This window comes from Electrona antarctica (assembly GCF_951216825.1).
Source record: "Electrona antarctica genome assembly, chromosome: 21".
Taxonomy (NCBI): Eukaryota; Metazoa; Chordata; class Actinopteri; order Myctophiformes; family Myctophidae; genus Electrona; species Electrona antarctica.
In genome coordinates, this window is record NC_136802.1 from 32632770 (window position 1) to 32703989 (window position 71220).

At 43.5% G+C, this 71220-nt stretch overlaps 1 protein-coding gene across 1 annotated transcript; it reads left to right on the forward strand.

The window, feature by feature from the left end:
- Positions 1-43948: 43948 nt before the first annotated feature.
- LOC306913756 (tyrosine-protein phosphatase non-receptor type 1-like) lies at positions 43949-44920 on the forward strand (the record flags this gene model as incomplete). Its single annotated transcript, XM_079490569.1, has 1 exon — positions 43949-44920. The coding sequence occupies one exon, from the start codon at positions 43949-43951 to the stop codon at positions 44918-44920; it is 972 nt and encodes a 323-aa protein (XP_079346695.1).
- Between the last annotated feature and the right edge of the window lie 26300 nt (positions 44921-71220).

Here is a 71220-nt window from a genome sequence, read left to right on the forward strand (position 1 = left end):
GACAGTTGTACCCTTCCAGCTAAGAGTGTAACTGTCATAGATGGAATGGCATTGGTACAGGCAATGGGAAAGCCACCATGGATCAAGACATGTTCCCAGTAAGCTGACCACTCCATAGCCACACTGGACAGGAAGACCAAAGAACATAGTGAGATCCATGTAGTATTTGACCGACGCCAGGGTGGAAAGCCCCGGGCCCCTACCACTTATCATGTGGAAGACACACCGATAGGGAAGTGTCAGAAAAACAGTTCTTGTCAGGTATCAGCACCAAAGATGAGCTGACTGTCTTATCTTGCTAAGAAAGCCCTCCAACACTTCCAGGTGAAACCCAATGTTTTTATAATCACGTCAAGGCAGGCTGTCCACTCAAACTCTATCGATGTAAAACATCTCCACAGCGTACAGGAAGAGGCTGACACAAGGATAATCCTGCACAGCCTGGATGCTGTACGAAGAGGGGCAACACAGCTCTACATTGAGTCCCCTGACACTGATGTCTTTGTTCTTACAATACGACGGTACCATCAGCTGTGCAAGGACATCTATTTCATCACCGGTGTGGGGAACAAAAAACGTATCATCGCTGGAGCCAGTAGTGCAGGCACTGGGTAAAACGAGGACTTCAGCCTTACCAGGGTTCCATGCCGTCTCTGGAGCTGATCAGACAGCTCCAGGAAATTTAACCTGTTGGCCAGGTCTAAACAGGTGTCCTGTGGAGGTGGTATCTGCAGTTGCTACTGTATATACTATGAGCTACAAAAAGGCTCAGTTCTGACGCAGCACGTACCTAACCCACAGATGCCACCAGCAACTGAATATGAATGGGAGGCTGAGGGAGCTCAACTGGTGCCAGTCACAACACGGGATACCCACGGGCCAGCCACCATTACCCAACTGATCAAATGTGTCTGCAAGAAATCACAGTGCATATCACATTGTTCTTGTCGATCTAAAATTTGAACTGCTCTGAGATGTGCATGTGTGGGGCAGATGATTAGAGGTGTGTGGTAAGCAAGGCACATCTGTTGGGGATTGACGATGACGACGAAGATGGAGACCCTTCAATTTTCAAAACTTTCTGTAAATATTAGAATAAACAATCTGATAATTCTGTGACCATTTCCCATATTGTTCTTTCTTGCGACTGCAGGTCGCCTTTAGGAAATTATGGACGGGCCTGCCCCAAAGTTATTAGTTCTCAACAGGCCCGAAAATTAAATTAGATCTCTATATGGAGCTGACCTGTTCTGACATTTCATATGTTGATCTGACCTCATCAAACCCTGTACACTCAAGACACGCTCCATATATGGCCAGTTCAGAATACATTCCATATGTTGATCTGACCCCCCATGCCAAAGCACCAGCACTCGCCCAGCCCTTTAGTGCGAGGTCGCTTCTAATATTTTCTAGACATGCAAACAGACTTACACTGTCTGTAAGATCATGCGTATTAATTAACTTAAAGCAAAGAAATACAGCTATTTCTGGTTTTGGTGTGATTATTACATAATTATTACATAGACAAAAGGTTGCATGATTTATTCATAGGATGATAATTATTCCTGGAGTTGTAAACATACACTTGAAGTCTGTGAGAATCTTTCAAAGTTGACTAAAAGTAAAACATGCAGCAATTTGCTGATGTTCACCTCGTTTTTGCATAATGTATGGCAATTATGCTAATTAGGAAAGGTTGTATGACTTCACAATGGTAACAGATGAATATCTGGACATCACAAACATGGACTCAGACTCTTAGATCACCTTTATAAGTTACCTAGAATCAAAGTTATTGCCATTTCCATTTTTGACAATTTATTAGCTAATTATGCTAATTAAACATGCTAAACCTGACATAAAAAATTGGAGACATGTTTTTTTGGCATTCTGGTAACCCCAAGAATCAAGATATACCTGTCTCCAAAAATTAACATTCCAAAATCACGGGCATCAAAATTTGATTGATAGGCTCCCCTACTAAAACCCCGGCATCAAAAGCAGAGGCATTGGCTCCCCATCCTTGGAGTTAGCATCTCTGATTTGATGTGGCATTGATCTTCTGAAAGTCTCTTCTGAGATCACCACCTTTTTGTTGCAGAACCGGTGGAGTGAGATATGTGCTTTTAATTGACAGGACTCTGCACGGTGCGAGATGGAGAAACGTGAACACTGCAATGATTTATGTTGTTGACGCTGCTAAATCGTCCTCGACAAATAATACATTACATTAGCATTGGTACAGCTAATCGCTAGCCTAATGGAATGTGTGGAAGCCATATTGATCATGGGTAGAGTGATCACTCATACACTGTTCTAGACCACATGACCAGTCATCTGCACCCTTCCTAAGAGGATTGTCGAGCTATCTTTTTTTTTATTTTTTTTATGAAAAATGAAATGTCATTAGCTCCCGTTGCATGCTGACTGATAATGTTGTGTTAAGGATGTGTTTATATTTGCCGATACGCTCACACACGCACAAAATAAAAGTTGAAAATCTTGAAATCAAGTCAATGTTAACTTTTTACACACAGAAACATGAACGTGAATATAACCTGAATATGGTCTCTGTCGGGTGGAAAAACGGTTCCAATCTTTTCAGGATTAAAATTCAAATGTAGCGGCCTGGGCCGTGGCTCAGCGGTCCAGGCACATTGGCCCGTAGTCCAAGTCTTGCAGTGTGCCGCGGGTTCGACTCCTGATCCCGACGGCCTTCACTGCATGTCATCCTCACCTCCCCATCTCTGTCAGCCTACTGTCTGTCCCTCTATAAAAAAAATAAAAAGGCGAAAGCCACAAAAAACTGGGGTTCACGTGGTTAATATTTATATCCCAGGAATGGAGACGAGTAGAACAAGCCAGGTTAGTCTGGGAAGACTAGTATTTAACCTACAGTTGGAGGCCATCGATATTGTCCTTTTCTTTTTGCTGAGGTTTGCGTGATCTGCGCAAAACCCCTTTTGGTGTTTTAAACATTGTTATAATTTAGCTATTGAAAAATAGCAGATCTACAAGCTCATAGCGCGCCACCGAGTGGCGCGCTACGAGCTTGTAGGTCTGCTATTTTTTTTTAAACGTGAAAATATTTATTTCAGAAAACTGGAGGATTTAGAAGGATTTTTTTCAATTTTGAGGTCAGGCCTAAATGGGACAATATCGGTGGCACCCAACTGTAGTCTGGTGGTGTTTTGAATAACAATTAGAACAAAGGATACAGAGGGAAAGGTCTCAATGTCTTTTATAAATGCCAGTGTCCATAGCCAGATTAGGGGGGAAAAGAGAAATCATAAAACTCTTTTCTATTTGATCTAAAAACTAATTAAATCTAAATAGTGATAGCAAATTGAAGGATAAATATGAAGGAAAAAAAAAAAAAAATCCACACAGAGCAAACCCTTACCGCCCTGCTATTAGAAATAAAACCGCTTCATCTACATGTATTTAATTGGGACAGAAGCTTGCATTTGAGAATATTAATAGCTTCTTTCCTTCTTTCTTTTATGTCTGCCCAAAATATAATCAAGTCATTCCAATTAAGTTATCAGTGTCAAGACATGGCATTATAAAATACTGTAGCATATGGCAGGCATATGACTTCTTCATTATAAGATAATCATTGTTTAGGTATAGACTGTGATTGCTTAGTTAGTTTAACCTTTTAGGATGTGTGTGTTGGTGTTGGTGCGTGGGTGCGTGCGTGCGTGCGTGCGTGCGTGCGTGGGTGCGTGCGTGCGTGCGTGCGTGCGTGCGTGCGTGCATTCAGTTATTTTCTAATTCATAATTCTCCATTATTATTGCTAATGTTATATGAATAAAGTTTAGTGGGTATTCTTAACTTACAACTGATGTGTGGGTGTGCATTATTTATTGTTCTATACCAATGCATTCAGTTATTTCTAATTCATAATTCTCCATTATTATTGCTAATGTTATATGAATAAAGTTTAGTGGGTATTCTTAACTTACAACAGATGTGTGGGTGTGCATTATTTATTGTTCTATACCAATGGCACCTAAGCATTGAATGATGGTAAGTTCCTTTGCTCAAACCCCTTATATAAGATAATATATTATACACAGTATGCTGTGTTCATGCGTGCACAGCAATATGAAAATCAATTATGGCTTCAAGCATGTGCTCTTCCATTATGGAAATTGCCAGCTTATTAGAATTCAAAATGGTCCTTTAAACCCCCCTCAAGAGTGGTTCGACGTCAGAGCGTTAAGACTTAACCGCACGGAAACACAACGGCTGAAAAGCACTCAGGTAGGCGTAGTGCAGGTGGACACATGAAGGCTGACCTGCTGCATGTGCTCTTCGAGGTCCTCGCCGTGTATTAGTGGGGGAATGTACACAGACTTGTTATGAAAAGGGAGCAATAACAATGATGTAAAAAAAAATACTCTGTTACAAGTAAAAGGCCTGTGTTCAAAAATAAGTAATAGTAATAAGTAAAAGTATAGCCTACAAAAGTATTGCACGTAAAAGTATAAGAACAATAATGCCTATAGGCGATACGGTATCTAGAGTTAATCATTGCTATATAGTGTTTGTTCAGTAACAGGGGTCTCGTAGTCTCTCCAGCTCTAAGAGATAGCTTAATTATTAAAAACATGGCAGCAGTCAAACAATTGTCATTTATTACAATGAATAAATGCTGCATGATGCAGGTCAGGCCTTATGTCTTTTTTTTTTTTTTTTTTAATAATTTTTATCCCACGATTTTGTAACCCATTTTTTACCCCTGTGTCAATTATCTAATGTGATCCTGGGCTCTACACACCCTCCGTCAACCTGGGGAGAGCAACGGACTTGAACTCATGCTTCCTTCATGCCTGAGTGTCCAAGTTGCTCCTTTTCACCTGACAGGGGGGAGTTTCCCTGGTTGGACGTAGCGCGTGGAAGGAACACGTTATTCCAACCAGTTCCTTTCCCCTCCATCAGGCGCCCCGGCTGGCCAGGGGGAGGCAGTTTAGAGACCAGGATTACTGCTGATGTTTTTTGTGAGGGTACCTACCCTAGGAGACACGGGGAGAACATGCAAACTCCACACAGAAAGGCCCTTTCGCCAACCCCGCCTCGGGTATGGGCACTGATGACGCGGAGGAGGAAACACGCCGCCAGCACCCACAGCGTCCCGAGTGGGAATTGAACCCAGGACCTTCTAGCTGTGAGGCGACAGCACTACCAACTGTGCCACCGTTCCCCCAGAGTTTAGACCTTATGTCTAAACTCATGTGCATTCGCTGCTAACCTTTTCTTCTTTCTTTCCTGGAACTATTGCCTTTCCCTTCGCATGGTGAAATCGCCTTGATAACAAAAATAAAGAATATTTTGAAAAGTTTGAGATCTAGGGAGGTTGACAAAGAGTAATATAGTAAGAGAGTGGTCACACTAGCGTTGACTCCCATTGTAACAATGGAATGCGGAAGTGCTCATTCTACGTATCTCAATCCTCATTAGTCTACACCATGGAGACCATTCTTCCTGGGGTCCAGGCAAAAATGACATCACAATACAAATCATAAAATGCAGTACAGCTTGATCCATGTTTCTGAACAAAAACACAAACCTAAAGAACAAAATTCATAACAGTAAAAATGTAAAGAAAAAAGAAAAACATGTCACTGGTAGGCAGGTTTCTGAACAGTCCACAGCAATACATTCTCACTCCGAGGACAGCAAACTGGTGACTGCTATAGGGACGGATTTGACCAAACGTCAAACGGGCGGACTTGACAGACTTGGCGGAGGTACCCGCGGGGGCCCATGCTGACTAGGGGAGACGTGAGTTACGTTTTTTCGATTTTTGAGGCTAGGTGCATTATTCGCTGCAGCTTGCTTCTTCCTTTTACATTAAGATTGCCATACCACATTGCCATGTTAAAAGTCAAGAGGTTCTTATAGACTGTTTCCATGCATGATATGCTTACTCACTCTAAAGGAGTTGAGCTTGCGTAGTAGGTGGAGGCGTTGGTTACAAGTTTTAAAAATCTGGTCAGTATTTTCACTGAAATTGAGTTTGCTGTCAATATATGTGCCTAAATATTTAATTGTCTACTACCTCCACTATTTGTCCACTAATTGCAATGGACTGCACAGGTCTGGACAGGAGCCCTATCCAACACACTTAACAGCACCAGGGGTGGTAATGTCTTTCCACGGCTTCCCCACCACTTCATTAGCACCAACTGTCCTGTGCATACAGCTTCGTTTGCACATGTATTCACTGTAAATCACTTGTGCCACTGTCTCTAATGAATCGATTGCTTGTTTAAGACAAGACTTCCCCACTACTCAAGCCTCGATATGCACTATAAGCACTCAATATATAAAGTACACACAGCATGCGGAGCAGTTGAGCACAAACTCTGGGTCAAGATATCTATTGAATGGCAGAATCGTGTACATCAACATTAGATTGACAATGCAATTACATAACCACTAAAAAGCTCTATTAGTAAAGTGGGCCTATGCTGGATCTGTACTCTGGCCTGCTCTTGTTTACCACTACACAACATCGCTTTGGCTATTTTCTGCAAATGGGTTGGGTTGCAAAAACATACTACTAAAAGGTTGCAAGCTTTAGTAGTATATGTCTTAGTTGAAAGAAATAATTGAACATTATTATTAAAGGAGCATTCAGTGATTTGGGTGATTTGGAAAACCACCCAGTCCGCCCCGGTAACAAAATGTGCACATGCACGCTCTACAGTGGGGGGAAGTGCAACAGGCCAACAGCATGTGCAACCTGCCCGCCCCCACTCGATCATGATTGGAGGAAGGCCCCACTCATCCTGATTGGATGAAGGTTTTGCCACCCGCCACCAAAACTGAAACTAGGGTTTTTTGACCCCAGGGGCTCACTGGGGACAGGGAGGAACTCCTTATATGGTCAGCACACTCTATAGTAGGGAGGATTATCCAGAAATAAATTAATTATATTTGAATTAAGTCAAATCACTGAATATACCTTTAAGAACATTAGCCTGCCAGAATATCACCTGGCTTTTGGCTCAAAACATGTTGCTTGTTTTGTTGTCCTGAGAGCACTGAGAGTGCTCAGTGTGTTCTGCACACATTAAGCAATCATTAAGATTTGTTTTTTTCCTGCCGTTTTCTGCCTGTCAACCTGTTGGCCCAACTATGCGCTTCTCAAACTGTGGACCATGAGGACATTCCAAGGGGCTCCAAAATAATTGGTTAATATTCTATTGATACAATAGCACAAACAAATGTGTTGTATTTTTCGAACCTTGAAAAAAATACAGAATAAAAAAGGAACTCAAAGTATGCTATGTTATAGTTCCATTGATCAAAGCTGGAACACAATATCTTGATTGAAACATGCTCTGAAAATAAGGATAAGGCTGTGAACACTTTTGAGATTTCCAAGTGATCCAGAAAAGATTGAAAACTATTGCCATAGATGGAGCCTGAAAAAACAACAACAAATAAAACAATCAGTGTTCACTTCTATCTAGGGTTCATGTTGTGTTCTTTGCTTGTTGTGATTAATTGTCTGTTAATTTCTGTAACCTGATTGACTTCTATAGCTTTTAATTATTAAAAACATGGCTGTTGACGGCAGTCAAACAATTATTTGTCAATTAATTACAATGAATAAACGCTGCACGATGTAGGTCAGACCTTATGTCTAACCTCATGTCACACCTGCTGCAAATCGGCCTCAAGCTCAATGCCAAGAAAACAAAGGTAATGACAGTCAACACCGAGGACAAAACCATTGCCACTACAGACTCGACTGGTGCTCGAACCAGTCGAGGACTTCAAGTACCTCGGGGGCCTGGACTGCCTCAACTGAACAGGATCCGTTCAGTTGTTCAGTTCCAGGCACTTGCCTGGAAAGCCTTGCACGGGATGAGGAGAGTGTGGAAATCAGATATGCGAGAAAACCTTAAGAGGTATTATTACTAGAGATGTATGTTCTCTAATAATAACCGAAATCTGCAAAGCAACAAGTAACTAATAACTATATAAACCTTTAAAAAAAAAATGAGTGGTGTAAAATGTATATATTATGCAATATTTGCTTCTGAGATGTAGTGGAGTAGAACCATGCATAAAGTGTCGAATATGTACCTCAGAATTGCACTCAAGTACATCTTTCCACCTTTGTATTGGGGATAAATATTTTTTCACATTACCGGTAATATGACTAGACAGAACAGATGGAATAAATATGTAGACACACCAAACTGCACAATGTGGGCCTACTACTTGTTAACCCATTTAGACCTGAGGACGCATCTGTGTCATATTATGGCTTTAAACCCATTTTGGGCGGGAACCCCTTTTGGTGTTTTAACTAAGCATTATGTTACTTTAGCTATTGAAAAATAGCAGATCTACAAGCTCATAGCGCGCCACCGAGTGGCGCGCTATGAACTTGTAGGTCTGCTATTTTTGAAAAATCGTAAAAATGCGGCACAAATCTTGGAATATATATTCTTTCAGAGCGAACGTTTTCTTTTATTTCGATGTCAGGCCTAAATGGGTTAAGTGGTCTTGTTCGTAATTGGTGACACCAAAACAAGCACAATAGCATTGAACATTTAATGAGAACCATGGGGGACTGTACTGTAATGTGATAGCGAGTGCAAGGTAGCCATGGCAAATGGCATAACTGTGAGCCGGTTCGGTTTGTTTCGTGACCTCTCAGAAAATAACCACAGAATGCCCTCCGCTGTGCGCCAGACCGTGGCCTCCTGTCGTGCTGTTATTTTCTCATATAACTGACTCGCTCCCACCTCACGTATCGCCTCTGAACTGATGATACATTTCATGGTGCCAGCCGCCAGACAAAAGAAAACTTTATCAAACTAGTAACGACTTTGATAGAATGGCACAGCCTCGGCAAAGGCTCATGATAATCCATCCATCCAGCAAACACAGTGTAAAAATAGAGGCTGCTGCGTGGTGTGTCCCTGGTCATAATTGCCCTTCCTCCACTCCTTCCTAGCCGGAGAAATGCCAACTGTGTCAGGTTAGCACAACACGGCGCCAGCGTGGGGTAGGGGAGGTTAGCCTTCCGAATAACACGCCTAATTAACCCATTTAGGCTTGACGTCGAAATTTATAAAATGTCTTCTAAATCCTGACGGTTTTCTGTCAGGATTTGCGCCACATTTTCACGATTTTTTCAAAAATAGCAGACCTACAAGCTCGTAGCGCGCCACTCGGTGGCGCGCTATGAGCTTGTAGATCTGCTATTTTTCAATAGCTAAAGTATAACAGAATGCTTGAAACACCAAAAAGGGTTCCCGCCCAAAATGGGTTAAAACTCATTCACGCGCAGTTTCATCTGCGTCACAGATGACAAGTGATCAGAGGCCCCTGCAAAGTAATTAGCATGTGGCTTCAACTTGTTTTCCTCCTCTTCGTCTCGTCTCCCCTCGCGTCGCACATCCCCTTGCTGACGCCACGGTTAATTAGCCTTTCATGGCTCTCCGGGCGTCTCTCTCTTTTCCCTTTTCTCCCGCTCTCTCAAGTCCATTCTGACTCAATCTGACCCCCAGGAAGTTGGGGGAAGTGTTGAATCTTCTCGCAAATCTGTCAGGCTTTAGCTCGCCGGAGCCTCACTTTTGAAATGTTGCCCTCTCGCTGTCGGCCTGCTTCCTCCCGGCCTCCTGGTACATTTTCTCACTTTTCATCCTATCAGTTTCCCCCTGAAAGAGACGTTTGATTTCTGCTTTTTCTTTTTGTCAGTAGATGCCTCTCTCTGTATGCCCTCTTCTCTCTCTCTCTCTCTCTCTCCCCGCACTTTTCCTGAATGGATAAGCTGGAAGAGCCTGCACCAAAGCAGCAATCTGTCAGGGTCACAGGTTACATTTTGCCATCTGCCGTAAAATTAAATTAGGAGAGCCGGCGTTTGTTTGGACCGCCGCTACCATTTCCCATATTATTATTTTTTTCACCTCACGGTTGAGAGAGGGCAAGAGAGAGAGAGAGAGAGAGCGAGAGAGCGAGAGAGAGTGAGAGACAGAGAAAGAGATTGTCTGGATGCAAACCAAAGCTGAGATGAGCTACTGTGCCCTGTATCTCTGGCAGTGAGATTAGCTGGCATCGTATTGTGCCATTTTTTTTTTCATGCCGATGACAGCACGCACTCATGCAGAGACGTGCACATGCTCTCAACTCTTTAACCCATTCTGACCTGAGATCAGATTCTAAAAATGTCTTCTACATCCTGACAGTTCTCTGAAAAAGCTATGTTTCTATGTAAGTCGTTCTTCGATTTTTCAAAAATAGCAGACCTACAAGCTCGTAGCACGCCACTCGGTGGCGCGCTATGAGCTTGTAGAGCTCAATGCTAACACCAAAAGGGGTTCCCGCTCAAAATGGGTTAACCTGCAGCCACCTAGAGGCACCTGTGCGCGCACACACACACACACACACACATACACGCAACATGCACTCACAGGTTGTTTTTGCCAAATTCTGTGGACATTTCATTGACTTATATTCATTCCATAGCTCTTTACCCTTGTTCAACAGCCGCAAACTGGCAGCGACAGACGGCATTCCAGGGTGGGTGATCAGAGAATGCACAGTGCAGCTGGCAGGTGTGTTCATGGACATATTTAACCTCTCCCTTTCCCTGTGTGCAGTCCCGTCCTACTTCAAATCAGCCACCATTGTTCTGTTTTTTTTTTTTACTTAACACTTTCAGGGCTTTAAATTGTTTAATCCAATGTTCCGCCCTGCTTAATACGCTAAACCCGCTATTTGTTTAATGTGTTTATTTCGCTGTTTTAAAATAATTAAAAAGAAAGAGCGGATTTGTCGCGGACCTGGTGACGAGGCCGTCGTGTTATGACGACGAAACCGGAAATCAAGCCATGCTCTGAGCTGCTAGGGCTTCTGGGAAAATGAGCTCAATGCAAGTGAACGAGGGGTTTGTTTGGACTACAACATGCTGTGGAGGCGGTTCTTGTCTCGCCGGATTTTCGTCGAACAAAGCTGCAAATACTTCGGCGTATGCTAATAAGACAATCTAGGCAGCGTAGAGTATTCTGCCCTATGGGCCTCATGGCTCGGCAAGGCTTATACAACAAACAAATACTTACGACAAATATCAATACTGCAATGTATGGGCGCTGATGACGCGAAGGAGAGAACATGGAGGAGTGCCCACAGCGTCCCCGGTGGGAATCGAACCCGGGAACTTCTAGACTGTGAGGCGATAGCGCTACCAACTGACAGTACACCATAGCCATAACACCACTAAATATTATTGATCAATTTAGGCCAAATTCGAAGAAAGTTATATATTTTTTGACATGAGTGCGCGTGGCACGCACGCACGCACGCACGCACGCACGCACGCACGCACGCACGCACGCACGCACGCACGCACGCACGCACGCACGCACGCACGCACGCACGCACGCACGCACGCACGCACGCACGCACGCACGCACGCACGCACGCACGCACGCACGCACGCACGCACGCACACACACACACACACACACACACACACACACACACACACACACACACACACACACACACACACACACACACACACACACACACACACACACACACACACACACACACACACACACACACACACACACACACACACACACACACACACACACACACACACACACACACAATTCAATTCAATTCAATTCAATTCAAAGGGCTTTATTGGCATGAGAAAACATATGTTTACATTGCCAAAGCAGAAAGCACAATACAACAATACATCAATACAATCAAAACAAAAAATATGTACATTTGAACGTCAGAATCTTTAATAGATCAATTTCTATATTGTACCAAGATCACTGGATGCAGGTATAGTGCAGGAATATACACAATGATTAGTCTTTAGGGTGGTTGTGTTCCGTTTGATATCCTTCTCCTATCACAGCAACTCACAAATCTTGCTGCTGTGTTTGCACATTGTTGTACTTCGCCCAGCAGATATGGGAGTTTTTTGTCATTGGTCATGTTTTCAAAATCTCCGTGTGTGGTTGTAATCTGTGGGAAGTATGTGTCTCTGATGTCTTGGTACAATGGACAGATGGTTAGGAAGTGTAGCTCGGTTTCGACTTCATTTTGTGTGCAGTGGGTGCATAGTCTGTCTTCTCTCGGGATACAGGTCTGCCTATGACGGCCTTTCTCGATCGCAAGACTGTGCTCACTGAGTCTGTACCTAGTTAGGATTTTTCTTTGTTTTGGGTCGGTCACGGTGCTCAGGTATTCTGCCACTGCGTATTCTCTGTTTAGGGCCAGATAGCATTCTAGTTTACTCTGCTTTTGTGTTGCTTCTTTCCAATGTGTCAGGTCGTTTTCCTTTTGCTGTTTTATAATTTGGTTTAGTCCAATGGGTTTTCTATCTCGTGGCTCTGTTTGCGTCCGGAGTTCCAGGGCCAGCTGGCTGAGGGGGCATCTCTCTAGAGTTTCGCTGTGTGTGAGTGCCTTTTTATGGAGTGCATCTAGGTCGCTTTCTTTTAGGTGGTTGTAGAACTTAAGTGCTCTCTTTTTTATTTTGATTATGAGTGGGTATCGTCCTAATTCTGCCCTGCATGCATTATTTGGTGTTTTTCGCTGGGTACGGAGAATGGATTTGCAGAATTCACACACACACACACACACACACACACACACACACACACACACACACACACACACACACACACACACACACACACACACACACACACACACACACACACACACACACACACACACACACACACACACACACACACACACACACACACACAGTTAATATTGTGTCACTCTTTTAGCTTTTCCTATAAGACAACTCTTACGACAATACTTCTATTGAATTGAAAGGATTCCTGAGTCTGTTCCGCCATTGGTGATAGAGAGTATTCCATGCTTGCGCAGTGCTGGCTGAGAGAGAGAGAGAGAGAGAGAGAGAGAGACCGCCCCTGGCTATGTCTGAGTGTATAGGGCAGAGTCAGACCCATCGCTCATCCAGACAAACTTATTCCAACGTGTGCCTCTCCGTACATGTTAGCACACACGCGCACACGCACACACACACACACACACACACACACACACACACACACACACACACACACACACACACACACACACACACACACACACACACACACACACACACACACCTCCACAGGCTGAGATTAGCTACAGTCAGTCAGGTTGGAATGTAACTAAGGCAACTAATTACTTAAAGTAATATTATTACCTTTTTTGCCAGTAACTACTAATATAACTAATTACTTTACATTTTGAATAATAATATTACTAATATGTTCAAAGCCACAGTCGTATGATTTGTCACACACGTTACCCGCAGTGAAATGTGTTGTCCGCATTTGACCCATCTCTCTTGGAGCGGTGAGCTGCAGCCGTGCCGCGCTCGGGAATCATTTGATTAGTTGATTTGACCCATTGATGCTGTTGCTGAATGCCAAGCATGCAGGCCTTTGCAGGGAGGCATATAGGTCCCATTTTACAGCCTTTGATATGAGCCGGCCAGGGATCAAAGTCAAAGCCCCGACCTCCCAGTTTCAGGGCGGACACTCTAACCATAAAGCCACTGTCTGGTAAACTATGTTACTATTTTCCAAAAGTATACCTAGCTCGTTACTATTTTCACAAGCATTGGTCGTACTGTGGGCTTGAGTGTTTATTAATGGTAGAATGGGTTGGAATGGAGTTGCTGTGCAGGCTGCTCAGAGAATGTATTAAAGCCTCCGACTAAATAATAGCTACACTGGAGCCCTCCATTCCCTGAAAAGTACAAGTTTTGGACACACAAGGTTTCCACCCGACAGCGATGATGTGTTTCGGCAGCTAAATGACGGAGGAATGGCTCTCTGTGTGAAATGGACTGGTCAAATGGAGCTGGAAGCTCTTCCTGTCCATCCAACCAATTAGAGAGCGAATTAGCTCCACCAGTGAGAACAAGAGGGGGATGTGCTAATAGGTCAATCTAGCTGTAGGGGGAAATAACCATTTATAAGAGTATATAGCAAGCATGCACAGGCATAAACATGCGCACAGACAGACAGACAGACAGACAGACAGACACCTCTATATTACTACAGTATAATTGAGGATATCAAAATGCAGGACAGCTTTGAAAATAGCCAAATAGCTGCACGCATGACATAAAATAGAGAGAACTCTAACCACCAACCCCTAAACGTAACCTCTAAATGTAAATGTAAAATGAGACCACAGAAGTGAACCTTTCAAGCCAGTTTTCTCAACACGCTGTTTTCTGCAAGACATTACTCTATAAGCCATATAACTCCACAACTGGTGGGTCAAACTGAACAACCAATATGTCAAGTTGAAGCTATGATTCCCTGCTTTCATACGACATGAAAAAAAAAACGAAAATTAAAAAAGAAATCCTATGGCAGCCCCTCAGTCAAATTTGGCCACAAATGATAATTATCTTCGAGAAGATAATTAACGAGCAACTAAATGAATACCTAAATAGGAATAACCTAATGTATAAACTCCAATCTGGCTTTAGAAAATCGTATTCAACTGACACATGTTTATTATATTTAACGGAACAAATTAGGAAAGAAGTTGACAATGGAAAACTTTGTGGAATGGTGCTGCTGGACTTACGGCGAGCATTCGACACAGTGAACCACTGTAGGTTACTGAGCAAGCTTGAGGCCCTGGGGGCAGACAGGGCAACATGTAAATGGTTCAAATCATATCTGACGGGGCGCGAACAAAGGGTAGAGGTGAATGGCGTTTTATCTGACCCAAACACCATGGAATGTGGAGTTCCACAAGGAAGCATTCTAGGTCCAGCCCTATTTTCGGTGTATGTGAATGATATGACAGATGCTTGTAACTGTGATTTATTCCTGTACGCTGATGATTCTGCACTGCTAATGTCCCACAAGGATCAAACCACATTAGAAAGCTCCCTGAGTGAGGAAGTAGCCAATGTTAGTTCCTGGCTTATAGATAATAAGTTATCTTTACACTCAGGGAAGACAGAATCAATTCTGTTTGGTTCGAAAATCAAATTAGGAAGAAGCACAGACTTCAAGATCAAAATAAATTCGGAATACATACAGTAGCAGCAAAGTCATCAGTGAAATACCTGGGTTGTATTTTGGAGGGTAACTTAGACGGCCGAAGTATGGCCAGCAAGGTGCTAAACAAAGTCTCCGGACTGACTAAGTTTCTAGCTCGAACAGCAAGATACATGGATAGGGAGACAAAATTAGTGGTGGCCAACTCCCTTATCCTGTGCCACTTTGATTTTGCGTGTACATCGTGGTTCGAGGGCTTGATTAAGTCTTTTAAAACAAAGCTACAGTCAGCCCAAAATAGACTGATCAGGGTTATACTAGGGATGGAACCCAGAACCCATATAGGAAGGAACCAGTTCAGAGAGCTGAACTGGCTCCCAGTAGAATCCAAGGTAACAATGGCTAGACTAAACATGGTCCATAAAATTAAATACGGAGAGGTCCCAGCAGTTTTAAGAACATGTTTCAGGCAAGTAAACGAGGTACACAACCATTTCACCAGAGCCAGTATTGCAGATGTGGTGCTCCCTGCTTTTAAAAGTAAAGTGGGCAAAGGCTCATTCATTTACATAGGAGCCACACAGTGGAACAGCCTGGAAACCAGTGTTAAACTGACCTCCAATTTGAGGACATTTAAACAGAAGACTAAACAATGGCTGCTGGAAAAGGTTCCCCTATAAAGGGTCATCTTAGAGGGATGGATAGGGCCGTACTTGTTGTGTTGTGTATGTAATGTATATGTACTGTTATGTATTTGTGATGTATTTTAAAGTATTGTTCCGTTCAGTGTGAGAGGACCCCAGTGGAAATAAGTCTTTGGACTTTTCTGTGTAATCCTTGAATCGCTGATTATAATGTTGTATTATGATTGCTTTTCTAAATAAATCAAATCAAAAAATCAAATCAAATACTACACTTCTACATTTTACACTATACCGTCCTGCACACACGTGTACACTGTGAACTGTACATGCCACATGTAAACCGCAGGTGGATGAGTCAGCATAGTACAAAAGAAATACAAAACAAAGAACAAAAAAACAACAACAACACGTGCACTGGCAATAGAGACATGAGGACGAGCAAATTGAACAAATCAAGTAGAAATGACTCAGACAATACATCCTTTTCCAGGAATTCGTACACCTCTGAGGCAGAGAAGAACAGCCTGTTTTCTTATGAATGTATTGTATTTATTTAGTCATTGTTGATGAGTATAGCACAGTCCTCCTGCTCTTCTCCAATAGGGGAGATAAGTACTTTAGTGTTTGCTAATATAACCTATATATAATACTTGTATACTATGTCCTCATCTTTTCCCTCTACAACAGAAGTTAACTTTGCCTCTTTTGTAGCGTTTGAAAATCATCTTTGAAATCCCATTTATTTATACTTTGGGACATTATTAGCCTTGTGGTCTGGGTAAAACGCTGTCAGCAGGAGGGAGGGGTGAAAAAAGGGGCAAAAAAAAGACATACAGTTGGAGGCCATCGATATTGTCCTTTTCTTTTTGCTGAGGTTTGCGTGATCTGCGCAAAAGGACAGTTAACCCATTTTGGGCGGGAACCCCTTTTGGTGTTTTAAACATTGTTATAATTTAGCTATTGAAAAATAGCAGATCTACAAGCTCGTAGCGCGCCACCGAGTGGCGCGCTACGAGCTTGTAGGTCTGCTATTTTTGAAAAATCGTGAAAATGTAGAAGGATTTTTTCAGGATTTAGAAGGAGTTTTAAAAGTTTTGAGGTCAGGCCTAAATGGGTCAAATGATAAGGGACAATATCGGTGGCACCCAACTGTAAAACAAAGTCTACAGAAAGGCACAGAAATCTCCTAATGCATAACAAAGTCCACATGTTGGATTAGATACATTTAAGGTGGATATATTTAAATACTGTATTAAACTCTCGTTACGTTGCAGTTCCTGTGTGCAAGTTATTTGATTGCTGGTGCAAATGATGTGTGTGCGTGCGTGTGCAGGGGCGTGCAGAGCGAAAATAGCAGATCTACAAGCCCTCAACGCGTCGCATCAGCTATTTTCGGGGTGCGACCGCAAGCACTCTTTAGCTAGTGGAGATGCGGAGTACGACATGGATTTCTAAACAAATTTGTTCAATGCTAAATGTTGTGTTCAAGTTCAGGAGCCTTCTGAGAAAAAGCAATTCTACTGAACGCTGCCTTCCAGCATGACATGGAAAGGAGAGGAGTGGCATTTGCGTTTCTTTCACCATAGTAAATGCTGCATTTGTGGTCTGGAAAGGGCAGTTGTTTTACAGACGGGTAAAAGGGGCTAAAGGGCAGATGCTGACGCCCCCTTTGATGTCTATGTGTGCACGTCCCTGTGTGCAATATAAAAGTGGGCATTTGTCATGTTTCTCACACACTGCTGGCTGCTTTAATGGACAGTTGTTACTTTGAACTTTGAACTTTATTGAGAGGATGGCCCCTTGAGATGTCGCATCTCGTTTTCGAGGGGGTCCTATACATACAAAATACAAACAATACAGCAGTGCAAGTACACAGTACTAAAGACACAACATGACATACAGTACAAACACACAGGACATACACATTAGACAAACTTGGGGCCTCCCTACATGGGGTACATGCGTGCAACGTAAACACTCATACAGTACAGGCACACACACTGGAGCGTGCAGCATACGATCACGCTGTGATTTGTATATGGGCACAAAAGAGACACAGACGGGTACAACAGGTACTCTGACAAGGCCCCCGTCAGACTCCTACATACAGTATATTGGTCGGATCAGCGCTACACGTAGGTGCGAGGGCCGCGTAGTGGCCCTTACAAAGTAAAACATTAGTAGCATAGAGTTAAAAGAAATCACACCCGTGTGAAGTGAGGGGCGCTCTTATAATTATACATCATCATACATCACCTCATGAACAACTGAATTTATGTGATTGGTTAGCCGATTTACGTCATATTTGGCGGGCATATGACCTACTTTCTCCTTTCATTGTCAATGGCAAATATTGAGACGTGTGGGGACAAAAGCTTCAGCGCCCCTCTATAAGAGAGGGTACCGGAGATCCCCTCCCGTTCACTTGTATGGAGTTGCTCACCCAGCGCATGTTCCCTTTTTCACCCCTTCTCCCGGGTTGTGTGACGGCCGGGCGGGGCTTTTTTGGGGGGCCTACGCACGTCTCGCATCCGCAGTAGTGTCACCCCTCGTGCACAAGCTTGTGAGTAGGCCGTACTACGCTGCAATACCTATGATCAGCCAGCATGTTCAGTTCTCCCTCTCGGTTCTGGGGGCTTGGTGGCTAAACCGTTGCTTAACAACACAGATTTGCGCATGTGTCGCCTGTGGCAGCGGTGGCCGAACGGATTGCGGAGCGGTCTTGATACCGGAAGGTCGCCAGTTCGAATCAGCGGTCCGACACGTTAAAATTACCACCGCTGAAGTACCCTTGAGCAAGGCATTGAACCACTACCATGAAATGTTCTATGAGCAGGGCCTGGCTGGAAACAAGTTCTTGAGCTTAGCCCAGATACCCTGGGTAAATATAGTAACTTTGCTTTGCTTTGGGGGGCTATGATACGCCCATATATGGGCAATATTGGTCGGATCGGCCGCGCGACGTAGGATACTACGTAGTGTGTGTGTGTGCGCGCGCGCGCTCACACGCACGCGCCGCTCTCCTTTCAAATGAGCATAACATATTCATTCAGATATCCCATCATCATCATAGACACTCCGTCTACACAAAAGTCCACATGGAGATTACAATCAGAGGCACGTCATGTTCAATTTGAGAGGCGATTTGTCCCAATCGCCATCTCTCCATTTCCTCTTCATTTCATTCACTTATGTCAGCGTGATCAGAGGCATTCACCTTAGTTTCCGCATTGCGGTGAAAAGGACAGGTATTTAACCCATTTTGACCTGAGATCAGATTCTAAAAATGTCCTCTACATCCTGACAGTTTTCTGAAAAAGCTATGTTTATGTCAGTCGTTTTTCGATTTTTCAAAAATAGCAGACCTACAAGCTCGTAGCGCGCCACTCGGTGGCACGCTATGAGCTTGTAGATCTGCTATTTTTCAATAGCTAAAGCATAACATAATGCTAACACCAAAAGGGATTCCCGCCCAAAATGGGTTAAAATGGCTCTGTCCATACGGTTCCTCCTGACAGGAATAGGCCTCGGAGAGAAACAAGGTGTGCAATATAGGACAATATTTCTGACATATCTGTGACTCACTAATCATAATAGATAGCGGGAGTTTATTCAGGGAATATATAGAGGCTGTGTTGGGACGGGCCCACTCGCTGAATCTTAAAATGATGAACGGGTACGTAGAGCCTATACTTATCATACTACAGCATCACACAAAAGCATCAAAAGTAGCAGGACTATGATATCGAAACACGGCGTGAAGCGATGCGTTTCGATCTCGGTACAGTAGATTTGCTACCTTTACTACTTTAGAATTTGAATCATGAAAAGTATATTTTTTGGACATGTGAGGCTTCCACCCAACAGAGATGATATATACAGTACATGTATATCTCTGCTGCTATTTTTCAGGAAATGAAAAAATATAGATTTTTCAGGAAATTAAGAAAACCGTATATTTTTAAAACAAAGCCTCCTCAAAGTTGGTGTTGTGACTTTATTTATTGTCAATTACTTCCATGAGAGGGGGACCTCTCCCCCTCTCATGTGGAGGTAGAGTTAGCTGCTTTAGCAGACAGTTTGAGAATGGAGTTAAGAGGTTTTTCTACTTCTTTCCATTGGGTCAATATTTTCGAAACAACACACAGACGTAAAGGATGTTCAATAGCACTGATTTATGCAAAAATAAAAAAATCTAAAACCTCAAAAATTGAGTTATGAGGTTTCCTCCCGGCAGCTGACCCTCGTTGGTTTATCAGACATCCAAACAACCCAATGGCTCCAATTAGGTCTGCCCCCATGCAGCAGCTCCACTCCACTCACTGCTGATGTCATGTGAAAGGGCCTAGTGAGTATAGGCAGTGATCTCATGGCTCTGGGCGGCGGGGCTCGTCTCCTTGGGAGCCATGCCGGCTGGGCAGGCCAGAAGGCCCTTCTGAGGCCATGCCATGCGTGTAAGGAGAGTTAACGGAAACGTTATGAGACAAGAAACTGAGCAAGGAAGAAGAAAGCATGCATTCGGAGGCTTGTTGAGATCCACGAGCGGATTTGGGGGTTAACTGTGGGGCAATGAAAGCTGTGTCTCGAGGGGGTTCCAGCGGGCCGCCAGAAAAAGTTAGATGTTAATAATCAGCATCACGATCATTTTAACCACTTTATCCATTTATATACTGTAATGAAGACTCGTTTGCGAGTCGAAACATGTTGGCTTTTTAAACATTTCTAATAAAGTACCTTGATTTTATATCCACCCTCTCCTAATTTGTATACCTTTTTGAGTGCTCGGATCGCCACCTTTCCTTCAGTTATCCATTTATATGTCGGCTATTCAAAAATGGCAGATCTACAAGCTCTTGTACATCTGCTATTGTTCTTTTCTTTTTTTTTGGAACTGGAAATGTTTGGAACACAAATCTTCTCTTCTGGGGGTCCCTGGCACACAACTTTCTCAGAGGGTGGGGGTCCGGCCGCGGCCAAATACAGTACATATCAATGTGGGGGTCCTTGACACGGAAAGGTTTGAAAACCACTGCTGTACACTACAGCAGGGTATAAGAAACATCACACACAAAAGGAACACCTTCAATATTGAACGAGTATACACACGCCCTCGACAGGGCCTGCATTATGCAGGAGGACATTATTCATATACGAATACACGCGGTAACCATGTCAGACAGATAGTGTCCTTGCAGAAATGTGGGGGGAAAAGTGAGATAGTCAGATGAGTCATCCTTCACTGTGTTCATGTGTGATGTGCACCGTGATCACGACCCAGGCCTGAACGCTTGTCCCTCCAGTAGAGATCAACAGACATCAGTGTTGTTTTTCTATTGTAAATTTCTATTTTAGTTTTAGTCATAGTCTCTTGAATAGTTTTCACTTAGTTTTAGTCACATGTTAGTCACCTGGAATGTGTTAGTGTTAGTCTAGTTTTAGTCGACTAAATGTCATGAGATTTTAGTCGACTAAATCTACAGTTGATTTAGTCGACTAAAATGTGTTTTGGCAGTCCTTGATGCCGTCATAATGGCTGATTTTACATTTGCTGAAAATAGCATGCAACCAAGTGTAAAATGACTTATACTGGATCTCTTGTCCACTAGTCCCTTCCTAACATTTTAGTCTTTAGTTTTTATTTGTTGACTAAATTGTCAGTATATTTAGTCTTAGTTTTAGTCATCACACCTTAGTTTTAATTTAGTTTCCATTTAGTTTTTGTCAGTGGAAAAAGGTAGTCGACGAATCATTTTCGTCTTAGATTTAGTCGACGAAAACAACACTGACAGTGTTGTTTTCGTTCAATTATTGAGTTCAATTATTGTTAAACATCTGCATTACTTAATAATTCACAAGAAGTCTACACAATTAGAGAATGTAGAAAACAATACAGCATGGAACTGTGGACAGAATCTTATCGAACGATAAAATGTTCTTTAGTGTTTTGGTGTCTGAGAGGCTAAATGTCATCAAATTGTAGCTCAAACCTCCAAATGACGAATAACTAATCGACCTTGATATGAAAAGGGTTGAAAACCACTGACCACAGTGATCATGCCCATATGAGGTTTCCACCCGACAGAGGCGACAATACAGTCAGTCCATGACTATGACTATAGACTCTATAGTCATAGTCATAGTCTGGGAACCCTAGGCCCTAGGGTTCCCAGATTGTAAAATGTTGTTCCTCCATCTTGGGAGAGTATAGGCCTTTCACTGGACCTCCTAGCCACTAAGATGACCACAGGCCCACCACTTAAAGACCACATGTTAGGGTGCCCAAATCTGAAGTTAGGTGGTCAAATGACCTGAAACTGAAGCAATTCAGTAAAGGTCAACGCTTCCTCATGGGGTCATTTTAGGGCCTAGGACCTCCAGTGAAGGGTAAAATACTCTTCTCGTTTGTGGGAACAACATATCCAATGATGAGGACCCCAGGCCCAAAGATGTCCCCCTGGCAACTGTTTCAACTTTGGGTCAGCCTACATGTAAAAGTGCCCAAAGTTGAAGGGCAGAGCTTCAACTTCAGCTACCCAGTACCCAAGGTTGAAGCCCTTCAACTTTGGGCAGATCTACAAGCTCGTAGTGCGGCACCGAGTGCCACGCTACTAGCTTGTAGATCTGCTATTTTTCAGTGGGGTACATTTAATCACTGGTCCTGGGTCAATCCAAGGGCCTACCACTCCACTCTCTTGATATGTTGTTCCCCAACTCTTGGAGAGTATTTAGGCCTTTTACTGGAGGTCCCAGCCCCTAAAATGACCCCAGGAGGAAGTGTTGACCTTTACTGAATTGCTTCAGTTTGAGTTCATTTGAGCACCTAAATTCAGATTTGGGCACCGTAGCATGTGGTTTTTAAGTGGTGGGCCTCGGGTCATCCTAGGGGCTAGAACAGGGGTGCCCACACATTTATGACGTGAGATCTACTTTCAAAATGACCAGCTCAACAAGATCTACCCACTGAAAAAATAAGTGTACCATTGCTGAAAATAGTTTAAATATATAATGTACCTGGGGGGGCTTTGGAATAGGGAGAAAATATGACAGGCAGTTTGCTGTCATATTTCCTCCCCGTATTTAACTTAAACGCCCAATGCATTCTCAATGGCAATAGCACAAACTTTGGCATGCTACTAGTCCTACATACTTACACCTAGAAACCCCATTCAAACCTATTTAGGTTCATCTTACGGTGGACATGTTTTGCCTGAAAAGAAATCTTTAAAATGTTTCATAGTTTTAGAAATATAGTGCTTTCAAATTTGAGAAATGTATAATGGGGCTCAATGGCAGCTCTATGGCACGTCAAAAAATTACTTTCACCTAGAAACTCTATTCACACATTTTATAATTCAGCTTACTGTGGAGACACATGCTGGAACTTTTTACTTTGAAATGATTTGTAGTTTCTGAGTTATTTAACTTAAATGCCCAATGCATTCTCAATGGCAATAGCACAAACTTTGGCATGCTACTAGTCCTACATACTTACACCTATAGAAACCCCATTCAAACCTATTTAGGTTCATCTTACGGTGGACATGTTTGCCTGAAATGGAATCTTTGAAATGTTTCATAGTTTTAGAAATATATAGTGCTTTCAAATTTGAGAAATGTATAATGGGGCTCAATGGCAGATATTGGCATGGTAGTATGTAGGCCTTTCCCTGGACCTTCTAGCCCCTAGGATGACCCCAGGCCCACCACTTAAAGACCACATGTTAGGGTGCCCAACGTTGAAAGAAGATGGTCAAATGTGAATCTTAGGCTGATTAGAGACGTTTTTTTTCCTGACAGATCTGCGCTCCAATCTTTCAATATATTGTTCCCACATCACAATAGAGCACCTAAATAGAGTGTCCTTTTTTGGGCATTCTGGGCCCTTAGGGGCCCCCAGGGGAAAAGCTTCAAATTCAGTTAATTTGAGCTTCAACCTTCATCTTTGGGCACTTTTACATGTAGACTGACCAAAAGCATCAACCTTCAACCATGGGCACTTTTACATGTAGACTGACTGTTAGGAAAATATTATTATCCTGTTGTTCAATTACTTCAATATACAATTAATTCACTTTAATTTTTCATTTTCACATATGGCTCTCATAAAGAGCCATAAAGTTCTTAAGGTGGGCCTCTCGTATCATGATAGCACCATTTGACAGAGGAGGCACATGCCATAAATTCTCACGAAACACACTCCCCTGCTTTCTCCAAGGTCGCGACTCTGTTAAACTTGGATACATCTAACAATAGGACTCTGTACTTTGCACGTCTGGGGTGAGCGATGAGCAACCAGCTTGAACCAGTTATCTTGTAAATTAGAACTTGTCATGTTAGGACCCACCTACTTGTGGATTCTGTGTCATTCATATAAGCACTGAAAGTGCATGTATTCTTCATGTCCACCCAGCGTCTCGTGCCGAGAGGTTGAGTGGCATCATTTTGTATACAATCTTAACATGGAATAAATATACCATCTCAGACCAGACCATTTCTCCAAGAGCTTTTAATTCTCATCGTGTGCATAATTAATATTGTTTAACATGACCCAAAGTTGAAAGTTCATGATCAAATTAACTGAAGTTGAAGCTTTGCCCCTGGGGGCCCCTAAGGGCCCATAAGGGCCCATAAGACACAGTGCTCTATTGGGATGTGGGAACAACATATTGAAAGATTGGAGCACGGATCTGTCAGGAAACAAATATGATCATAATGGCACAAAGAATGGGGGAGGGTGTTGGACTTATAGCCTGAAACACCATCTGTGAATCTTGGGCTGATTAAAGACGTGTTTTTTTCCTGACAGATCTGCGCTCCAATCTTTCAATATATTGTTCCCACATCTCAATAGAGCACTGTGTCCTTTTTTGGGCCTTCTGGGCCCTTAGGGGCCCCCAGGGGAAAAGCTTCAAATTCAGTTCATTTGAGCATCAACCTTCAACTTTGGGCACTCTTACACTATTGCTTCAGTGTCAGTTCATTTGACCACCTTCTTTCAACTGTGGGCACTTTTACACTATTGCTTCAGTGTCAGTTCATTTGACCACCTTCTTTCAACTTTGGGCACTCTTACACTATTGCTTCAGTGTCAGTTCATTTGACCACCTTCTTTCAACTTTGGGCACTCTTACACTATTGCTTCAGTGTCAGTTCATTTGACCACCTTCTTTCAACTTTGGGCACTCTTACACTATTGCTTCAGTGTCAGTTCATTTGACCACCTTCTTTCAACTTTGGGCACTCTTACACTATTGCTTCAGTGTCAGTTCATTTGACCACCTTCTTTCAATTTTGGGCACATGGACCACACAGCTTCAACTTCAGGCATCCGGGCCTTACCGGCTTCAGATTTGGGCAAGAGGAAGTGGGCGGAGTTATATTCAACTTCAGGCATCCGGGCCTTACCGGCTTCAGATTTGGGCAAGAGGAAGTGGGCGGAGTTATATGAGAACCCTTCAACTTTGGGCACTAGGACCATACAGCTTCAGATTCAGGTATCCAGGCCTTGGGTGGGGCTTCGGGCACTGGGTGGTGCCCGAAGGGGAAGCGGAGCATGTGACGTGAGTGCCCCTATAGCTGTACAGCCGGAGTTCCCTGAAGTTGAAAAGGCCTTCACTGAATCTGAAATGCCTCAAATTTCAGGTTTAGGCTTCGGCTTCAGATCCAATCACCCGTTAACCGAACCTGAACTAAAACATTTCAATTGCAGAATACCATTCCGATTTGGGCATTCGATGTACCTGGATCTGAAGCAAAAGTGCCCGATACTGAAATTTACCCTGAGTGTCCCCTAGGGTAGGTACCCTCACAAAAACATGCAGTAATCCTGGTCTCTAAAACTACCTCCCCCTGGCCAGCTGGGGCGCCTGATGGAGGGGAAAGGAACTGGTCGGAATAACGTGTTCCTTCCACGCGCTACGTCCGGCGAAAAGGTGAAAAGAAGCAGCTTGGACTCCTCATGCATAGGAGGCATGAGGTCAGTCCGCTGCCCCCCCAGGTTGGCAGAGGAAGTGTAGCGCCCAGGATTACATTAGATAATTGGCACTGGGTGAAAAGAAATGGGTTACAAAATCGCGGGATAAAAAATATAATATATATATATATATTGTTAATATATATAAAAAAACAAGATAGGATATAACAGAGAGAGACACACAATTGTCGGGAGTAAAATATATATAATATTGGCATAACGACTAAATTGTGGGGGAAAAACTTCAGTTAAAAGTACCTTGACTGAAGTACAAATTTGACTACAATTTTCACTCGTAGTGGAGTAATATTTGACCACAGTAGTCTAGACTTGGACTCAAGTGGGGTTGAGCACTTCGTCCACCACAGTCTGTCACACGTGTGTCCACCTGATCCTCCATTGCAAAGCTCTTATGACTTACCGGCTTACTTTTCTTCCAAGTTTATCGACTTCAGACACAATGCGCTCATTGCGCTGCCAGTCGAGTGCTCGTTGGACTGAACACCTCCATATCGGATTGCTCCATACAAGCCTCAGCCTGTTTCGATATAACATTGGGTATGTATTGAAGAACCTGGGAAGGAAGGAAGGAAGGAAGGAAGGAAGGAAAGAAAGAAAGAAAGAAAGAAAGAAAGAAAGAAAGAAAGAAAGAAAGAGTCATATAGCATACCGTACACCAAACATTTTCAAGGACCCAAATTTAATTTTCATATTAACTTGAACCAATGTGTACAGCACGCCTTGGCAATAAAGTGTGAGAGTCCCATCTGAATGATCTTATTAGAAGGCAGTTCCTTGCCATAAGCTTGCCATTGTAATCTTTTAGTCTCGTCTGCATGGCGACTTCAGACACAAAGCGCTGCCAGTCGAGTGCACGTTGGAGTGAACACCCCCATAACGGCCTGCTCCACTGTGTATGCACTATGCATTGAAGGACCGAGAGAGAGAGAGCGAGAGAGAGAGCGAGAGAGAGAGAGAGAGAAAGAAAGATAGGTCATGTATGACATGTTCAGTCACACAGTATAGTATACCGCATACCACGAGTCAAATAAGGAACCCCAAATTTAAATGTATTTGTCCGCTGAGGTTCAGTTTGACACTTTCACTAGAGTCAAGCTATTTGGAGAGTCCAGACACCAGAATCCACCCCCCCCCCTCCCCCCGTCTCCTCGTCTAATGGTACAGCAGACAGCTGCGCGGTGACAAGTTCCCTCAGTCGTTGACCGTTTCATGGTGTGTGAATTGGCCTCTTCCAGTGACTGTCGACTGCTGATGTTGTTACAAGCTCAACACTAACACAAACAGAGGACGCACGTCGCTCGCCAGTATGAAAAGATGTGCACACACACACACACACACACACACACACACACACACACACACACACACACACACACACACACACACACACACACACACACACACACACACACACACACACACACACACACACACACACACACACACACACACACACACACACACTTAAAACGATGGCGTGTGACTGATAAATAAATAACAGTAACCCCCAAAAAAGCAAGGCAGGCGAGACTGAAACGAGAGTGTAAATACAATGGCAAGAGCAAGGAACTGCCTGGCTGCTAATAAGACAATTCTGAGTCAATATAAGATATGAGAATGAAAACTTTGTACTCAAGGACAGGACACCAACAATCCACAGACCCAGCTGCATGCGGCGCTGCTCATAATGGAAAACAGAACCCAGACAACACACGTGCATAATCCCGTAGAGTACGTGGGCACGCCAAACAGCCACGCATATGCCAAAAGCTGGCATATTATGCTCATGCTTATTATCTATATTTTGTCCCCCGGCCTCCAGTCGGCATCACAGTGGGCACCTGTCATCATGGACCCGACTGAATTGTGTCCGTGATGACACGTCTCTCACACGCTCTATCACGCTCCAACGCACGCACGCACGCACGCACGCACGCACGCACACGCACACGCACACGCACACGCACACGCACACGCACACACACACACACAGTATATTGTCTCTGTTGGGTGGAACACTCATATGTCCAAAACTGTCACTTTTCAGGATTCAAATTCAAATACAGTCTCACTAACTCATTCACCGACAATAAATTATCTGAAGCCCCCAGAGCTGCTCCTAACACCTGCATTATCGAGACCTCACCATCCTGGATACCGTCGCTGCACTTAAAATCGAAAGCCTCCCCCTGGATCAGAGCCCTGAGGCGGGAATGTAGAAGATCCGAAAGGAGATGGGAAAAAAGGACAAGCTTCAGATTTCCTTTGAAATGCTCAGAAACAATCATCTCAAATATCAAGAGTCCATCAACGCAGCAAGAATAAACCACTTCTCTAATCTAATCTTCAACAATTCCCACAACCCAAGGATTCTGTTTAAAACCATAAACTCTGTCTTTCACCCGGCCCCTAGTACCAACATGGACATGTCCGAAGCAAAATGCATAGATTTTCAACAATTCTTCATCAGTAGGGGCGGCTGTGGCTCAAGAGGTAGAGCAGGTCGTCCAATGATCCATGGGTCAGCAGTGATGTAAATAGGGTGCGTTTTGCGTCCCAAAACGCACTTTATAGTTATGGGACGCAATAAACCAAAAGCCTCTGCATCCTGTGGACGCAACTTTATCCTGGCTGCACTGAAGACTATGGCACTCTCTCGGTCACACACTGTCCTACGTGGAAGTCTAGCACTCTTTCGGTCACACACTGTTCTACGTGGAAGTCTAGCACTCTTTCGGTCACACACAGGCTGCAACATCGGGTCTCATCACAACCCAATGCGCGACCCGTGAAGTCGGGGGGAAAATAATAAAAGAGAGAAAAGAAAAAGACGGAGTGACAAATCGTTAGCAACAAGCTATGCTAACAGACTGGTGGTGGTGGTGTTCATAGATCTATGGTGGTGTTGGCTATTAGCTTGTTGTTGCTGCTGCTGATTCAACGCACTGATTGAACTTCACTTCATGTCCGCCTGTAACGTGAACGAATCCTGACACCAGCGCTGCAAAAACAGACAGATCTACAAGCTCTCAACGCGCTGCAAACGGCGCTGCAGAGATGGGCGCATCTGCGGGTTCTCAACGCATTTGTTTTTGCAGCGCTGGTGTCAGGGTTCGTTCACGTTGATCTACAAGCTCTCAACACGTTGTAAACGGCGCTGCAGAGACAGGCGCGACGCGTTGAGAGCTTGTGAATCTGTCTTTTTTGCAGCTGCCATTCTTCCCTGTAGACAGGGACTCAAGCGACTTCTAAGTTCCACTTTTCCAAATAAATTATTTTACATCCACAATGGCAAACCTATTTGCATTTTGGCTAAGTACAATAATTGCAACTGCAACTTTTGGTTGGTATATTAAGCTATGTTAAATCCACTGTTGCCCACTATTAGTATTTCTTACTGAGTTGTGCTTGCTAATACTACTAGCCTACATAAAAATATATACTGTATAGGCCTATTTGATATTTTTATATATATATTTTTTTAATGTTTTATTATTATCTTTGAGTGGTGCAACCACTCCCTTACGGAGCTATGTGTGTGTCTGGGTATGAGCACAAAAATAGCATGGTTGTTTTTCACCATCTGTGCGCAACCTAACGCACACACAAACACACAAGCACGTATTAACTGCATGTATATATGATGCTTTCGGGGGGTGCCAATACATTACAGTGACAGTACAGTACAGTAGAGGGTACAGTAGAGGGACCGCCACACGGTAACTGTCATTTCTCAACCGTTTCGGACGTGGCACGGCACGCCGGAACCGGCCCGGCCCCCTGGGCGCATTCCTGGGGGTCTGGCGAACCCCCTCACGGAGTTGCACCACTCACTTCACACAGGTGTGATTTTTTTTGGGACTCATAAGAATTTTTTGGGACTCATTTGAATGACCACCTGTGCATCCCGGGACCCATTACATTGAAAACCTATTTACATCACTGGGTCAGTGGTTCGAATCCCGGCTCCTCCTGTCTACATGTCGAAGTGTCCTTGGGCAAGACACTGAACCCCAAATTGCTCCCGATGTGCTGGTTGGTACCTTGCATGGCTTCCGCCGCAATGGGTGTATGAATGTGTGTGTGAATGGGTGAATGTAATGCACAATCTATGTAAAGCGCCTTGGATAAAGGCGCTATATAAATGCACCATTTACCATTTAGTAAGGTCAATAACATTCGAAACAACATGCCCCCGCCCACACCCGACGCAAACAACACACCGGTTTGCTCATCCATATTAGACAGCTTCCAACCCTCATCAAACTCATCTCCTCCATGAAAACTGCCACCTGCCCACTTGACACCACATCCCCCCCCACCCTCGTGAAGGAGGTTGTTAATACAGCCAGCCCCAGCATCCTTGCCATCATGAACCTGTACTGTATGAGCAGTACAGCTAGAAAACACAACACGAGGACACTGGTATTCGGTATCGGTATCGGCTAACACAGAAATTGTGGTATCGGGATCGAAAAAAGTGTATTGGGACATCCCTAATATATATATACCGTATAAAAAAACAAGGTTACAATTGAATATTTTCTCCATTATGCCCACTGGGTAAACCTGCCTATTCCAATAAGTCTTAAGGTTTGGATAAAAGAGTGTCTACTGTATGACAGTTCTCATTAGTGACCATATGAACTTACATTAACCGCCTGTGGAAAAGCAATTAGGGCCTTGTCATGAGACAGCGGGCCCAAGGACCAGCTGGTCGCAATGATAAGCAGAACATCAGGTAACAACTCTCAATAATAAGCACAGAACGCTGCAATAATGTGTCTGCAAACTAATAATTAGTAACCTCATATGGGTTTTCATTATCTACCGTAGGCAGTCTTTGTAGGAGTAATACTGTATGTTGAAAAGAAGCAATATTATTGTTACTGCTTGCTGCGCTATTTTTACATATTGACAGTTGAAGAGGGATATACAGATAGTGTATAATTGACTGCAGTTATCTGTGCTTTTTGTTTCACACCGTTTCACAAAAGAGTGACATTGGGGAAACAAATGTGACATGAACAGACTAACAGTATAAGCAAACGGCATCGGGGATAAGCTAGACGATTCATTGAAGCATATCACGCTGGTTATATCAGATGCACCTTTGCCTAATGTATTGTTTGTTTGCCTTCCTTTGGCTGACACCTAATTGGAAATGGAAACCTAATGAAAAACTGATGAAAAAGGCCCCATATGGCCCAAGACACCATGAAGAAAACTGCATAAGCAAGCTTTTCTTCCTATTTACTATATCAGAATGATTTGGCCTTTATAAAGGTAATTGGAATTGGGGGAAAAAAGTGACTAACGGAGGTCTTGGCATTGTCTCGCGTATGAATGTGCATAGTTGTGTAGTACATGTCCATAAATGTTACTGTTGCGGTATTGACTACACGTACCATCTACTTTGTTATGGGTTTTATTATGTGATCCACCTTCTTTAGCTCTAGACCAGGGCTTTTCAAAGTCTGAGACATTTAGGCCTCACCTCAGACAAGGCTCAGACAACCCCCATTCCCAGCGCGCACACACATACACATTCCAAGGACATCGCCTATCCTTTGCTAGTGAGTCTCTGTTTAGTAATAAGTAGTAAATATGAGGGACAAATGCAGGAGGCTACCGAGTTTACGTTTGCACGCACACGCGCGCACACACACACACACACACACACACTTCCAGGTGAATGATTGAGTTGGAGGGTGCTAATCGATAGAAACTGAAAGCAAGATGTGCTCCTTTATAGTTTAATCGCTCGCTTGTTAGATTTAGCCAAGATTCTGCAGGCACCGGACTCCCTCTTTCTGATTCACAGCTAATGGCAAAAACAATAAAATGCCTCCACTAAATAAAGCATCTTAATTGAATTATAAGCCCCAATTTTTTTTTATCTTTTTACTCATAAACAACTTAGTGAATACTTTGTTACTTGGTATGTACTTTGGTATGTATGTATGTGTGTTACATAGGCAAGGCAAGACAAGGCAATTTTATTTATATAGCACCTTTCATACACAAGGCAATCCAAAGTGCTTTACAGAAATAAAAACAAATACAGAGTGCAACATATTGTTGATTGTCACTTATTTTATCACGTTGAATCTCATAAAGTAGAGAGGTTTATTAGATATGAGTCTAATATTGAGTCCAATCGTCAATGAAGAAAGTCAAATGATGTTTTTTACGTAACAATTAAAAGGAGGGAGGGGGTAAGAATCAATGCACTATTGGATTTCTCAGCAACGAAACAGACTGGAGGATTTAGGGATAAACCAAATGAGAGAAGGTTTCCTGATTAACCCGAGTAAACACAGCCCATGGGGAACGTCACCTTTTGGACCACTGACAATTCGGGAAACGTTCCCCCTTCAAAGCATTATTATGCATCCTCCACCGTTCTGATTAGCTTACCAATGTCCTTTACAACAGAGTTTTAATTGACTCTTCTCCATTCAACTTCAAACTACTTTATTTTCCATTCTGAACTTTGTTTGTGCAGTGGTTAACAGTTCTAGTGCCGCTAATTGTTTGATACAATGTTCCGCCGCTGCATAATACGCTATTCCCGCTATTTGTTTAATGCGTTTAATTCTCTGTTTTAAAATAATTAAAAAGAAATTATCCGGTACCTGATGACGAGGCCGTCGCGTTATGATGACGAAACCGGAAATCAAGTCATCATCTGGGCTGCAAGGGCTTCTGGGAAATTGAGCCCAATGCAAGTGGACGGGGGTACTAAATGGATCTTTAGTAGGTGATGTTTTTTTTTGTGGAACCATCTAGACTTTTAACCACATAACAGTCCCTCAGGGCTCTTTGCTCGTATATTTTCTGTTTTCGCTCCATTAAATATCTTCGATAAAAAATAGCCGATCTACAAGCTCACGACGCGTTGTGGGGTCTTGTAGGTCAGCTATGTACCAGCCAACACAGCCACCTCATTTGGCATTGACGACAGCAGTTTGCACGCGCGCGCACACACACACACACACACACACACACACACACACACACACACACACACACACACACACACACACACACACACACACACACACACACACACACACACACCACACCACCCCCCCCCCCCCCCCCCGCCCCCAGCGAAGTGTCTAAAAAAAGGTCCCTGGCACTTTGAAGCAGTCATCAGCGTGTGATCTCTGGGCGGACTGTATGTGTGTTTCTCTTATTCCGTACAAGCTGTTTGTGCTGCTGGTTGACGGATATTAATCTTGTGATCTTCGCAGGGTTGTAAATCAAGGCAGGCCTGCTGGTCCGACCGGGCCTTCAGTGTCACTGCTGATTGCTGGGGTCGACCACAGAGCACAGGGCGGCAGAGCTCTCTCTCTCCGCACACGCCCACGCGCAGCACAGGCATTCTGTGAACATGCACTTTACTTTACACTGCAGGAAGGCATGACAAGAGGGCCGCTTCTGGTCTTTTTGGTTCTTAGTCCACGAGCCAGAGTTGCAACATTGGGAACGTTAATTATGAATCGAGTGCATGGGCAAAACTATACCAATATTAAATTGTTTACTTGATCAATACAAGTAAATTAATATATGATAACCCTTCCACAGTAGTAGCTTTTTCATATTTTCTATTTTTCGCAAATTTTCCTAATGCAATTGCATTTGCATATTTAAATGGTAAATGGTGCATTTATATAGCGCCTTTATCCAAGGCGCTTTAAAGAGATTGTGCATTACATTCACCCATGCATGCACACATTCATCCACTGATGGCAGTGGAAACCATGCAAGGTACCAACCAGCACATCAGGAGCAATCAGGGGTTCAGTGTCTTGCTCAAGGACACTTCGACACTGACTCTGGGGGAGCCCGGGTTCGAACTGGCAACCTTGCGGTTGCCATCCAGCCACTCTACCCCTGAGCCATCACCGCCCTCAACATTTAAACATTTAAAATTTGTAATACGTAATAATAAAGGTTTTCATTTGACCCTCCCGGTGAAGAAAGGCGTACAAGGGGGCGTAACGTGAGTTGACACTCCAATCCTCCCAGACACAGTTGGGCGGACTCGTCTTATCTCACCAGGACGTGCACTAATGAGGGAGCATAGGCGTTGTGTTGCTGTCGGGCGGAAACCTTGCGTCTTCTCCACTTTTCGTATAATTCAACCCATTAAGACCCGAGGAAGGCATTCTACAAATTCTAAACCAGTAGTTCTCAAATTATTTGTGCCAAGGACCCCCAAGATTATTGTGTATTTGGCCGCAGCCCCCCCCCCCCCCCCCCCATCTTAAAGTGTTAGTTATTGTACAGAAGAGACGCATTTTTTAACAAAATTGTTAAAAAATAGCAGTAGTGACGCGCTGTGAGCTTGTCTGCTATTTTTGAATAGCCAACACTAAAATGACAAGGATGCTTTGGGTTTATCAAGTGTTGTCAGAGAAGATATCATTCAGGAGGATGAGTCTAGCCACTCATTGCATCGACGCAGAGATCTCCCTAACAAAAAGCCTGTACAAAACCAACACACAGGGCATCGACCGAGCAGACGTCCGAGTCCCACAACTACCTACGTCTATGCGCTACCTATCTATATGCGCACGCTTGTAGATCTGCTACTTTCACTATTTCTGAAAGTGTACGTGTCTGTGGAACCAAATAATAACTACAATTGCATTCGTTGGATGTCTGAAAAGTAACCGTTTTGGATTTGGACATTCAAGGATTCCAGTTTCCACCCAGCAGTCTATACGAATCTCGGGTGTTGGGAGTGTTATATCGAGGCCGCTGCATGCAGCGTCTCCTGTACTGGGGGCTTTTCTCCTTCGCCCGCCGGACCACCACACTTCCACCACCGCGAAAAAAAACATTGTGACATCACGCTCTCTACCCAGTTTCAAGTTTTAATTCTATAATGCTGTTTCTATCCCTAATTTAAGCAAGCAAGGAAAGGAGATTGTTAGTTAATTGCAGTTCTTTCTCGAGGCATGGGAGCCTGGCAAAGTTTTTTGGCTGGAGTGTGAAGATGAGCGTTGTGATGACACTCGATGAAGTATAAGATCGGTTTATAGCTATTTTCCATAGATAGCACGCATACTGCACAAGTGGATAACAGTCGCTTGAGAGAACATACGCAGGGAATTATGCCACTGACGGCAGAGCAAAGTGGGCTAGACTGTCAATTTAACTCTCAGAGATAAATTGACACTTACAGTAGGTAGGATCTTGCAGTGTACATCATGGCTGCTACTGCTTGATGCAGGTGGACAAAAAAACCCTGGTGGAAATGTAGTTGAGCAACATTTTATGTAGCCTGGAACTCACCTATGCTTTTTATGGCATAGGCAACTCCCGGCAGGATCCGCCGGCAGAAACTATGCGCAGCTGCTAGACATGACACTAATTAATTAGAGCGACAGAGAGAGAGAGGAGTGTGTATGTGTGCGTGTGTGTGTCAATTTAACAAAGGTGCAGATGATCAGAAATCAGCACAGAGTGAGTGATGTTTGCACTACTCTATGCCAAAAAAGTGGACTCGGACCCAGACTTTTTTTTTCTCCCTGGAAATAAAAACGTCTGGGATTCCGAGGCTACATTTTATGTTGAGCATTCACTCTTCTACTCCACCACATCTCAGAGGCAAATATTGCACCGTTTACTCCATGACATACAGTACATTAACACATTAACTATAAGCCCTTTTTGATAGTCCACCTGATCTGATCTACATCGCAACACATTGTGTACTCATACAGTATAGGCTACATCTGCTATTGATGGAAAGAAAATGTTAGTGCTTTTACTTTGGTGCTGTAGTATGTTTTGATACTTTAAATCCAGGACCTACATACAACAGAGGATACCTTTCATTCTACTGTCCTTTAAATCCAGGACCTACATACAACAGAGGATACCTTTCATTCTACTGTCCTTTAAATCCAGGACCTACATACAACAGAGGATACCTTTCATTCTACTGTCCTTTAAATCCAGGACCTACGTGCAAGAGAGGATACCTTTCATTCTGGACGGGAACCCCGTTTGGTGTTTCAACTCATCCACCACTAAATGGCAGTAGCAATAGTTCAGCACAGGCCAGCATAGCTTTGTTCTATTGTTTTAGAACGAGAGCTGTAAGATTTGTCTTTCTTACGTCATGATTATAATGTTATCAATTTAAGCCCCTTTAAAAAGAAGCACTAAGGCACTTTGTGAAAAAGAAGTCAAATCAGTACTTGGCCTTCAATTTAAGCATCATGTTATACTTTATCTATTGAAAAAAAGCAGATCTACAAGCTCATAGAATATATGTTCTTTCAGAGCAAACGTTTTTACTAGAGCAAACGTTTTAACTCATATCCTTGCTTCTGGTGGGGTCCCTCCCTGGAACAACATATTTTCAGATGGTGGTCTGCGGCCAAATACAGATAATTCTGGGGGTCCTTGACATGAAAAAGGTTGAGAACCACTGACATAGAAACATGTGGTTTTTCCAGAAAACTGTCATGATTTAGAAGACATTGTGTAGAATCGAGCTCAGTCTAAATGGGTTAAATAAAAAAGAAAGTAAGAAACATACTTCTTGCACTGGCGACACATAACAAGCACTGTGAACACTGAACATAGTACATGCTAGAACACCACCAGAACCCCCCCCGCCCCCCCCCCCCCCTCTCTCTCTCTCTCTCTCTCTCTCTCTCTCTCTCTCTTTCTTTCATGCATTCTCTCTGTCTGTCTCCCCCCCCCCATCCGCCACTGCTTGCCTGACCCCTGCCTTCCCATTTGCGGCCCGTCTCCCCGCTACAGCAGCGGGGGAGGGCCGCCCGGAGACAACGGCGCGTCATGTTGTCAAGCGAATAGACGTCTGCCGTTTGACCCCGAGATTCCCGGCAGACCGCCACAGTAGCCCGCTAATCCGTCAACGTAGTCCCACCCCCCCCCAACCCCCACCCCCTCCAACTCTCCTCGCCACGCACAAGACACGCCGACCCAGTGGTGTTGCCAGATTTTGTGACAGAAATAGGCAACCGCAGTTCTATGAAAGCAATTAAGCCCACAAATAATTGACCTTATGCACACCACAGCCATGTTGCCAGCAAGGTGGTAACTAGGTGCAATTTCCCATTGACAGCCAATACATCCAAACAGAAAAGTCCTATCTGATTGTATTAATGATAATGATAATGAATTTATTTATATAGCACTTTTCCAAACACAGTTACAGAGTGCTTTACAGGAGCAGCAAATAACAATACAAGTTAAAACGACATACATAAATCAACACAAGGAAATCAAAGGGTAAGCAAAACAAAAGTAACCAACAACCAACAACAGAAAATAACCGCTAAGAAAACGCTTTAACATAGAGATATGTTTTTAGAAGTGATTTGAATGAGGACACTGATTTTGCAAGCATCCTCTCCTCAGGTAGGGCGTTCCACAGCGTGGGTGCCTGGAATGCAAACGCCCAATCTCCCCGTGAAACGAGGCGAGACGGGTGGACTTTCAGGAGGGCCTTTTCCGTGGATCTAAGGCAGCACCCTGGTTCATATACGGGGACAGCAAGGCTTTAATGTAGCTGGGAGCCAATCCCTGCCGGGCTTTAAGAGTTATCAATACAAATTTAAAATCTATTCTAAAGGTAACAGGTAACCAATGGAGTGCAGCTGGGATAGGTGTAATATGATCTCGTTTCTTAGTGTTAGTTATTAGTCTTGCAGCTGAATTCTGAACCAGTTGGAGGCGGGAAATTGATTTTTTGCAGAGGCCATTACAGAAGTCTAAACGAGATGAAATGAAAGCGTGAATTACCTTTTCAAGGTCTGCTGTTGATAGAAAAGTGCTGTTGATTTGATTCTGGCTATATTCCGAAGCTGATAATAACATGAACAACTCGTGTCTGAACAACTCGTGTGACTTGGGGACTGAATGAGAGGTCTGAGTCAAAGACGACACCCAGGTTGCGTGCTGTGTGACTGAGTGACATTAGAAGACGGGCTACTGAGCTCTGACTGGCATGAAGGTATTGAGTTAGAGGGACCGATAATAATTATTTCTGTTTTTGTTTCATTTAATTGGAGGACATTTTGAGCCATCCAGGCCTTTATATCTGAGAGGCACGAGAGTAAATTTGACACATTACCTGATCTTAGGCCCGACGTCGAAATAAATAAAAAGTCTTCTGAAAGAATATTATATTCAAATATTTGTGCCACATTTTCACGATTTTTCAAAAATAGCAGACCTACAAGCTCGTAGCGCGCCACTCGGTGGCGCGCTATGAGCTTGTAGGTCTGCTATTTTTCAATAGCTAAAGTATAACATAATGCTTAGTTAAAACACCAAAACAGGTTCCCATCCAGAATGGTTTAAATGTATGTAAAGCTGTGTGTCATCTGCGTAGCTGTGGAAATTAATATTATGTTTCCGAATGATATTGCCGATGGGGAGCATGTCAACGGAGAAGAGAAGGGGACCCAGAATTGAACCCTGCGGGACCCCACAGGTAAAGGGGACGAGAGGAAGAAGCTTCGCCGGCAATCACCTCATCAACGTCAAACTCACCAACATTGCAGCTGTATATGAAAAGCTTGAATTATCCTCTATCTGCAAAGTGTTTGTTTCATAAGATTCCACCATAGACATGTTATGAGCTACTTCCTGTAAAGAAATTCCTTGCAGATGACACATTTTTTTCAAGTGTCAGAGTTTGGAAGCGCTCGTTATCAGTAAAGCAAACCTCCTGCTGCCTCCATCCTGCATTATGTGCAAATTCAAAACAGGTGGTACGCAGTGATAAGTGGGCTGTCAATGGGAAATTGCACCTATAGTTACCACCTTGCTGACAACATGGCTGTGGTGTGCATGAGGTCAATAGACCACAATGCGCACTTTAAACCTATATATACTGCACATCGGCAATGTGAAAATTGCCGATACAACCTCACAACTGAGCTTGTAGATCTGCTATTGTAAGACTCTTGGGAATAACATCGTTAACCCATTCTGTACGCGTACGGGAACCCCTTTTGGTGTTTTAACTAAGCATTATGTTATACTTTAGCTATTGAAAAATAGCAGATCTACAAGCTCATAGCGCGCCACCGAGTGGCGCGCTACGAGCTTGTAGGTCTGCTATTTTTGAAAAATCGTGAAAATGCGGCACAAATCTTTGAATATATATTCTTTCAGAAGACTTTTTTGAGTGGTGTAAACCACTCCTACAACTGGCTTTTGTGTGCATAAAAAAATGACCATGGTTGCTATGTTCAAAATAATTTCTGACGTAATTAAATCACACCCGGGTGAACTGGATGACCGTAGCAACCGTGGTCATTTTTTCTGCGCAAAAAGAGCCAGTTGTGAAATCACATCCGGGTGTGATTTCATTACGTCAGATCAGAGCTGATCAGGCTATATAATACCTTACCTTATATAATACCTCACATCAGACATTACGTCAGACCACAGCTGATCATGCTATATAAAACCTTACACCACTCAGTTCACACGGGTGTGATTTTTATTTCGACGTCTGGCCTAAATGGGTTAAAAAGAAGAAGCCAAACGTACCAATATTTACAAGCGACTTTACAGAAGAACAAGCCCCAGAGTTGCTCATAACAAGCATACAGTACACGGCAGGCAACACGAGCACCAACCTCTCTCTCCCCCGCTCCTCCGAGCACACACACACACACACACACACACAGCGGCACGGCGGAGCCTGTCACCGAGCCAGACATCTCCCCGAGGAGGGAGAGGCCAAGATAAGAGGCCCTACAGTTGGAACAGCGGCGGCGAACAGGTCAAATGGCCCCCGACAGCAAATTGGATGTGTGCCGCCGAGGTGTGCAACAGTGTATTGTGGAAGAAGGCTGGCTGGGTGCGCTGTCTGTGACGCATTGTTGTGAGCTCGTAGATTGGCTATATCTTCAGCGTGCAACCAAGTTTCAAATCTGCCATTATGACGCCATCGAGGCCTGCCAAAAACACATTTTAGTCGACAAAATCGACTAGATTAGACGACTAAAATCGTATATTTAGTTGACTAAAACTAGACTAACCCTAAAACATTTCAGATGACTGAAATATGACTGAAAGTAATTTCAATTTAACTCAAAAGACTATAACTCAAACTAAATTGTCTTTCTAAATCAATACGGTCCGGTGGGGCTCCAGGAACATCTGTATGAGGTGTCGGAGTCACTGCTGTCCAGCAGAAAACTCTTATTGCCATATTTTAACTTTTTGTGCTTTCTTTGTATTATTATTTTTTTTTTCCAGATCAAAAGTATCAGATCTGCGAGCTTGAAACACGTACGGCACAAAGCGTGTCAATATATGCTAATTTTTTCGGTTCCTGAAAAGTAACCGTTTTGGACGTACGTGGTTTCCACCCGACAGAGACGACGTTCTGTCCTTTTTCCTTTTTCGTAAAATAATTGCTATTTGGAATTTAGAAAATTGAACAGGTGGCATGTCTGCAATCTAAGTTAGCGTTTGTTTCTGGCCTACGCCAAATTTCTTATTTCGTAACAAGATGATGCTGAGGCAGATTTAGACTCAGAAGTCGGCATTCGAAAATGTCATGTTTTCCCGTGGCAGATGTACACATCTGTTTGTGATATTCATGCTGAAAAGTGCTAATTTAACTGAATTTTCCACTCTCTGAGCTAAATGCAATGGACAATCCACATAGCAAATTAAGTATCAGTGCACATGTATTCCCCAAATAAAGTATTATACTGTACTAAATAATACTGTACCCCCAATGTCATTTTGCAGAACAAAAATAGCCGAACGTTCTGCAAAACGGGACGATCTACAAGCTCACAATGCATCACAGAGTGACGTGTTTGTAGCTAATTCGGTGTAGAGGGAACAAAGGAGCGGTTCTGGTGTTCCCCAAGGGGTCCTTGAGAGGGGATTTCAGGGGGTCCCCATGCAGCTAAATGAGTTATAGCATAAAAATCACACCTGTGTGAACTGAGTGGTGCAACTACACAGTGACGTCACATACTAACCATAGCAACCATGCTCACCCGTACAGGCACAAACACACACAGGTACTAACAAAGCCAGTTGTTGGAGTGGTTTGCACCACTCAAAAAATCAGTTTGACCACTATAAAAACTCAAAAAAACACTAAAAAAAATAATTTCAGCTGGGCGTCCACGGCCAACTACATAACATACAGTAGGCTAATAATAGCCCTACACAAGTATAATCATGGAACGTTTGAGAACCACTGCTTTGGTCTGTGCTTTGACTGCAGCAGCACTGTCCATCATGTGTCTGTTTGTTACCAACATCATAAATGGCATATTATTTGTCAGTTCAGGCCGATTTGACAAACGACATGCCTCAGTTAGTTACTTTTTTTTCCCTTTTTTTTTTTTTTTTTTTTTTTTTTTTACACACACTTATGATAGAACTTTGTTTGAACATATCAGTCAGCCAATTAGTGGTCTTAAACGGTGCTCTGTCATTTCTCGGCTGTCCCGCGGGACGCATTAAAGACAATAAACTGCTCTGTAAAACACGAGTGAAGTAGCAAAGCAGCGACAGAACGAGCCTTGTCTGGAGAATGTATTGTCTATTTCTTCGGGAAGGTCAGACCTGTCCCGTTTGCTTTCCATCCGTCTCCCTTTAATAGGCCGGGGAAAAGCGAATGACACCACATCTATTACAAAGTCTGCAACAAAGAAAGGAGGGGGAAAAAAAACTATAGCGCCGTGTCACCCGAGACGGTAAACAGATTTTTGATGAGGCTAATGATCAGCTGTCCTGCTGAATTATTATAATTATGCCATTTCAGGGCTGAACTTGATTGCTCTCTATACTTTCTTTGCAGAGATAAAACGTCTCGTCTGGGGTATTCCCCTGTGTCTTATATCCAGAACATTTCCATACAAAACATCAGGGTGCTCCATTAGTGTTGGGGGAAATTACTAAGATATCTTTCTATAACGAGACCAAAGGCAGAAGGCGCTGAGAAAGCTGTAGCTTCCCCGGCAACCGGGTTCATGAACGACTGACACCGACTTGTTGCACGTCTGCCTGCCACACTGTCCGCGGTTGTCCAGCGACACAACCGCGCACCCCATTCTTTGGACTAGAGGTCATCGGGTAAGCCTGACCCCCGAAATTTGTCTTGGGTCTTGGGAATATTGACAGTGAAAATGACGGGTTCATTAAAAAATCACACCTGTGTGAACTGAGTGGTGTAAGGTCTTATATAGACTGATCAACTGTGGTCTGACGTAATGTCTGACGTAATGAAATCACACCAATGTGAACTGGGTGACCATAGCAACCATGCTCATTTTTTGGTACGAACAGACACGTAAACTAACAAAGCTGAAATCACACCCGTGTGAACTGGGTGACCATAGCAACCATGCTCATTTTTTTTTGGTACAGACAGACACGTAAACTAACAAAGCCAGTTGTAGGAGTGGTTTACACCACTAAAAAAAAATATGGATGGATATAAAATAAATAATTATTTCATCAGCCTGTCATCAAATTATTAGCTTAGGAATGCGACAAAAACTACAACATCTTCATAAATGTGAGGTTTCAACGCATTTTGCTATAGTCTAAACTGGTCCCCGGGTAGAAGACTTAACTAAGAGTTAAGCAATTGAAATTGGGATTGACATTCAAAACTGTAAACGCAGCCTTGCCCTCAATGCCCTCAGTGCCCGCATACAAGTGAGCGGCACCCACAGCCACAACACTAAAGGGAGCGAGAACAACAATCTGCTACCACCCACTTTCAAAACAAATACATTCTCCTTCTACATCTAGAGCACTGCCACACAAGCGTGGAATGCCCTGACCCCCTCCCTCAAACCCTAGTCCGCGTCATCTATTGTCACCAGGTTGATGATTACACTTCTGGTGGAGCATATATGCGCTGCTGGGTGAGCAACTTTCATTTAAATGAGTCAGTGGGGCTTATTTATACCTCTGCCCGATACAATATACAAGTAAGACGTGCGAACGCGGGAAGCGAACGCAGCTCGTAAATTGCAATAACAATTAGAATAAATTACGTACTTTAAGGTTTTTATTAAGTTCTCTTTTTTTTGTTTTTTAAGTAATGTTTTTTTTATGTTCTTTCTTTAGTGTGTGTATGTGTGCGTGCGTGCGTGTGTTTTTTTTAACGTTTTCTTTAAGTTTTTTTTGTACATTTCTTTTTTTTACGTTTTTTTCTTTTTAAGTTTTTTTTTAAGTTACGTTTTGTGTGTGTGTGTGTGTGTGTGTGTGTGTGTGTTTTTTGTGTGTGATACAGCTGCGCCCTCTGGTGCCGGGCGGGTGGTGTTACAGAGTGACACACATACAGACAGACATGTTCTGCTAGGTCTCATAGTTAGTGCTCACTGCGTTCGCAATCACTGCGTTCGCAAATACAACTCTATGTTTGCAACAGCATGTATGGACATAAAACCGTTGCCTCATAAAACCGATTTGCGCTGATGGCAGCAATCTCCAAATATGGGCATATTCTGGTAACACACCCGTGGGTATCTCCATATACAGTACTGTATGGGCATACGACAGGGCAATCTGTGCCGGCCTTGCGACGTCCAGAGCCATCTAATAGAAGAGCTACGATATTGGGCAGAAACCGAGCGCTCGAGCGCTGTTCATGCAGCCTGGAGAGGGACAAGCTGGAGTTTGAAATACATTGTTTTCAACGAGGGCGGCGCAAATAAGAGCTATTTTAAGCATGTGTGCAACACGACAACTGTTTGTATTGTACAGTAACAACTAAAGTCGCTGTAATGTTTATGTTGTATACTATTACTACAAAACAATCTGAAATAAAGGGATTTAAGATCATTAAAGCTGGGCTGTTGCCTGAGTCCAATGCATTTCTGCCTACTTCCGGTCCAGGACTTGTCCCAGTTGGTTGTCCCCATTCCCAATAGAAGTCTATGTAGGAGAGCCGTCGTTGGACTGGCCCCAAGAAGTGGACACAGTTTGCGTAACACTGTCTATATCTAAGGTTCTGGCGACGTCCTGCCTGATGTTTCCAGGTTATTGCGATGACAACATGATGTGAACCAATGTCCAGTCCATATATGGGCCTATCCGCATATGTGCCTCTGACCCACAGGTTGACTGCTCGGCCAGCCGCAACAACTTGAAAACCGCAACAACTTGAAAACTGCATGTAGTATAAATAGCATCTGCAAATGGAATACCGGACATTAGTAAAATGTTGTAGGAGTCATTCCGTGTGCACTGCTACGATAAAATGGAACAAGAATTTAAAGACATAGATTCGTCAGGACGATGGCAAAATCTCTACAATGAATTACGAAAGCAGGCCAGTAAACATCCACACAGAGTGGCCAACCTTCCACAGAACTGGAATTTGAACCGATACAAAGATGTCAGCCCATATGATCACAGTCGGGTAAATCTTGAACACTGCGACAATGACTACATCAATGCGAGTCTAGTCACGGTGGAGGAAGCTCAGAGAGCGTACATTCTATCCCAGGGCCCGTTGAGGAACACGTGTGGCCACTTCTGGCTAATGATATGGGAGCAGCGCTCTAAAGCGGTCGTGATGCTCAATAAAGTCATCGAAAAGGATTCTGAAAAGTGCGCACAGTATTGGCCTGCCACAGAAGAGCAAGAGATGTCTTTCCCAGACACGGGCTTTGTCGTGAGGCTAGTTTCAGAGGAGGACATGTCCTGTTACACTACACGAGTGCTGGAACTACAAAACGCAAAGACGGGCGAGTCCAGGGAGATCTACCACTTTCATTATACCACATGGCCTGACTTTGGCATCCCAGAGTCCCCCGCCAACTTCCTCAACTTCCTCTTCGCAGTGCGGGAGTCGGGCGCCTTAGGTACAGAACACGGGCCCTGTGTGGTGCACTGCAGTGCTGGGATTGGACGCTCTGGGACTCTCTCGTTGGTGGACACCTGCCTGGTTTTGGTGGACAAGAGGAAGGGCTTGTCGGCAGGCGACATCCAGAGAGTCCTACTGGACATGAGGGAGTATCGCATGGGCCTGATCCAAACCGCCGAGCAGCTCCGCTTCTCCTATATGGCCGTGATAGAGGGAGCCAGGTCTATCCTGAAAGACATCTCAACTCAGCAGAGCGAGGAGAGAGTGATGTTCCAAGACAGCATCGACAAGCCAAGATCTCTGGTGGAGGTGCATCACCACCAGCACCACCACCAGCATCACCACCACCAAGGCCCTACTTAGAGAAGAGGGGCCCTGAGCCTCCCTCTGGACATGACGGGTCAGCTGTGGAGCAGTCCAACACTAGCCTGGAAACCAGACAAATCTGCCACAGGGGAAAAAATAATCACACCCATGTGAAGCGAGGGGCGCTCTATATCAGCATATATACATCATCATACATCGTCTCATTCCGGCCAATCTCAATTTGCGTCCTCACTTTTCCGTCTCACTCTTTATCCTCAATACGTGCTTTTCTCAGCCAATCACATCATCGCTACGGGGTCCATACAAACACACAAAGCTGGGCATAGGAGGGGCTAGTGCCCCTGAAAACCCCCCCGGGGAGATATCTATGCAGTGATATTAGTCTGGCCATGCCAGGCTAGCCCAACACACCCCGCCAAGATCACAACATAACATGAGTGATGAGAGGGTTGCGAGCACCACACATAAGGTCCAGTAGAAACTGAGCTTCTCTTCTTCCCAGGTAAGTCCCATGCAGGATCTCATTATTTCCATCGACAACTCCCTGGAGGCTTCTGTACAAGAGCAGTTGTCAGCCTTTAGATTAGTTGTCAGTCTTTAGATTAGTTAGTGTGCAGTCCTGGACAGGGCCTGTGAAGCAACCAAAGGCCCCCTCACCTAGATCCACTAACACAGAAATGCTGTCCAAGACTTTCCTAAAACACCTTGGACAACGCTCCACACGTCCTAATCTCTTCTCCCTTCTGGCTCCCAAACGGGTGAATAAACTCTGACTGCAGTCAGAAGTGGGGACTTGCTCCCAAAGATCCATCATTTCAGACTCCACCTCTCCCCCTAGCACTTCACCCTTCTATCCCTTCTTGATGATATGCAGATATACCTTGGTCTTTAGATTAGTTAGTCCTTGACCACAGATGATAACAATGTGATTTAGATAGCATGTTGTTTAGACTTTAGAAATGTGAATTGAGAATCACTGAACTAAACTGGACCACACACACACACACACACACACACACACACACACACACACACACACACACACACACACACACACACACACACACACACACACACACACACACACACACACACACACACACACACACACACACACACACACACACACACACACTCTACACTGTAAATTAATTGAGAGTATATACAAATGGAACCAAAACGGGCCCGTAATAAGGGTCACTCTCTGAGGTTACAGACCCATAAAACTGTTCCATTTGGACCCCCGGTGGTCCCCACCGGACCTGACGTTGAACACGGCGTCTGGGGAGGGGAGAGAGGTGGTGAAATGAGTTGGGTAGAGAAAGGACCTGCCTGACATTGAACAAGAGACGCCCCCCCAACAGAAAACAAAACGGCTTCAATTGGGGATGAATTGCGATGAGAGTCCTTCCCGGAAAAAGACAATCAATTGTAAAATGCCTGACGTGCATCATCCCAGCGGGACAGGCGGGTGCATGTCTAACCAGATCAATAGCTATCCGCCGTCGTGTCATCAGACTGCATGATTGGGATTCTTCAGCCCCAGACTGTGCGTGTCAATCATAGACGCTAGTGTTATTAACCCATTACTTTGGCTATTCAAAAGAAAAAATTGCAGATCTACATCTACTCGCAGCATGTCACTTCGTGCCGCGCTCTGAACTTGGAGATCTGCAATTATTTTTGAAATATCGTGAAGAATTGTGCAAATCTTTATATAATCTGGAGGTCCCTGGAACAAAATATTTTCACATGGGGGTCTGTGGTGAGTTTCCGCGGAATCGTTGTTTATGTGGTTTGTTTTTTTGCAACCTTGGCCTACAACAGGAGAGTTTCGTTTGGGCAGGGAGTTTTCATCCTCCTCCTCCTTGCAGTTCTTTATATTCTTCTACACTGTCATAGCTCTTCTCAGATGCAGAAAGTATAGAAGTAAAGTACATTTACTCAACAGCACAAGTTTATAGGTACCATTTTGAGCTATTGTTATACTTTACTTCAGTATCTACCATAATTCAGAGGCAAAGATTGTACTTTCACTTCACTGCGGCTGCCGCTCCGGACGTCGCAACTGCCGGTAACATCATTTGACAGCTTTAGGTACACGTTACTTAGATTCAGATTACTGTTATGTAGAACAGAATTATTTCATAATCCGGCTGTTCAAAAATAGCACGTCTACAAGCTCACAAATGGTGCGCTGTGAGCTTGTAGATCTGCTGTTTTCGAAAACGTTTGACAAACTTTCAAATATTCGAGTACTGTATTTTCGACATTATATTTTTACTTTAAAGAAACAATCTGAGTACTTCCACCACCGCTCTTCTGGATCCTCATCTGACGATTGGCTCCCATTTGCTTTATGTTGCCAGGAGGGCTGTGCCTGGTTCTGATCATTCCCCAGTCTCCCACATCCCCTCTGCATCTCACAGCCTCCCCTCCCTCTGAAGACAGCGGACGCTTCTCCATTACGTCCTCATCTGATCCCTACCGCCCGCCCCTACCCAATGCACTCAAGGTTGCTCGGCCCCATTGAACCCCCATCTGCTGTTGAGTCTGATTTTGTACTTGGCAGACCCACACGGCGCCGTGTCTGTGGTCGCCTTATGTGCTCGTGTAGGTCTGTGTCACGCAATTCTGGATAAATCAGTAATTGATGAGGCAACAGGAGTCGGAGACAATATTATTCTATGTGGTGATGGTTATGCTTTAATTTGCATGATGTCACGGGGAGAAGTGTGTTAGACGCCACAGTCTGACACAGATCGGTGGAAAGGTGCAGATGAGCACTGGGCTCAGACCATAGTTATAGTAGCTACAAGGACAAGCTGAACCAGAACAGGTAACAGCTATCGGGCTATCAAATAGCATGTCTATAAAGGTTATAAACAACCATAATAGCATAACCTCAATCTGCTATTTTCAATGTTGCGACACCAGCGTATACGAATGGAGAATGAACTCGGCTTTAATCCAGCCTTTCATCTGCCGGTTGGGGGACCTTTCCAGCCTCAGGTTCACACCACGATATGAATCAGTCGTGCGGCGTGTACAGGAGACACCCATGCACGCGCACTTGTAATCCCTTGAGTTCTCTGTTCCCCTGCTCATCGCACGGGCCCAGGCAGCACAAGTGCCCCTAGAGAAGAAAGTGGCTGCTTTGGACTTTTTAATCACAGCATGGGATCTTTTGCTGTAGCAAAGAATGAAAGACTTTGTAAAGAGAACAAACAACAACAACAACAGACCCTGCCCTAAATCAGCAATTTAAGAGATTTTGTAGATTAATATAATTTGTTTGAGAACATGGCCAAGCTTTGCTCAAAGTTGTGTAATAGAAGCAGCATGTGGCAACGCTTCCATTGACAGTGTTTTACTCACTGGTGGAAAAGGTACTCACATTTTTCACTCAAGTAAAAGTATCAATATTGCAATGTAGAAATACTCTGTTACAAGTAAAAGTCCGTGATTAAAAAATCTGCTAGTGTAAAAGTACAAAAGTATTTGTATAAAAATGTAGGCTAAAGTACCAAAAGTAAAAAGTACTCATTATGCATTAAGTGTTCAAGTTGCAGATCTACAAGCTCACAATGCATCGCGTTATGAGCCTGTAGATTGGCTATTGTCAAATTGCCCAACTGTACTGTATATAGGGCTGGAGTGGGTAATGTATGTTTTGTAATAAATAATCAACACCTACAAAGTAACTAGTAACTAAAGCTGTAAAATAAATGTAGTGGTGTAAAAGTACAATGTTTGCTTCTGAGATGTAGCGAAGTAGATGTAAAAGTACTGCAAATTGGAAATACAGTAAAGCAAAGAATACCTCAAAATTGTACAGTAGGCTACTTGAGTAAATGTAGGCTACTTACCGTATAGTTACTTTCCATCACTGCTTTTACTTTTAAAAATGTCCTCTGAAATAAATCAGTTTTCTGAAGAAGAAAAAAAACCCGTTATAATTATGTTGCTATATCAGTGGTGTCAAGGACACTTCATGTCAAGGACCCCCCAGAATGGTAACTGTGGGGTCGCGGCTTTAGCAGCGCCACCAGTATAATGTTTAATGTTGTGTAATAAGTATAATGTTGTCAAGAGAAAACTTTGGCACCTAACTAGTCCTACACGCTTTCACTTAGAAACTCCATTCAAACGTTGACATGTTCAGCTTACTGTGGAATCGTGCGGAATCTCATGGGTGCTTGAAATTTAGTATAGTTTCCGAGATATATTACTTTTAAAATGATAATAGAAGTCAATGGAGGATTTTGATATGTCAAAACGTCTTCATACTTTCACCTGGAGACTCCATTCACAATTTAAAACATCACCACTACTGTGGACACACAGGCCTGAACTTTTTACTTCATTTTTTAGATATTTCTAAAACTCAAGTGATGAAACTTTGGGCCCTCTATTGCTTCATGCTTTCACAGAGAAATTAAATTCACAGTTAAAAAAAAACTCTTACTGTGGACGCACATGCTTGAGATTATTACTTTGAAATAATTGGCAGTTTTCGAAATATATATAACTTCAAGCGCCCAATGCATTGTCAATGGCCAGCACGGCCATAAGCGCTCTGACACGCAATGATTAGGTGTGCGCCGCTCCCGTTCCCTTTTGCGGTGTAGGCCTGCCCTATACGATGTGTCACTGCCTTTGCCACTCCCGTCAGAATAACTCAGAGACAGGAGAGGTTTTTTGTATTCTTTGAAATGGGAATGGCTTCCCCCTCTCTCTCTCTCTCTAGAGAGAGATATTAACTTTATTACACATTTGCATTTTGCGCTCATATTACTGTCACGCTACATCCTATACCCTGGGGGGATACGACGTGCTGATTGGTCAGAAAACACACAGCTTTCCGTTTCAGGAAGAAACTTCAAAATAAAATGCCCATATTAATGTTGTGTCATTAATGTTGTCATTTTATCAACTGACCCCTGGCCATTTTCTTAATGTGGCCCACATGTTTTTCCAGAGCAACGCCGTAAAAAAAAGGTGCAATAGCAAAATAAACGCGGTGCGACTGATCAGTCCAGCTGTTCGTGAGAGCACGCACAGTCGCACACGCGCACGCACACACACACACACACACACACACACACACACACACACACACACACACACACACACACACACACACACACACACACACACACACACACACACACACACACACACACACACACACACACACACACACACACACTCTCTCCCCTCAATTGCCTTCGGCCTTACGTGAACTCGCAATGTTCTATGAAGACGCTGAATTAACCTCCCCTTCATAAGCGCTCATGTCTCCCTGACGAGGTCTCAGGTCCGTGGCTTCCCGTCTGCCCGGCCTGCCGAGGCAGCGATGCATGCGCGACTAGTCAGAAAGTATCATAATTTGGCATTCTTCTCCTAATCTTGTTACTCTATATATGCTGCTACCGGCAATCAAAGCATCCGCCTCCCCGAGAGTGCAGGGCCTTTATTTTATTTAAAATTCCACTGCACTGCAGGGCTTGAAATGAGTGCAATTGCTATAGCGTTTTTTTTTTTTGTTTTTTTTTGCTTTAGTGCAAACACGGCCATGCAAGCTTGCCCTGTCATGTTTCATCAGGCCATGGTCTGCCTGGAAAAGGCTAACACGTGGGGAGTGCTGGGGGCATATAACGCTGTAAGCCCCCCCCCCCTCCCCCCTTCCCTTAACCCATTTTGGGCGGGAACCCCTTTTGGTGTTAGCATTGTGTTATGCTTTAGCTATTGAAAAATAGAAGATCTACAAGCTCGTAGCGCGCCACCGAGTGGCGCGCTACGAGCTTGTAGGTCTGCTATTTCTTTTAAATCGAAGAACGACTGACATAGAAACATAGCTTTTTCAACCCCTTTTAGTGTTAGCATTATGTTATGCTTTAGCTATTGCAAAATAGAAGATCTACAAGCTCGTAGCGCGCCACCGAGTGGCGCGCTACGAGTTTGTAGTTCTGCTATTTTTGAAAAATCGAAGAACGACTGACATAGAAACATAGCTTTTTCAACCCCTTTTGGTGTTAGCATTATGTTATGCTTTAGCTATTGAAAAATAGCAGATCTACAAGCTCATAGCGCGCCACCGAGTGGCGCGCTACGAGCTTGTAGGTCTGCTATTTTTTTTAAATCGAAGAACGACTGACACAGAAACATAGCTTTTTCAGAAAACTGTCAGGATGTAGAAGACATTTTTTTAGAATCTGATCTCAGGTCAGAATGGGTTAAGCATGCAGCAGTGCCCCTTCCCCTCCACTGCCTTCACATGGCATGACTATCAGGCAGACATTGTCTGGAATTGAAAGGTTCACACTGCAGACACGGTATCAGATATGACCGTATGAGAGTGATGGGTCACTGGGAGGACAGGAAGCATTTCCAGTTAGCGGTTATAGTAGCGCAGGAAGAATATTCCCGGGAGGTGAGCTTAGCACTAGGATATATACAGTAGCCCATATGCAACCTACAAGCTCACCACACGTCGCAATACGTGGTGAGCTAAGCTTGCAGATGAGCTAGTTTCACTACTTTTGTACTTTTGTACTTTTTGTACGACAAAGTATAAAATACGACTGAGAGTGATGGGTCACTGGGAGGACAGGAAGCATCTCCAGTTAGCGGTTAGTAGCCCAGGAAGAATATTCCCGGGAGGTGAGCTTAGCACTAGGATATATACAGTAGCCTATATGCAACCTACAAGCTCACCACACACGTCGCAATGCGTGGTGAGCTAAGCTTGCAGATTCGCAAGTTTCACTACTTTTGTACTTTTGTACTTTTTGTACGACAAAGTATAAAATACGACTGAGAGTGATGGGTCACTGGGAGGACAGGAAGCATTTCCAGTTAGCGGTTAGTAGCCCAGGAAGAGTATTCCCGGGAGGTGAGCTTAGCACTAGGATATATACAGTAGCCTATATGCAACCTTTCAAGCTCACCACACGTCGCAAATTGCGTGGTGAGCTAAGCTTGCAGATTCGCTAGTTTCACTACTTTTGTACTGTTGTAAGACAAAGTATAAAATACGACTAAAGTAGGTGCTAATAACATGAATTGATTTAGTCTACCAGTAAGTTGCCCTGAGGGCGAGAAGCGGCGAGGTCGCGCTGAAACAACAGAGCTTCTTAATACGGTAGGCTACAGTTAAAAAGTAGGAGTTAAACTATTAATCCGGTGTCCGTGCAGTTAAGATGTGGAGTTGCTGGCTGGCAGTCTTCTCCTGGCGCCATATATGGAGCGTGTCTTGAGTGTACAGGGTTTAATGAGGTTAAATGAGGTTTGACTGCCCCGCCCCCTGCTCTCATTTCGATGGAAGTTGCTCAGTGGCGTTTTGAAGCACCTGGAAGAACACTCTACTTCCGCATTTTTTCGATTTGGGCATTTGGTGCCCAAATCGAAAAAATGCGGATGTAGATGCAGATTTTCATAGTAAACTGCGACCTATGGTCGCAATTAAAAAAAATAATGTTTTTCCTGTTGGTTTGTAGATGTATTACATTTTTTACAAGTAGGCCTATTTGAACATAATGCACTTCTAAAAAGAAAATCGAAAAATATATCAATGGAATACAAATTTAGCTGCAGCCCTAGTCTCCGGTCTTATTTTATTCAGAAGAAATGCAACTACCGAACACCATACCACACAGTATTAATCAATCAACACTGATACGTTGATATTATGCCTATTCTCTCCAAATGAACACATGTGGATGTTGCCGTGCCAACCTCCATCAAACTGAGGTCCAGCGAAACAAACCCCAGCATGAAGCTGACAGCTATGCGACAAAAACGATGCTAATTCTGCTGTCCTAGGTACAGATACCGTGCCCCCCCCCCCCTTGTGTTTGCCATGGCTCTGTCCACCGTCCATCCAGGTTCCAAAGCCGTGGGACAATGCAGTTGTTTAAAGCTGCCAGTCTATCTGTATGCTGCCCAGACTGAAGGCAGGACAGACAAAAACTCCCAGCCTTGGCACACCGGCGGCGAGTTCAGCCGGTAGACACAGCGATGAAAGATTAATTGAATAAAAATTGTGTGTCCCCATCCTCATTGGGGGGGGGGGGGGGGAGGCGGTGGGGGTGGTGTGGAGGATTATTGGGGCTCAGGGAGTGTTACAGAACATAGACTGGTCCCTTCTGTTAACACCAACTTGGACTGCCTTCAAAGTGTTGGCTCCTATCCCAACACACAGATACTAAGCTTCAGTGTTTTTGTTTTGTTTTTAAAACCATTCGTTCATTATTTATTTCTCCCCCACACCCTCTTCATATAACCGGCTGGGATTTGACTAAGCTATATTCCCAAGGAGGTCTGGATAGAACTTTTTTTCTCTCCCTGTGATTCTCAAGCATGCAACCATATCGATTGCAATCATGGTGGTACATACCAATTAAAGAGGCCCTTTTTCCTCCGCAGTTCAGAGGCCACGAAACTAAATCGAGGAGATGATGGTTGTTGGGCCTTGGTGTGTTTTTTTTGGTGGGGGGGGAGGGGGCGACAACAATCAATGGCATTCCCCTCGGTATGCATTCCAGCTTGTCGATATTGTGATGTGTTTGAGCAATGGCATCAATATCATGACTTAACATCTCACTGGAGGCCGCGGCCACATTCAACACAAAAGAAAGACATGCAATAAGATAATAAGATTCGTCTTCAAAATGAATCAGTCCTTGAGGTGTCAAAAAAAAAACGGCACGCTGGGCTTATATGCCGTACTGTGTGAATTGCTTTGAGAAATTTCAATGCCATACTATAGCTGCGGGGGTGAAAAACGCTCGCTAGGATATGAGGGAAAACGAACAAGCCGCCGCACCACACACTTTTAATTCCCCCATAAGAACTATGCTGTTGATGTGCCCTTGAGCGAGGTACTTATCCCAGCTACACCACCGATGCTGTTACTATGCAACGTTAGACATATTATTTACAGGGATCTAATGTCTGTCTGTCTGTCTCTATATATCACTGTCAGGCGCAGTGGTGGAAAAAGAACTATAGTACATTTAATTAAGTATTTTAACTTTAAATTTCCAATACTTTTACTTGTATTCCACTACATCTCGGATCCAAATATTGTACTTTTACTCTACTACATTTATTTGAAAACTTTAGTTACTAGTTTCTTTGATTATTATTACAAACAAACATTCACCATTTCAGCCCTATATACATTTCGGCCATTTGAAAATCTAAAAGCTCCACGACACATTGTGAGCTTGTAGAGCTGCTATATTTTCAAATGATTTGTATACATTTGAAATCCTTGAAATGGGACATTCTGCATAATGAGTACTTTTACTTTTTGGACTATTAAGTGTTCTGATGCCAAAACTTTTGTACTTTTACAATTTGTTCAGTCTTTATCAGAGCCAGGCTAGCGCCAAATGTGCTAACAACGTACAGCACTGTTAAGACCTGCGATTATAGGCTTTTTCACCAGCAGTCGAAGCAAGGAACAAGCAAGTGCACGCGGTGGCATGCCGATTGCCACGTCTAACAGAATTGAACTGGGATGCATATAGACTTAGACAGCTACTGTAGTAGAAAAAATAGAGAAAATACGGCTCACTGTTAGAGCAGGTAATGAAAGTGTCACTCCCATTAACCAGGGCTAATGCATAAATCTGCTGTGCATCAAGAAACTAAATTGTTGCTGACCTGATGCTCAGGGAACAGGCTGGAGTCAGACAGACACGAACACCACGCACAGTAGTTTCATAATTGCGTGTAGTTATCGCATGCTGTTCACTCCTTATACCAGTGGTGGACAAATAATTCCTCAACCCTTGAGTCAACGTAGCGTATAGAATAGATACTCCTGGTCAAATATTACTCCACTAGAGTGAAAGTTGGTCAGTAAACACATTCACTTTCACATATCCACATTCCCAGGTATTCATTAATTAGGGTTAGGGTTTTCCCAAGGGGCCAGTGAGGCTATTCAACGTTGAAGCTCTGGGCCCTAGTGGTAGGAGGAGGGACTACAGGCGGACCCGTGGATTCATGACCGGGAAACCCTGTGCAGCTGGGCTTTAACATTGAGCGCTCGGTTGTAGACGTTCTGAGACGGTACTTCCGGCAGTCTTCCGGGTGCTTCAAAACGCCACTGAGCAACTTCCACTGACATGAATAGCTGGGGGGGCGGAGCTTCGCGCCAGTTCAGTCTCTATCCTTTTATATACTCTATGGGTTATCCTTCCAAAACTGCCAGTGTTTTTCCAGTGAAAGCCTTAATTTGAAGCACCACCTTCTGGGTAGGTGAACAATCGTTTCAAAACTTTTGAAAAAAATAAAAATAAATCAGACCTGTGTGAAGTGAGTGGTGCTGTACTGTACTTGTGCTGTGCTGTGCTGTACTGTACTGTACTGTACTGTACTGTACTGTACTGTACTGTACTGTACTGTACTGTACTGTACTGTACTGTACTGTGCTGTGTTGTACAAGCCCTCCTCCCTGGCCTGTGTGTTAGGCTGTGCAACAGTGACACTTGGTGGTGAATAAAGGCTATAACGCTATTTTCGTGCTCGGACACAGACACATATACACACACATATACACAGTAGGAGTGGTTGCACCACTCAAAAATAGCACAACCAGATCTCCACATGTGAGACGTGAACCGGATGTAGGAAAACGCTGTTGTGACAGACAATTGTCTTTTCTTAAAAAAATCAAAAAAAATCAAAAAACAAAACCTGCATTACCCACTTCAGCCCTACATACATTTCGGCCATTTGAAAATAGCCGATCTACAAGTTCACAATGTGTCTATTATTTCAAAAGATCTTTAAACATTTGAAATGTTGAAATAGGACATTGTGCACAATGAGTACTTTCTACTCATGGTACCATTTTGATACCAATACATTTGAACCAAGTACATTTTGAATACCGGACTTTTACTTGTAACAGAGTAGTTCTACATTGCAGTAGCCTATTGATACTTTTACTTACGATAAGTCAAACATGTGAGTACTTTTTCCCCCACTGATAGAATCACACATAGCTGAGCGGAAACGACCAGGCGTCAGTGTGAAAGGGCGTATGAGACATACAGTTGGAGGCCATTGATATTGTCCTTTTCTTTTTGCTGAGGTTTGCGTGATCTGCGCAAAAGGACAGTTAACCCATTTTGGGCGGGAACCCCTTTTGGTGTTTTAAACATTGTTATAATTTAGCTATCGAAAAATAGCAGATCTACAAGCTCATAGCGCGCCACCGAGTGGCGCGCTACGAGCTTGTAGGTCTGCTATTTTTGAAAAATCGTGAAAATATTTATTTCAGAAAACTGGAGGATTTAGAAGGATTTTTTTTAAAATTTTGAGGTCAGGCCTAAATGGGTCAAATGATAAGGGACAATATCGGTGGCACCCAACTGTAATACATCATGCTGAGAAATGCACACAACACTCTTTGGGTGCGATTGTGAGTCCATGCGCAGCCTGCAGGCTTAAGACACCACAGGGGATATATTTTTTTTTAAATAAATGGAGAAAGGTCAACCGTTGAGTTGTGGTCAGCAGGATGTGTTCTAATGAAGACAATCTCCCAGTAGTGACAAATAGAGCGAGAAGTGTAATTACCCAGCACCCTTGGGGCGAAAAGAAATTAATCCATTTAGGCCTGACGTCGAAATAAAAAAAACGTTACCTTTGAAAGAATATATACCTATTCAAAGATTTGTGCCGCATTTTTTAGATTTTTCAAAAATAGCAGACCTACAAGTTCATAGCGCGCCACTCGGTGGCGCGCTATGAGCTTGTAGATCTGCTATTTTTCAATAGCTAAAGTATAACAGAATCCTTGAAAAAACAAAAGGGGTTCCCGCCCAAAATGGGTTAAGAGAAGGGAGACGAACGCCTCATTGCGGTCTGGAGTTCAGTTTGAAATAAAAAACTAATTGCAGCGAACACTGTTTTTTTTTTTTTTTCCAGAATGAAGTAAATAGCAGATAGAACTGTCGGACGCCATTGGTAAAGGATTTAGCCGTTGGCACTGTGATTTGTCTGTACAAGCCCTACTGACCAAACAACCCAGGTGGCAGCTAGGACCCCGGCCAATAATAATCAGGTTATAGCTTAAGGGGCCGTGTGTCCACAGGAAGCCTTCTTTATGGGCGGAGGGGTGTTTTGGATTATTGTTGCTGTCGGGGTTTTCTGTTTCTCTTTTGGTAAATCAATGCCTTACTTGAGTGTCACATCAAATGTATGTACAGTATGTATGTATGTATGTATGTATGTATGTATGTATGTATGTATGTATGTGGCATGTAACGATATATCGTATATATATTAATCCCAATGATATTAATCGATTTAAAAACATTTTTTAAACTAATTTGACAGAAATGAGGCAGACTCCATGCCATCACTTTAGTACTGCAACGGGGAGCTGTGTGTGTGTGACTGTGCCCATGTGATCGTTGTTGATGCTCATCAACCCATTTTGACCTGAGATCAGATTCTAAAAATGTCTTCTACATCCTGACAGTTTTCTGAAAAAGCTATGTTTCTATGTCAGTCGTTCTTCGATTTTTCTAAAATAGCAGACCTACAAGCTCATAGCGCGCCACTCGGAGCTTGTAGATAGCATAACATAATGCTAACACCAAAAGGGGTTTCCACCCAAAATGGGTTAATACATCATGGTCCAAAGGCCATTATGTTTCTGCACTGTCAAAAGTAATGCTACTTTTGCAATGCAGTTAAATTAAAAAATCTGAAAAAGCTCGCGGGGAAAGATAAATCATTAAAAAAAAAATTTGGGGGCATTTTTCTGGAAAATATTTTTTGTTTAAAATATCATGAAAAATCGTATCGTGAACCTCATATTGTGATACGAATCGTATCGTGAGTTGAGTGAATCGTTACCTGCCTAGTATGTATGGTATGGTATGGTACGGCACGGCACGGCACGGCACGGCACGGCACGGCACGGCACGGCACGGCACGGTACGGTACGGTACGGTACGGTACGGTATGGTATGGTATGGTATGGTATGGTATGGTATGGTACGGTACGGTATGGTATGGTATGGTATGGTACGGTATGGTATGGTATGGTATGGTATGGATGTCTGTATGGATGTACAGTATATCGATGTAAAGGTACATAACACACAGATGATAAATGTGGGGCATTTGCCCAGCTTTCCCGGTGTTGCTAGGGGTTATTGCGTGACAACGTGTCACAGAGGATCAACGTGTTCAGGTTTCGACACCCAGCATGTGGCTGAAATAGGCTCTCTCTCCCTCAACCTCCCTCCCTCCAATGTTTCTCCACTGGCGATTAGGTTGGGTCTAATGTCACGCACCACAGAAACCGTTGCCCATCATCGCCGATTCGCGAACATGATTTGGGCAAAATCATCTCCACATTAATGATCACAAACCTCTTGGCGTCACTTGAGCTGTAAAAAATATCCGAAAAGCTATAAAGTCACCGTACCAACGTTGATAAGGCAGTATTGCGTTATTTTGAAACTAGCTCGTTTCTAATTACGTAAAAAAATTGAAATCATTGTATTTTTCTTTAAAACCTCCATTGATCCAAGCCGGAACACAAACACACCGTGGATCTTCTTTTTTACTTATTTCATTATTATTATTATTATTATTATTATTATTATTATTATTTCCTTAGTTTACTGTCTGACAGTTTTGTCAGACAGTAATTATAAGCTTTTAGCTTCAGCCTACACCTTTTCGGGCCACTCAAGTGTATAATGTATTATGTATTGTTATACATGTGAAAGGTTCGAAATAAACTAAACTAAACTAAACCAAAACTATCTGGATAACATGTGGACGGTGGGCACGACACGTGCCCATTACACAGACGCTGCTTTACACCACATTTCCATGCCGCTGTCTATCTTCAACGAGATTGAAAAATCTAGTCGTTCAAAATGTGCCACCTGCTCGCCACGCGTGTGTGTATTTCCGTTTCTCATTCCCGTGTCATTTACTGTAATTTTCTCACCGAGACGTGCTTCTTTATGCACTCCATAGGATCTGTGCTGGAGGTGTCAGCCTCTAAATTGTCTTTTCTTCTCGGCAGATGTCACTTCAGTGACGAGACGTGAGACAATGTAACACATTTTACGCTGGCGTTCAAGCACATGTGCACGCGCGTGCACGCCAGGTGAGAACGACGGGCCCAGATGGGACGTGACAGTCTCCATGCAGTCACGTTGGCTCCGCCGTCGTGGGCGGTCTATATGTGGAGGACGTGTTGATTGAGAGAAGTTTCTTCATCTTCTGATCTACCAGTATTATACAGTACATACTGTATAATATTATATAATATATTGGGCGGCTGTGGCTCAGGAGGTAGAGCAGGTCGTCCAATGATCCCTGGGTCGGCGGTTCGAATCCCGGCTCCTCCTGTCCACATGTCGAAGTGTCCTTGGGCAAGACACTGAACCCTACATTGCCTCCAATGAGTCGGTCGGTGTGAGCTCGCCACCATTGGTGTGTGATTGTGGGAAGTGAGGACGTTGGCGTCGACTGTTCGCCGCTTCACCTCCCAATGTATGAATTAATGAACCATTGTAAAGCGCTTTGAGCACTTGGAAAAGCGCTATAAAAATGCAATTCATTATTATTATTATACTGTAGAGCAGACCTGGGCATTGTACGGCCCGCGGGCCAAATACGGCCCGCCGGCTAACTCTGACCGGGGCCCGCAAAAGATTACTTGATAATTAGAAAATAAAACATACTTTCATTACCATTATGGGTGGACTAAAACCGTATTGCTTTTATTTTGAAGCCCATGTATTCTCACACTGCACGCAATCTGCACGTCAACTGTGCACGTGAATTCTTCCTTAATTCCTTCACCCCCCTCATATGCGAAAATGTCGGCTTTTTGGATTTATTGGTGACACAGCGTCGGTGAATGCAAATAGACATGAAGCCCAGCTAAGCATGCAGCTCCACAACACGGTAGGGCAGGCGCATGATTACCAAACTTCCTCGCAGGAGGACTAGTTAAATCCCATTATGCTTTATTTAACCCGCTCTATAACCCGCCTCGCCAATAAAGTTAACTTAAGATATGCTGCATCATACGGCGGTGTTGCGCCCCGAATGTGGCATGCTTCTGATGTTCAGAACGGTTGGGCGATGTGCCGTGAGCTTGTGGATCGTCTGTTTTCGGCACACGAGTCGACACCGTTGTACCACAAAGTAAATCTGGCAGAACGTGCACACATCAATGCCTGCCAGGCTGCCAAGTCTCAGCAATATCATCACTGGTTGGCTTGTTATTGTGTTTTCAGAACGTCGTTGTTTAATGGTTGTGGGAGTGACTCAACACTCATCTCACGCTGATAGTAAGCAGCGTGCCATGTGGGATGTGAAAGTGGCACCTCCAGGGTCTGTCCAGACAGACAGACAGTGCCATTCCGACACTTTCTGAAAATACTTGTTTTCCATGGTTCTTTTCACTCTTTAGCCTTGCTAATTCTTCTCTTTTGTTACTGAAAACTTGTTTTCGACACTAAAAAAAAACCTTTGAAAATGCCATCCTTTCTCACTGACAAGTGACAACATTCTGACAACTTACTGACAATCTACGCCTACGGTCTTGCCAATGGCATGATGTGTGAAGTTCTCAACAGTGATGATTTCGTCAACTAAAACTAAGATGAAAAATGTTCATTGACTACCATTTTTCACGGATGAATTTTAATTATAACGAAATATAAACTAAGCCAATATGACTAAAACTATGACTAAATATATTGACAATTCTGTCAACAAAAACTAGACTAAAATGTTAGGAAAGGGACTAGTGGAGAAGAGAGAACCTTTATGCTAGGTTGCATTCTGAAAATAGCAGATCTACAAGCTCACAACGCGGCACGCTGGGACGCGTTGTGAGCTTGTAGATCTGCTATTTTCAGAAGGCAACCAAAGTGTCAAATCTGCCATTACGACGACATCAAGGCCTGCCAAAACACATTTTAGTTGATTAAATCAACTGTAGATTTAGTCGACTAAAACTAGACTAACACTAAAACATTTACAGATGACTAAAATATGACTAAATCTAAATGAAGTTTTACTCAAAAAAGACTATGACTAAACTAAATCTGCTGTCAAAATCAACACTAGTTCGCAAATGGCACATCTGTATGGTTTCCACCTCTGACAGCGATGATATATGCTACCCAGCGGTTGTCAAACGTTGTGGGCCGTGCGCCCCGTTACCTCCCCACATGGAAATAAAAATCACACCCGTGTGAACTGAGTGGTGTAAGGTCTTATATAGAATGATCAGCTGTGGTCTGACGTAATGTCTGACGTAATGAAATCACACCCGTGTGAACTGGGTGACCATAGCAACCATGCTCATTTTTTGGTACGAACAGACAGACACGTAAACTAACAAAGCCAGTTGTAGGAGTGGTTTACACCACAAAAACATTGCATAAGCTATAATAGAGACATATATTTCCTATATATCCACATATATGAACCTGAATATGGCCTATATATGCAGCATAGGCTATATTCTGCATATACTTGCACCACGAGGGGTGCGCGCGCACCACGAGGGGTGCACGCGCCATAGTTTGGGAACCACTGTGCTACACGATCCAGTCAAGGTATAACAAGCTTTTCTCAGGGAATATTTGACTATTACTGATCCGTGATCCTATACTGTACCATACATTATATTGTGAAATGTGAATGTGATGGTTGGACTATGCCATGCTCTTTGCACACTGAGAGAGAGAGAGAGAGAGAGAGAGAGAGAGAGAGAGAGAGAGAGAAGTGAATTCCGATGGTATGTGTTGTAAAGCGCTTTCTATTCCGTGTTAACTTGAAATGTAAAAACTAAAAAGTCAACCTTTTTTATTTGATTCCTTTTCTATTTCTTACAGTTCCACTGCAGGTCCCTATAGTGTCTGAAGGCAGTGTGCGCGAGGCAGACAGATCAATGCTAAATGCACACGGCGTCCCTCTCCTGAAGATGTCCCAGTGCGTGGCATACAATGCACGGTATATACCGCTTCACATTCTGATTAGGGGGCATAATCCTCTAACCCATTGATGCCTGGTGCAACGTATACGTTGTTCTACCCTTGATGCCGGTCTGTGTCTCATCAGCTATTGCTATACAGTTGGGTGCCACCGATATTGTCCCTTATTATTTTGACCCATTTAGGCCTGACCTCAAAAATTTAAAAAAATCCAGTTTTCTGAAATAAATATTTTCACGATTTTTCAAAAATAGCAGACCTACAAGCTCGTAGCGCGCCACTCGGTGGCGCGCTATGAGCTTGTAGATCTGCTATTTTTCAATAGCTAAATTATAACATAATGTTTAAAACACCAAAAGGGGTTTTGCGCAGATCACGCAAACCTCAGCAAAAAGAAAAGGACAATATCGATGGCCTCCAACTGTACGTTGTTCTACCCTTGATGTCGGCGCGCTCTCTGTGTCTCATCAGCTATTGCTATACATGTAGCAACATAATTATTTAAAAAAATAATTCATCAGAATTTGAAGGTTTTCAGAAACCTTAGCCCTATAGAAGGCGTTCCCAGATTCGGTCTCAGGCATCAATGGGCTAATGTATGTTCATTCCCCTCTGCTCCCCATCCCAGAGACACGCAGTGCAATTATCCCTGGCCAGGCACGGAGGGAGAGAAAATCCATCAAACCTTAAGATTTGCATTGATTTGCAAAGTGCCCTCGTGTGTGTTATGTGTGGTTGTCCCTCCCCCTAGCTGCTAACACATGGGCTGAATACATACATGTATACAGTGACGGAGGTGGACGACTCACTGGACCCCAGTACTTGAGTAAGAGTACAGATACTCCTGGTCAAATGTTCTCCACTACACTAAGTAAAAGTATAGCTCAGTCAAAATGCTACTCAAAAGTAAAAAAATCACACCCGTGTGAAGTAAGTGGTGCAACTCTGTGTGGGGGTCCCCGGGGGGGGGGGGGGGGGTTCCAGACCCACAGGAACGCACCCAGGGTGCCGGCCTGATTCCGGCGAGCCGCCCCGCGTCCGAAATGGTTGAGAAATGACAGAGTTACCGTGTGGGGTTCCCTCTACTGTACCCTCCACTGTACTGTACTGTCACTGTACTGTACTGGCACACCCAAAATCACCATATATACAGTTAATATGTGCGTGTGTTTGTGTGTGTGTTAGGTTGCGCACAGGTGGTGAAAAACAACCATGCTGCTTTCGTGCTCAGACAGATCTACAAGCTCAGACAGATCTACAAGCTCATAGCGCGCCACCGAGTGGCGTGCTACGAGCTTGTAGGTCTGCTATTTTTGAAAAATCGTGAAAATATTGATTTCAGAAAACTGGAGGATTTAGAAGATTTATTAAAAATGTTGAGGTCAGGCCTATGGGTTAATATTATTAGGCCTATACAATAATAATGCTATATAATGATTTGCCAGTTATATTTGGGACTCTCCCAGTGGACCCCGGCCCACAGGTTGGTTAACCACTGGTGTATCCACGGCATCACTCTGGAACGCTCTCACCTCCACGACTCACACGACTCACACGCGCACGACGACACGCGTCAGTGCACGGCGTACGTGTCACGTTCTCCCTTTCACCCGAGCTTTTGATGTGTCGAAACCAAGAGGCAGTTGTTAATTAAAGCTTTGAAAGGATAATGCTGGTCTGAATGTGTGTCTGTTAAGCCATTCTGGGCGGGAACCCCTTTTGGTGTTTTAAACATTGTTATAATTTAGCTATTGAAAAATAGCAGATCTACAAGCTCATAGCGCGCCACCGAGTGGCGCGCTACGAGCTTGTAGGACTGCTATTTTTGAAAAATTGTGAAAATATTTATTTCAGAAAACTGGAGGATTTAGAAGATTTTTTGAGTGGTGCAACCACTCCAACGAACAGCAATGTCCGTGTTCACCTATGTGACTCGTGTTAATGTGTGTGACTCATGTGTGACTCATGAGTACCAGTAGGGGCGCTGTTGTGGCAGAAACATAGACAGAGAGATGCACTGTTGCCTGCTAATGAGAGAGAGAGAGAGAGTGAGAGAGAGGGGGGGGGGATTTGCACCACTCAGTTCACACGGGTGTGATTTTTTTTTAATTTCGAGGTCAGGCCTAAATGGGTTAAGAGTCACAAAAGGCATCTAATTAAAATTGGAAATGAATCCTAGGGCTTCTCTCTCTCTCTCTCTCTCTCTCCCCCTCCACGTCTCTCCTCCTGCTGCCAGAGAGACGAGGAAGGAGATTGAAACTAAAGCAATAGCGCAGACGGCTGCGTATTAAAAAGTCAATGAGTCGAGGACGGTGAGTGGTATGAATGTGCGTTGCCTGCGGTGCAGGATCTACGCTCTCCATACCAATCGAGGCAGTGTGGCCGCCCCCTAGTAGGGCGCCGCCATATTGGAAAGTATCGGCACGGAAACTCATGTGGACAAACTCTGGAATACTGGAAAAAAGTATCAATACTGCAATATAGAAATACTCTGTTACAAAATGTACTCATATTGGCATCAAAATCAGAAGTTTCACAGCTCATTCATCCAAACAGAAAAGTCCTGTCTGATTGCATTAAACAATGTTAAACTCACCAACATTGCAGCTGTACGAAAAGCTTGAATTAACCTCTGTCTGCAAAGGTTTTGTTTCATAAAAATCCACCATAGAAACGTTATGAGCTACTTTCTGCCAAGAAATGCCCTGCATTTGATTATTTTTTATTTATTTTTATTTTTTTATTTAGTGTCAGAGTTTGGAACATTTTGCTGCCTCCTGCATTATGTGACATTTAGAAACAGGTGGTACGCAGGACGGTTGAGTGATTTCCAACGAGCGCTTCCAAACTCTCCAACACTCCATGCTGCTCAATGTTTTGCCACTCAATCTAGACAAGGGGGGCGTGTCCTGATGGGAAAATCATGCATGTGCATACTCTCTATCGAGTAGTAATGATGATGATGATGACGACGATGATGATGGTGGTACTACTGGGGCTGTTTCGGCTAGTACCAGTGAGGCTGCTGCTGACGGCACTAGGGCCGTTACTGCTACCAGTGACAGTAGTGAGGTGACAGAGGCTAGTTAGTCTGCTGTGTCTGTCATTGAGGACGAGGAGCAAGCTGAACAAGCTACAGTCACCTGCAGTGAGTGACATCATACCCAGATGACCCAGCTCTTTGGCCGGGGAAGCTGAGTGATAGGGAGCGTTGTGACAACACTGTCATGGCCAGGTTTTGTAGAGTGGTATACCAAAAAGACCACTTTTGGAGCTCGCCCCTTATGCCTTGAGGGGGTTTCCAGGTGGTCCCCAGTTAAACTTAACCCATTTAGGCCTGACCTCAAAATTTTAAAAAAAATCTTCTAAATCCTCCAGTTTTCTGAAATAAATATTTTCACGATTTTTCAAAAATAGCAGACCTACAAGCTCGTAGCGCGCCACTCGGTGGCGCGCTACGAGCTTGTAGGTCTGCTATTTTTCAATAGCTAAATTATAACACCAAAAGGGGTTCCCGCCCAAAATGGGTTAAACTTAAATGATGTAGAGATGGTAACCAAATGGACCCCTTTAGATATTTAACTCTTGAGAGTGTAACATTAAACCGAGTTTCATTTTAAGCTCCCACGTGTCAATACAGCATGGAATCCTATTCAACGACAACAAAATGAATATTCGAAGAGTTTTTTGGGTCTGAGAGGCCAAATGTCATCAAATTGTGGTCCGTGGTTTAAATGCAGAACGACATAATTGACCTCGACATGAAAAAGGGTTGAGAACCACTGCGTCTAAACGGAACTGCAACTCCTCAGACGCCCCAGAGTGATGCACTCTCCTCGCCCGAGTTCACCGCTCTAAGGAGGAGGCTTGACACATTGACACAAACATTATTAGTTTAGCTATCATTTCATATTGGCACATCATGCATTCTGATGTCAAGACTTGTATTATTATACCTTAGCCTCGGGGTGCTGTAATATTCAGGCTTCAGCCTGTATATATTTCAGTAACCAAGATGGATAATGATAACAATAATGTGCTTTTTTTCTTTCTCCACGTGTAGATATAGGGTCGATAACTCGATATGAGTCTATAACATCTTGTTATGGGTTTATTCCTTTGCGTGGGTAACAATCCAGCGTATGGTTCCACGCTAGGATATTTAGCCCATTCTGGGTGGGAACCCCTTTTGGTGTTAGTATTATGTTATGCTTTAGCTATTGAAAAATAGCAGATCTACAAGCTCGTAGCGCGCCACCGAGTGGCGCGCTACGAGCTTGTAGGTCTGCTATTTTTGAAAAATCGAAGAACGACTGACATAGAAACAGCTTTTTCAGAAAACTGTCAGGATGTAGAAGACATTTTTAGAATCTGAACACAGGTAAAAATGGGTTAGATTTCTTTTACTGTAATGCATTTCAACGGAGATCCTTAGAAACCTACATTGCAGTCCAGGACATTCAAACCAAAGACTGACAAATGTGTTATTTTTTTCCCCCCATTGTCAAGCAACGACTCCAAAACACAAAATGTCATTGCGGGCCTACCAAACCGCATTATTTATCCTTCCAGCCGTTTATCCCATTTAGGCCTGACGTCGAAATAAAAAAAAACGTTTGCTCTGAAAGAATATATACCTATTCAAAGATTTGTGCCGCATTTTTACGATTTAAAAAAAATAGCAGACCTACAAGTTCATAGCGCGCCACTCGGTGGCGCGCTATGAGCTTGTAGATCTGCTATTTTTCAATAGCTAAAGTATAACAGAACGCTTGAAACACCAAAAGGGGTTTCCGCCCAGAATGGGTTATTCAACCGGAACGAGAGGGTTCAGAGGTGGAAAGCTGACGCTGCTCAACGTATTTACAAATGCAATTCATAGAATCAATATTGAACAGGTCGAGCGCTGCTAAGGGCCCCATTTACCGTAAACATCTCATTTCCTTGCCGAGATCCGTGGGGGGTGGGTGGGTGGTTGGGAGGCTAGGCGTGCATTCCATTTGCCCGAGGTTGTCGCCAGCTATTCAATTCGAGCCCATCCTCACAGTGCCTAATGCCTTGGCTCCGCCAATAGGTCCATTCTCGGCTGTATTTATGGGGTCCCTAGCAGGTGTCATTGACTTAGAGAAGATTGTGCACAGAAGACAGAGATTGCCTGCCGGGGCCACGTCGATGCATGCAGATGATGTGCAAAGGATGGGATCTGTGCAACAGGCCATGGGTTTTAACCAATTAAACCCCAGCATCGGTATTGTGGAAGGAAGCTTTCGCTGAAAATAGCAGAACACACTCTTGGGCCGCGTTGTGAGCTTTATTGTCGTTCGGCCATTTTCAGATATAGCTTCCCTCGCAATAACAGAAAAGATACTAGTATAGCTCAGCCATATGGGGTTTAAGTGATTAAAATGAGGAACAAAAGATACAAATATAGACAAATCTTGAAATGAATTTGTATGGTTATTTGTGGCCTGGTTTTCTTATTGATTTTTTCAAGGCGAGGCACGATGAACATTCAGATTATAAAATGGTAACACGCGCACTGAAGTGTGCGCACACTCTCTCTCAAACACACACACACACACACACACACACACACACACACACACACACACACACACACACACACACACACACACACACACACACACACACACACACACACACACACACACACACACACACACACACACACACACACACACACACACACACACACACACACACACACACACAGTACGAAGTACGAGCCAAGATATCTGGACATACCTGGTATCAGGTAATCCTTAAACCATTTCAGATAAAACGAGATCCACTCAATTGCCAAAAAGGCTTTGATAACCTTGAAATTTCACTGGCAAAGAAATGCTCTACTGTAGAATGTTTCAGACGACATCCTATTCCAACAAGAAGCATAACAGTAAAATGAACTGTATGTCAATAAGACAAGTGAGCAAGAGTTTACATTATTAACATCTGCAGAAGTGGCTTATCTTAAGGTCAAACACGACTTCATTATCCATACTTCCCATTGCTCTAGACAATACAGTGCCACCGCTGTCTGTCTTTCCTGATTCATGTTCGGGAAATTCAGACTCCATCCAAGCAAGCAGACTTTTCCCATGGACCATCTGCTTCACCACCTAACCGTCTACCCCCAGTACAACTTCATCTGGGTTCCTAGAAGCTCTCAACAAGGAAACTGCTCCCTAGCTTATGGGGAAACTTCCAGTCTTCCACACCACCTTCAATCTATATTTTACACCTCTGGATCCCATTACACCTGTCCTATGTAAATCACTGCCACACATCTTCAATAAAACGGACAACGCATATCACAATGAATACTCCCTTTAACCCATTTTGACCTGGGAACGATTCTACAAATGTCTACAGTTTTCTGAAAAACCCCATGCTTCTATGTCAGTTCTCAAACATTTTCATGTCAAGGACCCCCAAAAATATATGTATTTGGCCGCCGACCCCCATCTGAAAATATGTTGTTCCAGGGACCCCCCAGAAACAAAGATTTGAGTTAAAAACGTTCACTCTGAAAGGATATTATGGTGATTTGCACCACATTTTCACGATTTTTCAAAAATAGCAGACCTACAAGCTCGTAGCGCGCCACTCGGTGGCGCGCTATGAGCTTGTAGATCTGCTATTTTTCAATAGCTAAATTATAACATAATGTTTAAAACACCCAAAAGGGGTTCCCGCCCAAAATGGGTTAAGGTTTTAAGGGAGCGATTACATTATTATTTCGTTATATTTATGTTATACTACCATTCAAATAATAGTGTTTTGCCAACAGTTTGCTGGCCTATATACTTGCAATATCCGCACAGCTGGCTCACCAGTGGACCCCGGGCGGCTCACGGAATCACTAAATGAATTAACTTTTAAAGTCTTGTTTTCGTCGAGCCGTGGTCTTTACCTCGTGAACTGTGAACTAATGAACGTGTCTGTCTGGCTGGCTGGCTGCGATCGGATTCACAGCCATTGGTAATGAATGGGGGCCAATAACTCATTATTCCAGCCAGAGACGGGGGACACGGCCGTATTGAAAGCTCAGGCTGCAGACACATCACTTTCTCAGAGGAGTCCCATCTGCACCGGCGGAGGGTCACGGATGTTGCTGTTTCCATGGCTACAAACAGTGGTGGAGAGTAATTAGGTACATATACGTAAGTACACTTTTTTTCTTTTTTTAAATATATGTTTATTGGTAGCGGGTTTCAACAATTTAAGTTCAGTTTGAACATACCATTATTTTTTTCATTTTCTCCCTCCCCATCCCTCCCCCCACAGTTATCGTCATTATTAAAACAATTAAAACAATATATTAAAAAAACAAAAACAATGTAAGTACACGTTTGAGGCATTTGTACTTTACTTGAGTAATTCCAATTTACAGTTCCTACTCCATTACATCTCGCCACCGGTTCCAAATAATTGTACTTTTACTCCGCTACATTTATTTGAAAACTTTAGTTACTATAGTTACTTTGTAGATTTTGATCGCGATACGGCACACTGCATGCCCTTGTAGATATGCTGTTTTCAAAAGATTGTTATACATTTTGTAACTTGAAACGGAAACATTCTGCACAATGAGTACTTTTACTTTTTGTACTTAAAGTACATTTTGACGCCAATAATTTAGCAGTTTTACTCAAGTACATTTTGAATTACGGACTTTTATAAAACTATTTATATATTGCAGTAAGTATTTAAAAAAAAAAAACACCCGTGTGAACTGAGTGGTGCAACTCCCCCCCCCCCCCCTCTCTCTCCCCCTCCCTCTCTCTCTCTCTCTCATTAGCAGGCAACAGAGCAGCACTACTGTATCTCTCTCTCTCTGTTTCTGGCACAACAGCGCCACTTTTGCCCCTACTGCTACTCATAGTCACATAGGTTAACACGGACATTGCTGTTCCTTGGAGTGTTCAATACATTTTCCACCACTGGCTACATAGCCGCTCTGCCCCGCCAAAAGAAGATCTACTATTTCTTATTCATCTTCCTCTTATTCATCATCTTCTTCTTCTTGCTCGATTAGTGAAAGAGCAGTGATTAGGGGATGATGTAGCATTATGAACACATGATTTGCCTGCCAAGATCACCAGTGATATTCAGAGCGGCGTCAGCAGTAATCTCCCATACTCCAGGCGCTTTGGCGGGCTACCAATTTGCTTGTATGTTTTGTCAGAGGCTGTTACATCATGCATGTAGTATGATGTTCAGTGAACCCATTTCCTGCACGCACGCGCGTGCGTGTGTGTGTCGAATTTGCATGGTTGGTGAGTGTGTGTCTGTATTGATGCTTGTGTCAACTCTGGAAGCGCATAGCCTACCGATTTTTTGTCTTCCATTACTATGCTGCAGGCTGCGTGCGTGCATGTGTGCGTGTGCGTGCGTGCATGTTTGTTTGTGTTGGGGGGTTTCTAGTAATTGATGTATACGCTTTCACTGTTAAGGGACAAAGTCTGAATACCTTATTGTATTTGTCTGTGTTTTTCTTCTCCTTCTTCTCTTTCCACCAAAAATAGCAGTTCTGGCTGGACCGTGCAGTCGGTTTTTGCGAAACTTTGCAATATGGTAGAGGCCATGCCAAGCGGTGAGGACGCGAAGCCCACGGCCATTGTCCAAAGGGTGGCACTATAGCACTCAATTGAAAATGCAAACTTTGAACAGGCATAGCTCATGAACCGTTTGACCGTCAGCAATAAAACTTCGATACACATTCGTCTCCTCATGCCGAACAACTTTTGTGTTCAGACTGTTGACCTCTGACCTTTAGATCACCCACCATTTTGAATTATATGAAAAGGGGGGGCGCTATAGCAATCATTTACATTTTTAAACTTTGAACAGGCATAACTCATGCCTCGTTTGGCCAAAAGCCATGTGACTCATGGGGAACACATCTGTCACTTTGACCAGTAAGCTCTGCCCTCAGATTCTCTGCCATTTTGAGCAGTTTGAAAAACGCTTAAACCTGATTTTCTGCCAGGATTTTTTTAGCAATTTGTGTGAAATGTTCTACACACAATCAATGGACCATTATCTGAAATCCCAGTTGAAGAGAAGTTTGTACACGAAAATGTGTAGGCTACAAAAATATAGCTGCAAGCAGCGATAACAGGCACATTGAACAGGCATTACTCATGGCTCATATGTCTGTCTCTCTGTTTGTCTGCCTGTCACAGCTGCAATACCACTGGGTGACCTAAAGTGGCACTCACTGTTGAGCAACCTAAAAGGGCTTATTGCTTGGTCCCGTCTTATCGCTGCTTGCAGCTGTATTTTTTCATTATTCTTTCA